At 43.1% G+C, this 72,089-nt stretch overlaps 1 protein-coding gene across 2 annotated transcripts; it reads right to left on the bottom strand.

Moving 5' to 3' along the window:
- Nucleotides 1-39,343: 39,343 nt before the first annotated feature.
- On the bottom strand, nt 39,344-50,371 carry TLR4 (toll like receptor 4). 2 transcript variants are annotated; one of them, XM_027550650.1, is made up of 3 exons: nt 49,809-50,371; nt 45,084-45,250; nt 39,344-42,335 (listed from the first exon to the last, which is right to left on the bottom strand). In XM_027550650.1, exons 1-3 carry the CDS (start codon nt 49,899-49,901, stop codon nt 40,070-40,072), a joined length of 2,526 nt encoding a protein of 841 aa, XP_027406451.1. In that variant the 5' UTR covers nt 49,902-50,371; the 3' UTR covers nt 39,344-40,069. The 2 variants fall into 2 exon arrangements, with proteins under 2 accessions (XP_027406451.1, XP_027406452.1); XM_027550651.1 differs by lacking the exon at nt 45,084-45,250 and having other exon boundaries at nt 49,809-50,195.
- Between the last annotated feature and the right edge of the window lie 21,718 nt (nt 50,372-72,089).

Genomic DNA, 72,089 nt, shown 5'->3' with positions numbered 1-72,089 from the left:
TTGCTGCTAAAGGGAATACGCCCTTGGTACACACCGCAGCTTGTGTATGAGAACGGAAAGGTCTACTCACAGGAAACTGAGTGGGCTGTCTGCCCAGGACCGCCTGTCACAGCCTGATAAGGATTCAGGGCACACAAAGTTTGAGGTAAAGAATTAAGAGATAGAATTTCTCCCAGGAAAAGAGGGGAAGAGGACTAGGAATGAGGAAGCTGACAATCCGCTCTGTGTGGAAGGAGCATCACCGAGTCAGAAATCCTCCATTCCCCGTGTTCTGGCTTCTCCACTTTCTGTGTTGCCTTGGGAATTCATGGAGATCCTGAAATCCCACTTTCTTGTAAGAAGGGATTAACAAGACTGCTCTTGAGGACTGCTACGTTCAATCTATATTCCTGTTCTGAGAAAGTTTATTTCAGTATGCTCTTCCAGGCTTATGCTGATTCGTTGATAAATTTCCTATGAAGCCCTGAGTAAAAAAAATTGTTCTTCCAAACCAAGGAGTACTTAATTACATTTCCTTTTAACCCAGTAAGATGTCCTGAATGACTTTGGATGACCTAGAGGCGGAGTCATATTCCTAAAACCAAGAATTGGGTCTCATATTGACAGGGACGGTTTGGAACAAATAGATATAGTTTATAGATAGATAGAGTTTATAAGAATATTAAGCATTTATACTAAGGAAAAATCCCATGAACAGAGGAGCCTGGCAGGCTACAGTCTATGGGGTCGCAAAGAGTCAGACACGACTGAGCATCTGAGTGTAGCATACCATGTAGTATACTAAGGAAGGATGTCACAGTAAGTGCTGGTGCAAAGGAAAGCCCTGGAGACCTCGTGCAGTTAAATTTCCAGCCTTTGTGCTGGAAAGAACCTGCACAAACAAGAGCGAGCAGAAGCTCAAGATGCAAAAGCAAAGGGCCAGTTTCTGGTGCTGAGGGAGAAGGCTGGACAGTTGCTATGTGTCACACATCTTCTCACAGTTAAGCCACTGCAGAAAAATTCAGACTCATCTGGAGAGTTGCAAAGCCTGCATTCTATCCACTGAATTCCCTACCCCTTCTCCCATAGTGTGGAAAGACTGCTCATTCAACCGGGGCCAGGAGACCAGGGTCAAAAGCAAGAAAAAAGGGGGTTGTGTGATAGCAACATCCTAACTCTACATGTATCTGCGTGTTTTCCCCCCGCCCCAATCAGATGCCTAAGTAAAAGAACATCACTGAGTTTGAGCAAAGAGAGACAGAGAGAATATGTAGGTATGTATGTATGTGTATATATATCCCAAAGAGAAACGTTCAATGCTCTCACTTCAAACAGCCCATTCATCCCCCCAGTGGCCAGTGAGAACTCCAGGAGTCCGAACGTTTCCTCTGTAAATAAAGGGATGGAAACCATGCACACGAACACCCGCCAGACAAAGTCTTCTTCCTTTTATTCTCGTGTGAACGAAGGCGAGCGCCGCAGAGGCAGGCACGTGTGAGTCGGTCCGGCCTCCCTGCAAAGCTAAGTTCCGTCCTCCAGTACAGAGCCAGGGGAGTCCAGCCTTTCAAAGCCCCGTCTTGAAAGCTACCGGCGACTTGAAAGGCGGCTCAGATGTAATCTGCTCGCCGTTGCCGGCTGCACAATCGACTCTGCGCCTGCCGGGCCGGGGGCCACCCCGACCCCGTGAGCTGGCGGCCCCCGCTGCCCCACGCATCCCTACCGGGGCTCAAAGCCAGGGAGCCACGGTGTGGCCGGCCTGCGTGGCGGCGGTGAAACAGCCGGCACTAATGAGTTCCACCCAGAGTGGTTACTGCGGCAAGGTTGCCCATGGGACTTCCGGGCATCGGGCTGAGTTTTCAGTTCTTTAAAAAGCTCACTTACTTCAAAGTTTTACATTTGAAGCTGTTGAGAAAGCCTGATACACGCAAGGAAAGAAAGAACAGCAAGGTTTAAAAAAATAATAATTACACATACTCATACTCTGAAAAAATACTTCAAAAAAGGGGGGGGGGCAGTATTTTAAGCAACTGAGAAGAAAACCATGAAAGCATTAAGAGCAGCCCCCATCCACCCCCATACCTGACTCACTGCTTTATAGCTACAGTGAGAGAGGCTTAAGTGAAAGATGGAAGCTTTGGGCTCCCCAGGAATTGGTGGTGGTTCACTAGGAAGTGGTGTCCACTCTTGCAGGAATTGAGGCAAAGCCAATTCAGGGGAGCTAAGAGGGTGAAGTCACAGACAAGGATTACAGGGGCTTTTCGGCTTAATCGACGTCATTTCCCCCTTGCTAGTTCTGTAGCTCAGCAAGTAAATGTAAACATTTTCCATCCCCAAAGAAGTCTCTTCTGTTAAGCACATTCCCTCTATGACTGTTTATTCATCAAACTTAGGTTTTATGTTTGGAGAAGGCATGGCACCCCACTCCAGTACTCTTGCCTGGAAAATCCCATGGGTGGAGGAGCCTGGTAGGCTGCAGTCCATGGGATCGAGAAGAGTTGGACTCAACTGAGCGACTTCACTTTCACTTTTCACTTTCATGCATTGGAGAAGGAAATGGCAACCCACTACAGTGTTCTTGCCTGGAGAGTCCCAGGGATGGGGGAGCCTGGTGGGCTGCCGTCTATGGGGTCACGCAGAGTTGGACACGACTGAAGTGACTTAGCAGCAGCAGCAGCAGCAGGTTTTATGTTGCTTCCATCACAGACCAGGCAACAAAGCAAAAAAAGGTTAGGTTAACATGGCCTGGTGTGCCAGAGACCTGGATTCAAACACAGCCCCTGTGTTTTTCAACATGTTATTCTGACTGCAGATGTATAATTAAATATATAAATAAATAAACAAATGAAATAAAAGAAGAAACAGGTGCAAGTTGGCTGAAGTTGATTCCAATCCAGTACTCTGAAACAGATGTCCTCAACTTCTGGGATCTGATAGCTGGTGATGTGAGGCGGAGCTAATCCAATCCAGTACTCTGAAACAGATGTCCTCAACTTCTGGGATCTGATAGCTGGTGATGTGAGGCGGAGCTGAGGTAATAATAATAGAACCAAAGTGCACAGTATATGAAACGCGCTGGAAGCATCCCCAAACCATCCTCTGCCCCTCACGTCCGATCCTTGGAAAACTGTCTTCCATGAACCCGCCTGTGTTATATGTGAACTTAGTCGCTCAGTCAAGTCTGCCTCTTTGCAACCCCATGGACTGTAGCCCGCCAGGCTCCTCTGTTCATGGGATTCTCCAGGCAAGAATACTGGAGTGGGTTGACATTTCTTTCTCCAGGGGATCTTCCCAACCTAGGGATTGAACCCGGGTCTTCCACATGGCAGACACATTTCTTTACTGTCTGCACCACTAGGGAAGCCCCATCTCCTGTGTAACCTGGTGCCAAAAAGGTTGGGGACTGCTGCTCTAAAGAGATCGGGGCCTGAATGAAGGTATCTAACATGTAAACAATATCCGTCAGGTGCAAAGGCCATGCAAGACTCCATGGAAGGAGAAATAAGAAATCAAACAAAACCTCAGTCCCTTGGGCATTCGTTGTGCAGTAGAGTAGTATGTATGCCCGCGTGTGGCAGAAGTAGCAACGAGAAGAAAAAACGGAAACAAAATTTGTACTGGAAGATGGGTGGGAATGATAGTAACACAGAGATGATGGTCAGTGCTTATGAAGCAGTAGCTAATAGGGATCAAGAACGTCAGCTCAGAATCCTTGTGCTGCTGTTTCCTCACTGTGTGACCTTGGGCACATCACTTAACCCCTCTGTTCCTTAGGATCATATTCAACAATAGAGTTATCATGACTCTTAAATGGTATGTGCAAAATGCATAGAACCGTGCTTGGTATATTTTAAGTGCTGAATAAATGTCCGCTGCTTTTTTTGTCAAGCCGTGTTGTAGGCATTTTGAGTTTATAATCTCATTAAGTCTTCGCTGCAGTGCCATGAGGTGTGTAAACGTATCCCTGTTCTATCGACAAGGAAACTGGGGCTCTGAGCGTTTATGCCGCCTGTCCAAGGTTCACTCACCTCGGACACGAGGAACCAAGGTGTAGACTCTGCTCAGTCCAATTCAGGTTTTTCTCTTCAAAACTGTGTAATGTTGCCTCCCAGAACTCACACCAAAAGTGCAAGTTTAAATTTGACGTAATAAAAAGCTTTTCAAACATGTCTCAAATATTCACTCTCTGCAGAGCATCTGCTAAGTATTGGGATGCAGAGAAAGCCAACCTAGTTCCAAGTTCCAAAGAGAGTATTAGTTCTATCCTATCCTTGTGCCAATTGAGGATTAAAAAAAAAAAGTAGTCACCATTACCTGTCTCTGCTCTCCCCCTATCTACTCCTATGTTGTCTCTAAAATTGAAAACCTTGAAGTAAGTCAAAGGTGTTAGTAAAACAAGACCCTAAAGAAGGGTGACTACCTATCCAAGAGATTTTAGTTAACCTCCCATCCAATACAAAGATTGCCTTATAACATCCTCAGAGATTCTTGGAAACCTCCAGAGACAAGAGACTTGACTCTATTTGGGGGAATCCCTTTCCATGGGCACACAGTTCCAAGTCCCAAGAATTTCTTCTTCTATGAAATGGTAAATTTCACTCATAATTCCACTGGAACATAAAAAATAAGTCTTATCCATTTTATTTTATTTTATTTTTTTAATTGCACCCATTCCTTCCCTCCACCTAAACTTTTTCTCGGAATTCAACATCTCTGTGAATTCTCTGATCCTTCCTCAGAGAATATGATTTTCAGGCATGTCAACATCCCAGTGACTCACTCAGTAAGGCTGAGTTTATCAGTATGCATCTTAAAGTAAAGATACCAGAGGGATAAGCCAGGGTCCTACCAGAGCCTTATAGCCAACCTTCTGTTTGGGCATTGAACTTTCACGAGCGCTGTCTGAGTTAGCTTTGGCTTTCCTCCACCTTCGTGAGAGAGGATTTGGTGCAGCAGCAATATTGTTAGTTCATCTGCATCTCTGCTGGGGACAGGAGAAGCAGGTAATTAATTGTTTCTCTTCGGCATTAGGCAGCAGGCTTTCTTTGGAAAAGTTGAGCATCCCTCAACCAGGAATGGCTTCTGCAATTAAAGCTATCCACTGCCAGGAGTTTGATTAATAGCTGGGAGGTTTCTCCTTTGCTGACAAATGAGAAAAAGAGAAATCAGATAGGGAGAAGCTGAATGCATTTGCTTAGCACATGGCTTGGCTAATGTTCTTTCCAAAGAAAGAACTGCAGCAATTTTCTAGGGACCAAAAGGGGGGAAAATCCCTTAAAAGTCTGCAAAGTAATGGATCCCAAAAGCAGCTGTGCCAGTTCCTTGGGCGGCAGAACAGAAAAGGCTGAAATTGGAGGTCTCTGGAGCTGGAGATGATTGCCGTTCACATGGCACAGGTGGGATAATAAGGCCCGGAGAAGGGGACCCGGGTTTCCCAAGGTCACATGACTTGCCGAGTACAGCAAGGCCAGCTGCTGCCAAACTTCACGTTTCCCAAAGTCATAGAGCTACTTCATTCCAGCAGAAGGGAAGATGAGAGAGTTGGGCCTTCCTATCGTGTAGAAAGCAACTGAAGACCTGAATCCAGAACCCGAAACCCCTGGCCCAGTCCTCTCTCCCCTGTCACAGCTGCCTGTGGTGGGAGGTGTACTGAGCGACCTGGACTGAGATCTGTAAGAGAGACAACTGCCACTTCATGAATTCTCACTCTTCCTAGTTTTCCCCTCCAGGACTGTCCTAAGCAACTAAAATCTCCTGCCTCCTTGGAGATTAGAAGACAATGACCCTCTGCTAGGAGCATGGAGCATTCTCTCCCTGCCCAGCATCCCGAATTCCCAGAACCTCTCCCTGAAGGGCTTGGAGGGGATGGGATGGTGAGTTGAGAAGAGCCAGCCAAGGAAGGAAATCTGACTTTGGTGCTAAGCGATCAGCACCAAGACAGGCCAGCAAAGGCAGGGAAGAAGCAGAGGCTGGAAAAGCAGGTGGAGGGCACCCAGAAGTCTGAGGGCTGTTCCTGGGGCACAGCCAGAGCTGGGAGCTGGAAAAGGTACATATGGCATTATGTAGTCAAGGCAAGAGTTAATCACAAATTAGGACCATTGAGGGGTGGTCAGGAGGCTGAGCAGCTGGGGTCCACAAGGCCATTCCCAGTGAACTCTTGTGTGTACTGCATTGGGATGACTTTTGAAAGCCCCAGGCCTTGTTCTCACAGGTGTGCTTAAGATCGCTGACAGTAGGGTGTGTCAGAATCTGGTAGATGCAGAAACTGACCTCTCAATGGAAAGGAAAGCCATGCCATATCTCTAAGCTACAGGTAGACCCTGTGCCTGCATGTCTGCTCTTAAAACCGCATGACCTGGAGCAAGTCAATTGCTGAGCCTTATTTTCCTCATCTATAAAGTGTATTTTAGTGATGATTAAATCAGATGACCTACTTGCAGGACTTAATATAGTGCTTGACACACAATAAAAACCAAATAGTATTCATAGAACTTCATACTACATATAACAACAACAAACTAAAGCAGGTGAGAATGAGGAAATGCACTAGAATGCACTCCTATGCGGGAGAAGGCGATGGCACCCACTCCAGTGCTCTCACCTGGAGAATCCCATGGACGGAGGAGCCTGGCGGGCTGCTGTCTATGGGGTCGCATAGAGTCGGACACGACTGAAGCGACTTAGCAGCCGCAGCAGCAGCACTTCAATGCACCGGAATGCATTGTTTGTGGCATAGATTAAATGAGGAACTGCAGACTTTCAACTACAGGCCAAATCCAGCCTACCACCTATTTTGAGGAATCCGAGAACTAAGAATGGCTTTTAGTTTTGTTTTGTTTTCTTAATATTTATTTACTGTATATTTATTTACTAAGAGCTGTATCGGCTCTCAGTTGTGACACACGGGATCTTCGGTGCATTATGCGGGATATTTCGTTGGGGTGCGTAGGCTCCCCAGTTTTGGTGTGTAGGCTCAGTATTTGCACCACAGGCTTGATTGCTCCACAGCATGTGGGATCTTATTTCCCCCCACCAGGGATCGAACCCTGCATTGCAAGGCGGATTCTTATCCACTGGACCACCAGGGAGGTCCCTGGTCTTTACATTTTTAACTGAGGGGGAAAAAATCAAAAGAATAATACTGTTTCATGACACACTGAAAAGTCTTCAAAATTCAGATTTCTGTATCCATTAATAAAACCGTACTGCAATACACCTGTCCGTTCATGTGCATTGTGTCTGTAACTGCTTTTGAGCAGCAAAGGCAGCGCTGAAGAGTTGCAACCAAGATGATACAGCTCTTGAAGCCTAAAATATTTCCTGTTCAGTCCTTTACAGGGAAAAGTTTGCTGATCTCTGGATTAGATCCTCCACCCTTGCCTCTAGCCTGCCGTGTCTCTCGGGCTCCGTGCCGCCCTGGCTTCCTGGGTCTACAGGGAACTAGGATCCTACATGCCCTGAAGCCATCGAGCCCTGTGGTGGGGAAGGGGTGGGTGGGTGGCGGGTGCGAGCTGTGGATGTTTGCATGTGCTCTGTACCTCCCAGGCACAATGTCTGCGCCCTCTGACACAGTTTGGTGATAATTCTCCACGTGAATGTGGACTGATAGACGAGGGTCTTCAACTCCCCGCAGGGAGCTGAAATAACTGTTTTCCCCGGAGTGCTTCCCCCCATAACTCCCCTGTGCAGAAGCACGTGCTCTTTGCAAAGTCCTAACAATTCAAGTCATAATGGAAGGGAATCTCACCCATTTTATTGCCATAGTTACCGAGATTGCAAGTTTAGATGCTGTATTAGCAGTAAGTGCACGGTAATAATAGAAGTCAGGGAGGAGGGGACGAAAAGGATTCTGGCTCCTGTTTCTCCCTACAGCATCCTTCAGGGCAAATATACCAGAGACAGTTTGCATTAAATTGCAAAGTTGGCGATTTTCTTTAAAAAAAAAAAAAAATCCAAATAATTGCTTTAAAATCTCCTGTCTTCCCCTGACTGGTTAACCCTCACGCAGCTCACCTCATCCTGAAACAATGAAAAGGAGGTTAAAAGAAAACTAAGTGGCCAGGGTTACCATGGAAACCAAAGGGGAAGGCAAATGAAAGTCAATTTGAGGTTTAAACGCATATGAAGCAGATGTATGTGTGCAGACGTATTTGCATATAGATATCCATCTCCCCTCCTCTCTGCTCTCTGTAACGTGTTTTTCCTTCCGGGCCCACCTCATGGCCCTCTGTCTCCAGGGAGATTGTGCTGACAATTTCAAGCCCCAGTAATCTCTCTCTTCTGGAACTACATTTGAACTGTAGTCTAGACTCAGGAATCAACCTCTTCATATACAAAACCCTGGTCAGGAATTGTAAGAACCTTTGAGGTCGCTGAAGACTTCCTGCGGCCTCATCTCTGGGCCTCTCCTCTTGCTGTCCACGCCACCTGGAATGTCCTCGTCCACTCCTTTCACCTTATGAACATCTGTTATCCTCCCAGCCCCTGTGTAGACGGCAGTTGCTCCACCCTGCTCTTCTCTATCCCTTTGCCTCTTTTCAGTACCCGCCATACAAGGCTAGGGACCTTTTTTGGCCACACCTCTTGGCATGTGGGATCCTGGTTCCCCCGACCAGGGATCGAACCGTTGCCTGCTGCATTGGAAACCTGAAGTCTTAACCCCCACTGGATGGCCAGGGAAGCCCCTGGGACCTCTTTTCAGTGCTGGCATAGCCCCCATCAAGGCTCTAATTACATTTAGTTGTGATCACTACTTACTTGGTTACTGCCTTCATCCCACCCCTGCCCTCCAGACTGGGAAACACTGGAGGACAGTAACTGTGTTTTATTTTGTGCACTTTCCTTGCTCAATAGACATATATATGGTAAATGCATGAATAGTAGAATAAATCACATTGCACAACCCAGGTCAAAACATCCGTTTCCATATGCCAAGACCAGTTTCAGCTGTTATCGTTGCTAATTGTGATTGTTATTTTTAAGTGCACACTGTACTCTCTCCCCCTGTTGATTCTAAGGGGAATCTTGACTCTTCAAGGAAGGTACAGAAAGACAAGATGGAGAGTTGAGATGGAAGAAACCATAGTGCATGAAAAGTGAGTAAAGGACCCTGGAACTTTAGCACAGATAAGAAGCTCAAAAGATGTAATTCACTGAGTTCAATTCTCAGAAGGGAGTCCTGGGACAGAATGTATTCCATGGGACTCCAGAGAGCAGATACAGGGTGGGCAACAAATAAAAGTTATGAAACAGAGTTTGTGTTTCATAGGAAAGAAAAGTTTTACAACTGCTCAATAAAAAAAAAAAAAAAAAAGCTGTCATTTGAGGTAGTGCCTGGTAGTGCCTCCCAGCATGGGAGGCATCCAAGTGAACACTAATGACCTTATATATCAGAATATTAGGAAAAGAAAAATCCAATGTATGGTCAATGAATTTAAAAAGAGAAAACTGGAGGTGGTGGTGGCAAGAAGTGATGAGAAATACACAAAACTGAGTGGAAGAAGCTGAAATTGTAGCTGACAGGCCGAGCACAGAGGACTCAGTTGGGCATTGATGTTTGGCATTAATTTTCCTACAAGAACAGGGAGCCATGCAGGGGTTCGGTATGGAAAGTGACCTGATCATTGATAGGCTTTCTGAAGACCATTCTACCAGTTGTGAACAAGGTAGATGGAAGGGACAAGCTTTAAGGAAACCACACAGCTCTTGCAATAGCCCAGGAGATGGAGGCCTGGATGAAGGCAGGGGCGGCAGGGACAAGGAAGAGCAGGAACATGAGGGACACGCGTGAGAGCAGAAGAGACAGGCTGCATCAACCCGTCTGACTATAATTACACTTTTGGACTGGCTCTGCACTGGTTCCACTCACTCTCTGCCATCCCTACACCTGCCATCCTGGAAAAGAAACCTGCCTTCCTTGTTTGCAAAAGCAGGCTTGGACTGTCGACTGGGCTGCGAAGGTTGCAGTCACCTTGAGTGGATTCCCCACGCAGCTCAGCGAGAAGCAGAGCCTTCCCTCCGCTGCTCTGTCAGCTCCACTTTACATCAAAACTGCTTTGTATGTCACCACGTTATTAAAGTTGCGGATTGCAGTGCTGTGTCAGGCGATGTTGTGCTGAAACTGGGTCAGCGAGGGCTGCCTCTCTGGCAAGACGTGGGCTCCTGGAGTCCCCACCTGCCAGTCCTGGTGGCAATGGCTTCTTGGCTGCCTCTCCCTGGCCGGCTTTGAGACGAGGACGTAATAACCGCACAGCTTGGCCCTTCTATTCACAGCTCCAGTGATAAATAATTCCCAACACGGAGATTGAAGGGGCTCCTCTGTTCTCACGGCCATCGTTTGTGCTCCCGGGATGGCGAGGTCCTGCTTTTTCAAGTTTCTTTTGAATCATTCTTTTTCAAGGCTAGAATAGCTATAAGAAGGGAAGAATCTGCTGTTTCAAAACCCAGGCATGCATGCTTCCCCTCTGCTGCTCCAGGCAGCTCAGGAACAAAAGGGGAAGAGAGGACCACAAAGAAACAGACAGTAGAAACCTGGTCAAGGAGAATGGGAGCACTTCAGGAAGAGACACAGAACTCCATGGTGGAGGAGTGGTCACACAGCATGGGGGACACAGGAATGAAGAGTAGGGGTCAGAGGCAGGAGGAAGTTCCCAATGGTACTGTCAAAAGACAGAGGGAGCTACTTCAATTCAATGTTTCCCAATTCAGCCCAGTGCAAATTTATCAAACACAAATTATGTAGCAGTTGTGGGATGAACAACACAGACAGAATAAAGCCCTGTTCTCACGGACTTTGTATTCTAGCAGGGGAAAAAGGGAAATACATGATAAATATAGTAAATAATTGTTGTTGTTTAGTTACTAAGTCTGGAGAAGGCAATGGCAACCCACTCCAGTACTCTTGCCTGGAAAATCCCATGGACAGAGGAGCCTGGTAGGCTGCTGTTCATGGGGTTGCAAGGAGTCAGACACGACTGAGTGACTTCACTTTCACTTTTCACTTTCATACACTGGAGAAGGAAATGGCAACCCACTCCAGTGTTCTTGGCTGGAGAATCCCAGAGGGCTTCTGGTGGGCTGCCGTCTATGGGGTCACACAGAGTCGGACACGACTGAAGCCACTTAGCAGCAGCAGCAGCAGTCACTAAGTCATGTCCTACTCTGCAACCCCATGGACTGAATGTGCCGGACTCCTCTGTCCTTCATGATCTCCCAGTTTAGTTCAGTTCAGTTCAGTCACTCAGTTGTGTCTGACTCTTTGCGACCCTGTGGACTGTAGCACGCCAGGCCTCCCTGTCCATCACCAACTCCCAGAGCTTACTCAAACTCATGTCCATTGAGTCAGTGATGCCATCCAGCCATCTCATCCTCTGTCGTCCCCTTCTACTCCTGCCCTCAATCTTTCCCAGCATCAGGGTCTTTTCCAATGAGTCAGCTCTTTGTATCAGGTGGCCAAAGTATTGGAGCTTCAGCTTCGGCATCAGTCCTTCTAATGAATATCCAGGCTTGATTTCCTTTAAGATTGAGTGATTTCATCTCTTTTCAGTCCAAGGGACTCTGAAGAGTCTTCTCCAGCACCAAAATTCAAAAACATCAATTCTTTAGCACTCAACCTTCTTTATGGTCAGACTCTCAAAACCATACATGACTATTGGAAAAACTGTATCTTTGACTATATAGACATTTGTTGGCAAAGTGATGTCTCTGCTTTTTAATACACTGTCTAGCTTTATCATAGCTTTCTTTCCAGGGAGCAAAGGTCCTTTAATTTCATGGCTGCAGTCACTGTCTGTAGTGATTTTGGAGTCTAAGAAAAGGAAATCTAATAAATCATAAATAACTATCAAAATAATGCTTATTTTAATAATAAATAGTATATTTAAAATAATAAATCATTAGGCAATATAAATTATATTGTATGTTAGAAGGTTTGAAGTGAAGTGAAAGTGTCACTCAGTCATGTCTGACTCTTTGTGACCCTATGGGCTGTAACCTGCCAGGCTCCTCTGTCCATGGGATTCTCTAGGCAAGAATACTGGAGTGGGTTGCCATTTCCTACTCCAGGGATCTTCGCAGCTCAGGGATCTAACCAGTGTCTCCTGCATTGCAGGCAGACTCTTCACCGTCTGAGCTAGCAGGGAAGCATATGTATAATTACAGCGAGACAGGGGCAGAGAAGGGGGAAGAGGAATATCAAGGACCAAGGTTTGTAACTTTTAAAAGGGCACTTTAAGATAAGTGTCGTTGAGAAGGTGATATTTCAATGAAGAAATGAAGAGGATAAGAGAGCTGGCCAAGGGGACCATCTGGGGAAGCTGATCCCACACAGAGGGAAGAACCACCTCAAAAGCCCTCAGGCAGATACAGGACACAGCACAGAGGGCGCTGAAGCTGAAGCCACGTCCGGGACGAGAACAGTAGGAGACGAGGTTAGAGAAATTCTGTGGCAAGGGCAGAGAGAACCTTACAGGTCCATGTCAGGACTTTTTATCTTTCACCAAAAGTGATATGGAAAGGCACTGGCCAAGAAGACCATGAGCTCTCAGCACAAGGTAGAACATCACCTAGAAAGAATATTCTAAAGCAGTATTTCTCAGCCAGGAATCATTTTGCCTCCAAGGAGACCCTGGGCAACATTGGGGACATTTTTTGTTGTCACATTCAGGACAAGTCTACTACTAGCATAATGCTCAAACTACCGCACAATTGCTGTCATCTCACACGCTAGTAAAGTAATGCTCAAAATTCTCCAAGCCAGGCTTCAGCAATATGTGAACCATGAACTTCCTGATGTTCAAGCTGGTTTTAGAAAAGGCAGAGGAACCAGAGATCAAATTGCCAACATCCGCTGGATCATAGAAAAAGCAAGAGAGTTGCAGAAAAACATCTATTTCTGCTTTATTGACTATGCCAAAGCCTTTGACTGTGTGGATCACAGTAAACTGTGGAAAATTCTGAAAGAGATGGGAATACCAGACCACCTGATGTGCCTCTTGAGAAATCTGTATGCAGGTCAGGAAGCAACAGTTAGAACTGGACATGGAACAACAGACTGGTTCCAAATAGGAAAAGGAGTTCGTCAAGGCTGTATATTGTCACCCTGTTTATTTAACTTATATGCAGAGTACAATCATGAAAAATGCTGGACTGGAAGAAACACAAACTGGAATCAAGATTGCCGGGAGAAATATCAATAACCTCAGATATGCAGATGATACCGCCCTTATGGCAGAAAGTGAAGAAGAACTCAAAAGCCTCTTGATGAAAGTGAAAGTGGAGAGTGAAAAATTTGGCTTAAAGCTCAATATTCAGAAAACGAAGATCATGGCATCTGATCCCACCACTTCATGGGAAATAGATGGGGAAACAGTGGAAACAGTGTCAGACTTTATTTTTCTGGCCTCCAAAATCACTGCAGATGGTGACTGCAGCCATGAAATTAAAAGACGCTTACTCCTTGGAAGGAAAGTTATGACCAACCTAGATAGCATATTGAAAAGCAGAAACATTACTTTGCTAACAAAGGTCCATCTAGTCAGGGCTATGGTTTTTCCTGTGGTCATGTATGGATGTGAGAGTTGGACTGTGAAGAAGGCTGAGGGCCGAAGAATTGATGCTTTGAACTATGGTGTTGGAGAAGACTCTTGAGAGTCCCTTGGACTGCAAGGAGATCCAACCAGTCCATTCTGATGGAGATCAGCCCTGGGATTTCTTTGGAGGGAATGATGCTAAAGCTGAAACTCCAGTACTTTGGCCACCTCATGCGAAGAGTGGACTCATTGGAAAAGACTCTGATGCTGGGAGGGATTGGGGGCAGGAGGAGAAGGGGACGACAGAGGATGAGATGGCTGGATGGCATCACTGACTCGATGGACGTGAGTCTGAGTGAACTTGGGACTTGGTGATGGACAGGGAGGCCTGGCGTGCTGCGATGCATGGGGTCGCAAAGAGTCGGACATGACTGAGGGACTGATCTGATCTGATCTGATCTGAGCATCTAGCGGATAGAGGTCAGGATGCTCTTAAACATCCTACGATGCACGGCCCGCACCCCCTACAGCAAAGACTGCACAGTGCAAATGCCAAGAGTGCCAAATTTGAGGAGTTCTGCTCTGGAAGGGAGGTAAGATTCAACTGGCTGGCAGGCTCAATGTTCTCTAAGTAAAATGTGCCAGCACTTTTAGGAGAACTTAGCAGGGCCGGCTTCTCCATTAGACACATTAAGACTAGCGCTTATGGTCCGGGATAATTTTTAGAGCACCTAAAAATTTTACTTAAAAGAAAAGAAGGTGATTTATCTTCAATTATATCCATGTTTGTATCAATACAGTCACAAAATAAGCTTTTTTTTTTCTTTTAATTGAAGAAGCCACCCTGATATGCCTAGGGCCTCGGTGGTCATAATAGCCTCTTCTGACATTAGAATTAGAACATCTCTACCTTCCCAAATGTTCCATCTATCTGCTGTGTGTCTAGGCTTAAAGAATGCAGTCTTGCTCTGTCTGTTTCCTGCCCAGGTGGTTAGAGCTATAAACATAACTTATCATCAAGTTCAGTTATCTCAAAGAATCACAGAACGTTGTCAGAACTAGAAGGGTGTTTAGAACTCATCTGATCTGGCCACCCCATTTTACAAGGAAATTGAGGCAGACAGGGGAGATGAACTGACTATAATTACACAGATAATTTGTACCAGAGTCAGAACCTGGAGGATCATCTCTGAGTTCATATTATCAGTTTCCATTTGAGTCTCACATTTGGTTTACATCAGTTTCCTCAGATTAAAGCTCATATTCTTCACTGGGAAACAAACAAACAAGCAAAAAAATCAAACCCTTAATGCCATTCTTTGCAATTTCTTAACATTTTTTAGTTTTCAAGGCCCTTTAAAATACTATTTCACTTGATCTTTACAATAACTCTATGAGAAGCTGAGAGTTGTGTAGAGAGAAGGCAATTCTTATCATGCCTATTTTTGAGATGCAGAAACTGACTCAAGCGTCCATGTGACATGTTCTGGATTAGACAGCCCACAAGGGAAGGAACCACAAGGGGTGGAACTTATATTCAAAGTTCTTGACCTCTTTTTCAAGACTGTCTTCTGAGTCATCAGTTTTTTTTTTTTTTTAATTTTTTGATAGGTCACACGGGTGACTACATCTTACCTGGTAGTCTGTAAATACTTATTAAATGAAAAGCTAATCTGTTCTGTTTCATAGCTGAAATCATGCTTCCAGAAATATAACCCATGTAGTGAAGGTTTGATACATCATAGAAAGATAATGGTCTTATTCATAAAAGCTTCAGCATAGAATAGGAGGGGAGCTTCCCAGGTGACTCAGAGGTAAAGAACCAGCTTCCAAGGCAGGAAACATGGGTTTGATCACTGGGTTGCGGAGATCCCCTGGAGGAGGGAATGGCAAACCCACTCTAGTATTCATGGAAAATTCCATGAACGGAGGAGCCTGGTGGGCTGCAGTCCCTGAGATTGCAGAGTCAGACACCAACTGTCAGACACGAACTGAGCAATGAACACCAGCAAAATAGAGTGGAAGATGGGTAGCATTGTGATTTTAGTTCACTTTCATTTAAATAAATCCCATTATAGTTTAGTATTTTCCCCTGTGTCATTTTCATAAGTATAAGTGTGAAAAAATAAGTACAAGTATAAGGGAATAAAATGAAAGATGATAAGGTGTCAAAACTCCAAATTGTCTGGGAATTACTACTTCAAAGAGCCAAACAAACCAGATTACTCTGCTGACTTGTTTGTCTTCCTGCTCTGAATTGCTCTTATCTTCTAGGCTGGGGCCGTTTAACCCTATTTCCAGGCTACAACCTACTGCACACTTGGGAATAAGCCTTGTGCCTGGCCTATAGAGACGAGAAAGGATACAGCCAGCAGTTCAGGGTCTTAGAAGTAAGGCAGCCAGCCTGTTGGGCAGTCTGACCTGGTCCTACACACTGGAGTTGAAGCCTTCACGTCCTTTGTATATAACCCTGCCTTATAGCCAATTCTAGACACTGGGTCTTTGTCTTCATTCATGTATTCATCACAAATGTAGAGTGAACACCTACCATCTGTCCATATCCATTCTCCCAGGTATTTACAAATACATATTGAGCACCTACTAGTTGGTAAGCATAGTGTCTGGTGGCTCAGACAGTAAAGAATCGGCCTGCAATGCAGGAGGCCCATGTTCAATCCCTGGGTCAAGAAGATATCCTGGAGAAGGAAGTGGCTACCCATTACAGTATTCTTGCCTGGAGAATCTCATGGACAGAAGAGCCTGGCAGGCTACAGTCCATGGAGTCTCAAAGAGTCAGACACAACTGAGTGACTAACACTTTCACTTTTTCACTTCTGGTGCTGAGAAACCAAGAAAAAAAGGCATAGTCTAGCTTTCTAGAATTTCAAAGTCTATAAAAATGTGTAAGAAGTATACCTATAAGTAAACTGACAGCTACAAAATAAGGTGATTAGAACTACAAACAGCATGAACAGAGTCCTCTGAGAATAGATGGTGGGGAATGACTGGGTCTATATAGTGCAATGGGGTGCTTGGAGAAAGCTTTGCAAAAGACGCAAGGAAAAAAAAAAAAAAGATGCACGGAAGACACTTTTTGGAGTGAAGTAAAAGAACATTCCAGGTGGAGGGAACAGTAAAAGCCAAATCTGACACATGTAAGAGGCCATGTCACTTCTGAGAAAGGTAGAAGTGTTCTAATAACAATGAATCCCGGGGCTGAATGTTTATGATGGTAAAGACAATGGGTTGAGTATTTTATACACATGATTTTATTGAGTCCTCCCTTCAATTTTGAGATTTACCTGCTTCATAGATGAAGAGGTGCTTGTCAAAGTGGGTGACCTAAGACTGCATAGCTTGTAAGATGAACCGGTAATTGAGCATTGATATGTCAGTCTCCAAAGCTTCATTCTTAGACCCTGCGCTGTGCTGCTCCCCATTTTATCGATGGAGAGAAAGGGCCCTGGGGAGGTGAATGCCTTTTCTCAGAAGCATGATGGCTATGACAAGCTAAATTTACAGTTAGGTCCAGGTTTACGTTCTGTTTGCGACCCTAAACTGTCATTCTGTGCAGGAATTTATTAAAGATATCTCAATATAGAAACAGAAGTATTTCTCCCTACACGTTAGAGATGAGAACCCAACTACTCAGCCCCCAAAACCAGTGTTAGCCTTATGGCACAAACAGATACATCAATGCAGATTACCCCAAGTCCATTGCACTGTGTGAAGGGAAACCACTCACCCAGAAGAGTTTCAGGAAAAATGAAAGGGAAAGGCAAATAATATGCTGATAGAACATGAATTTGAAGGTCTTTGGGGAAGAAATGGAGAAAATAAAGACAATGATTTCAAGCTGAGGTAGTGGAAGCCCTTGAGAGTAGAAGGAAAATGTAGGCAGGAGTGAGATACAAAACAGGGAGCGCAGGCGGGGCTGCTCCTGTGGAGAGAAGCGAACAGAACATGCATCAGTCCAGGCGGCTTTGTGTGAAGTCCACAGAGGAGAAATAGGGAGGGGTTTTGTGAGAAATTCATCGAGAAAAAGCAAAAAGTTGAGACCAAGCGTCCCACGGTGATGGAGCGCACACTCCAGTAGAAGAAATGCACGACTTGAGGAAGTGACAGCCTGAGGGAAAAAAGGAGGAGCACAAAGGGGAAAAGCTAAGAGGCTTAGAAAGGAGACCTTGAAAATAGACTTGTACAAATACAGAGAAATCACAGCTCAGAGTAGGGGCCATGTAATACAAACAGGAAACAAGGCGCTCGGGCGCCGAGCAAAGAGCCGTGGAGATAAACTGAGCATAATAAAGGAGGCAACGTGGATTGAGAAAATATAAATGATTCATGAAAGGAGCGAGAGGCGGTAGCTAACGTTTATGGATCATTTGTAATGTGCCCGGGATTTTGCATATGGTCTGTCACTTAATTCTCCTAACAGCCCTGTGTTGTCAGCATGGTTAGCGGTAGCGGTATAGTCCAGATCCAGCAGAGACTGCGTGTCTTGGCTGAGATCACACCTCTATTAGTACTACTGGTAGGACTAGAATTCTAGAACTGAGGTGTGTGTATGTCCAGAAACACCCTTTCTCCCATATTTCAACCTGCCTCCATCTGGATTGTTGGGTTAAAAACTGGTCAGTGGAGAAGAGCATCGCAAGCTTGGAAACTCGAGTTCACATAGTCTTTGATGTTAAAATACAACCAATGGTAATGTTAAGCTGTATCAAATGATTTACATACTCCCTGGAACACTGAGATCAGTCCATAAATATTGGTTTCTATGATTTTACTTGTGCTTCCAAGGTGATACTGGTGGTAAACAACCCACCTGCCAATGCAGGAGACATAAGAAATGTGGGTTCAATCCCTGGATTGGAAAGATCCCTTGGAGGAAGGCATGGCAACCCACTCCAGTATTCTTGCTTGAAGAATCCCATGGACAGAGGAGTCTGGTGTACAGTCCATGAGGTCTCAAAGAGTCAGACATGACTGAAGCAATTTAACACACACACATGATTTTACTCAGCCACAGCTGGTCCTGGCAAATTGATGTGATTTGTGTGTGTGCAAGAATAGTTAAGTATTTTAAAGTGTATAGAAAAAATGCTACCATTTCTGATCATTTGACTACTGAGAGCTGATTATAAGCGTCTCTACTCAATTACATGCTTAGTGACTTCATATTAGTATCTTGAAAACAGTCATGGTGGAAATATTTACACTGAAGAAATTGGCAATCACAGCATCAAGGCTTTCTCTTCCTCACCCCTGTCTCCAGAGAGCTGGTGGTTAAACTTTCATCAGCACACCAACGAATATTCTCCACCTGGGTGGGAAGAGGTGTTATCTCAGTTATACAATAGGAAAGGACAAACATATCGTTTTTATTTTTTTAAATGAATGCTGTCGTTGTTGTTTAGTAGCTCAGTAGAATGTCTGATTCTTTGTGACCCCATGAACTGCAGTACACCAGGCTCGAGTCCTTCACTATCTCCCAGAGTTGGCTCAAACTCATGTCCATTGTGTCGCTGATGCCATCCAACCATCTCATCCTCTGTCTCCTCATTATCCTCCTGCCCTCAATCTTTTTCAGCATCAGAGCCTTTTCCAGTGAATTGGCTAAGTGACATGCTAAATCACTTCAGTCATGTCTGATTCTGCAACCCCATTGATTGTCAGTCTCCAGGCTCTTCTGTCCATGGGATTCTCCAGACAAGAATATGGGAGTGGTTAGCCTTGCCCTCCTCCAGCTGATGTTCCCAACCCAGGGGTTGAACCCTTGTTTCTTATGTTTCCTGCATTGGCAGGCAGGTTCTTTACCCCTAGCGACACCTGTTGTTGTTGTTGTTCGGTTGCTCAGTTGTGTCCCACTCTTTGCGACCCCACGGACTGCCGCACACCAAGCTTCCCTATTCTTCACCATCTCCCCGAGCTTGCTCAAACTTATGTCCATTGAGTCAGCGATACCACCCAACCATCTCATCCTCTGTCTTCCTCTTTTCTTCCTGCCTTCAATCTTTCCCAGCATCAGGGTCTTAAGGGCCGGCTCTTCACATCACATGGCCAAATTATTGGAGCTTCAGCATCAGTCCTTCAGTGAATATTCCGGGTTGGTTTCCTTTAGGATTGACTTGTTTGGTCTCTTTGCAGTCCAAGGGACTCTTAAGAGTCTTCTCCAACACCACAGTTCAAAAGCATCAATTCGTTGGCACTCAGCCTTCTTCATGGTCCAACTCTCACATTCATACATGACTACTGGAAAAACCATAACTTTGACTAGATGGACCTTTGTTGGCAAAGTAATGTCTCTGCTTTTAAATATGCTGTCTAGTTTGGTCATAGTTTTCTTCCAAGAAGCAAGTGTCTTTTAATTTCATGGCTGCAGTCACCAACTGGAGTGATTTTGGAGCCCAAGAATAAATAACGTCTGTCACTGTTTCTATTGTTTCCCATCTATGTGCTGTGAAGTAATGGGAATGGATGCCATGATTCATTGAATGTTGAGTTTTAAGCCAGCTTTTTCACTCTCCCCTTTCACTTTTATCAAGAGACTCTTTAGTTCCTCTTCGATTTCTTCCATAAGAGTGGTGTCGTCTGTTTATCTGAGGTTATTGATATTTCTCCCAGCAATGTTGATTTCAACTTATGATTCATCCAGCTTGGCATTTCTCATGATGTACTCTGCATATAAATTAAATAAGCAGGGTGACAATATACAGCCTGCTGTACTCCTTTCCCAATTTGGAACCAGCCCGTTTTTCTACTTCCGATTCTAACTGTTGCTTCTTGACCCACATACAGGTTTCTTAGGAGGCAAGTAAGGTGGTCTGGTATTCCCATATCTTTAATAATTTTCTACAGTTTATTGTGATCCACACAGTCAAAGGCTTTGGTGTAGTCAATAAAGCAAAAGTAGATATGTGGTCTCTGCTGAGTTTTCCAACTTTGCTGGCAAATTGAGTGCAGCACTTTAACAGCATCATCTTTTAGGATCTGAAATAGCTCAACTGGAATTCCATCACCTCCACTAGCTTTGTTTGTAGTGATGCTCTGTAGCACCACTGGGAAGCCCTTTAATGAATGTGCCTTTCCGCAAATCACACACACACAAATACACTTGTAGAAACAAGGTGATTTTCTTGAAATAATAAAACAAAATTTGGAAGAAGATTTTTACTGTCTTAGGAAAAGTAAGGCATTGGAAGGTGGCTAGGTATGACATATGAAGTTGCATTTTAAAACTGGAATTGGACAACTGATATTCAGTGATATTTATGCTACTACCTTCTAGAATCGGAGAAGGCAATGGCACCCCACTCTAGTACTCTTGCCTGGAGAATCCCATGGATGGAGGAGCCTGGTAGGCGGCAGTCCATGGGGTCACACAGAGTCGGACATGACTGAGCGACTTCACTTTCACTTTTCAATTTCATGCATTGGAGAAGGAAATGGCAACCCACTCCAGTGTTCTTGCCTGGAGAATCCCAGGGATGGGGAAGCCTGGTGGGCTGCTGTCTATGGGGTCGCAGAGAGTCAGACACGACTGAAGTGACTTAGCAGCAACCTTCTGGAATAAACGCCTCAGGCTTTAAACTCTGGCTTGACCATTCACTAGCCATGGGATCCTAGGCCAGTTAATTAACTTCTGTGTTGCAATTTCATCTGTAAAGTGAGGATAGTGCTAATGCTTCTTGGAGGAAGTCAGCAGGACTCTGAGAAGCAACACAGGCCAAGTAATTCACACAGTGCCTGGGCTGTGGAGATCCCTCACTAAATGCCGGCTTCCAGGATGACACCAAAACAGAAACTAGGCCGGGAAAATTGGTACAATGTATGTGCAAGCGAAAAATAGACACTGTAAGAGTTAGAGAAAATGGTACTTTTTGTTCCTGATTATTCTAGGGTAATAACTAAATTTGAGGGCTTCTCTGGTGGCTCAGATGGTAAAGAATCCACTTTCTATGTGGGTGACCTTGGTTCAATCCCTGGGTTGGGAAGATCCCCTGGAGGAGAGCAGGGCAATCCACTCCAGTATCCTTGCCTGGAGAATCCCCATGGACAGAGGAGCCTGGTAGGCTACGGTCCACGGGGTCACAGAGTCAGACACAACTGAGCAACTAAGCACAGAACAGCATGATAACTAAATTTTATCCTTCAGATGTGGGAATGTTTGACCCCAACATATAGGAGATGCTTCAGCTCCTCTTAGAGGAGGAGGAGACTGAAAATGTACTGTGAAGTTCTCAGTTTCCTTTCTGTGTTGTGAGGTGGGTGGATGGGTTCTGCCAGTGCTTCTCTGATAAGGATTATCAGAATCACCCTACGTGCTGTGTGCTCAGTTGCTAAGTCCGACTCTTTGTGACCCCATGGACTGTAGCCCAACAGGCTCCTCTGTCCATGGGATTCTCCAGGCAAGAGTACTGGAGTGAATTGCCATTGCCTTCTCCAGGGGTGTTCCCACCCAGGGATTGAACCCTTGTCTCTCATATCTCCTGCATTGGCAGGCAGGTTCTTTACCCTAGTGCCACCTGCTGTGGTGGTGCTAGGGGTAAAGAGCCCAGGCCTGCTGCATCTCCTTCACTTGTAGGCAGATGGTTTACCACTGTGCCACCTCGGAAGCCGTATCCTCACCTTACTCGGAAACACTGAGCTTGAGGAAGACAAGGTGACTGTTTCAAGGTCATGTAGGCACATAGTGGTAAAATTCAGGATTCACACCCGGGCTGGCCTGTCTCTAAATCTCAGGAGCCTTGAACCATATGATGGAAATCCAGACAAGCAGATAAAAAGGTGACAAAGCAGTCATTTGCTGAGGAAGACCATGTAGATTAAAAAAGGAGAGAGGAAGGAAAAAAAACCAGAAACACACATACACAGAGGAGCCTGTTCCAGTGCTTATTACAGTCTAAGCTGGCTTCTCCCACTGTCCGCTGGCTAATATATTCTGCAGTGAGTTTCAGGGATCTGGGAGAGAATGACATGTCAGCTCATAGGAAGTAAATGATAGCGAGGGGATTATCCACAATCCTACCTTCCTCTTTGCAACCCTCCAAGGGACTAAGAGGCCTATATATACCTTTTCTTTTTTTCTGAAGTTTCTTTCCTTTTGTAACCACTGACCTAGATTGTGTCTTTTCCCTCTAGTGTTTGGCCAAATGCAACGGGAGCCATGACAAGACTGAGCCTTTGCAGTGGGATACAAAAATAATAATAAAAATAAAGTTGGGCATGTTACATTTACATTCAGAAGGCCTCCCGTCTCTTACACTTGGGGCCGTTGCTCAAATTAAATTACCGCCTGCCTGTTGTCACTGGTGGTCTCTATGTATCTAGCGCTTGGCTGCTGAGCCGAGTGAGTAGGGCCTACGTTGGCAGGTCAGACCACAGGAGACATCACTGCTGCTGCCTTCTCCCCAAAAGAGCAGACTCTGTTTCTGGCCCTGACGGTTCCCTTCTGTGCTTTGTGAGATGGAGCTCGAAGGGGCCAAGGATTCTGTGGCTCCTAAACTTTTTGTTTCTTCTGTAACACGACCAGGATTGTCTTTGACATGCGTCAGAGCGGTTGAGGTTAGGACCTTCACGTTCTCTGGATTGGTCTTTGGCTTCCATCTTTTGCCTTTTACCCCATCTGCCACACCACCCCCTGAGTTGGCAGAACTAAAGCTCATGTCTGAGCTTATCCCTTCTTAGAGTACAGAGTCTCAACATTTCCCAGTATCTTAAGCAATTTCAGGTCCTTCAGATCTGGTCCCCTGCAACCTTTCCAGCTTTCTCTCTCTCTCTTTTTTTTTCAATCTATATTTTTATCACTAGAAATAATTATAATAATAGGTATCACATATTGATGGGCTTCCCTGGTGGCTCAGATGGTAAAATATCTGCCTGTAATGCAGGATACATGGGTTTGATTCCTGGGTTGAGACGATCCCCTGGAGAAGGGAATGGCTACCCACTCCAGTATTCTTGCCTGGAGAATCTCATGGACAGAGGAGCCTGTTGGGTTACAGTCCACGGGGTCACAAAGAGTCAGACGTGATGGAGGGACTAACAGTTTCACTTTCGTCACATATTGAAGACTTACTATGTGAGGGTGTGCTACTCACTTTCTCTTCATTATATCCGTCTATTTTATCCCATTGTAATTCTCTGCGGCAAGTAGCTTCATTGTCCTCATTTCCCAAGCCAGATGCTGAGACTTAGGAACAGAGGAGTTCTGTAACCTGCCCCGGGTCACAGAGCTTCTGCGTGGTGGATTTAGGTCTGTCTGTCACAAAACCACCCACTTTTTTTTTTTTTTCTTTTCCTCTGCTGTGACTTTATTTGCAAATATATTGGATTTATAGACTATTATGGGGAGAATTGACATCTTGAAAACACTGGATTTTTTTTCTAATTGGGGCATAATTCCTTTACAATGCCCTGTTATTTTCTGCTGTAGAGCAAAATGAATCAGTTATGCATATACATATACATCCGCTCTTTTTTGGATTTCCTTCCCATTTAGGTCACAACATTGGAAAAGACTCTGATGCTGGGAGGGATTGGGGGTAGGAGGAGAAGGGGACGACAGAGGATGAGATGGCTGGATGGCATCACTGTCTCGATGGACGTGAGTCTAAGTGAACTCCGGGAGTTGGTGATGGACAGGGAGGCCTGGCGTGCTGCGATTCATGGGGTCGCAAAGAGTTGGACACGCCTGAGCGACTGATTTGATCTGATCTGAGAAGCATTAAGTAGGATTTCCTGTGCTATACAGGAGGCCAAACCACCCACTCTTAATCACTAATCTGCCTTATGTATATCATGCTGCAATGTAACCCACAAGTTCACAACTCTCTCTCTCTCAACTAACTCAGCAACTCGGACAGTTGGAGAGTAGTGCTTTTGTTCACTGTTCTCACCCCTAGCTGTAACAGACCTGGCAGATACCAGAAAACGTTTTCTAAACTATATTCCATTCTATCCTGTCTCCTAGTGGTGGATAGAGGCATGAAGAGAACTACTCTCTAGATCCAGACTAATTCAAATTGCTTTCCTGTGGTCTCTGGACTTGCCATGATCTGGGGCAGAGTTGTTAGATGCTCTGTGACTATGTGTGTAATGCGACTCGAGTGCAAAGTAAATGAGTAACTTCACTGCAGGCTGTTAAAGAATGCCAGGCATAGAGGAAGTTCTCCACAAAGGTAAGCCTTAGTTCTCCGTTGGCTGCCCACCGACCCACAGCACTCTGTGGGCACCTTTAGGAATACGCCCATCAGGCTCTGCTTCCCCTCTACTCTGCTAGACCTTGGCCCTTCTGGCTGTGGGTGTCATACTTTTATTTGGGTTTTTATATCACTCACCTTCAGGGCCTGGCAGGTAGTGTGAGTTCAGTAAAGGTTTTCGAATGAGTAAGCACAGAATTGTGGAATTACGTCTAGTCTGCCATCCCGGCTACAGGGGACTAGAAGGCTACCTGACAAAGATTCTCAGTAGCCTTCTCCAGTATTCACACCTGTCAGAACTACATTCAATGGTGTGCCGAAGCCACGTTCAACAGCGAGTTACTGAAACTGACCACGTGGGTGACTGCAGGAACCAGATGCTGGACACTGCTGAGTGCCCAAAAGGCATCAGCCCAGTTCATGTGAACACGTTCTAGTAAGTAGCCCAGTGTACTGGAGACAGACTGGTGAACAACACAGATGAATAACATTCTTCATGGAGGTGGCAGAGGAGAGAACCTCTGCATCCATTGTTCGGCCTCTCCTACCACCTGGAGACCTCAGTCAGTGTCTTGGAGAAGGCCAAACAGGCAAGCTAGAAAAAGGTTCTGCAGGACGCTTCTCCCACAATGGTGTCTGTGCCCCTGGACAAAGTCTTTCTGTTCCAGGCCAGCCAAGAGACCCTTGAGCAAAGGGCAGGGTCTGGCTCCACGTGCCCTTCTGGACAAGACTTTATTTCTCACCCCAGTGCCTGTAAAGCACCAACTCTCAGCAATTTTTTCCGTATCACAGGTGAAAATGATGGACATAGTCTTATGCATAGGGAAGTAGATTTGGGCTCAATTTAAATATTTCTATTTATATATCTGTCAACAGAGTTGTCAAACAATGAAATGAGACACTTGGGGGAATAATCAACCCCATCATTGCAGTTTTGAGCATAATCTGAGCAACCATGAATAATAGATATTTGAGAAATGGATTTGAGAGCCCAGTCTTGGTGATCAGGCACACGTGATTCCAGCCTTACCACTTACTAGCTGTAATTAACGAGCCACATGACTTGGAAGAATCAGTTTCGCCTCCTTAACCCTCAGTTTCCTCTCTGCACAACGAGGATTATGAAACCACCTACGTCAGAGGGTCGTTGGGAACATCGAATGAACGTCATGGTACATTAAAACACCCAGCATAGTCCCTGGCACGTGGTAACTAGTCAGTCCCTGCTTTGTTAGTCTAAGTGGAATTAAGTTGCTTTTTTTTTTTTTTTTAATCAGTGTGGTTCTAACAGAGACCTAGTGTATAGCACAGGGAACTCTCCTTAATGTTATGCGGCAGCCTGGATGGGAGGGGATTTTGAGTGAGAATGCATGCATGGATATGTATGGCTGAGTCTCTCTGCTGTCCACTATCACAGCATTGTTAACTGGCTATGCATGCTAAGTCGCTTCAGTCATATTTACTCTGGGACCCTGCAGACTATAGCCCTCCAGGCTCCTCTGTCCATGGGATCCTCCAGGCAAGAATATTGGAGTGGGTTGTCACACCCCGCTCCAGGGGAATCTTCCCATCCTAGGGATCAAACCCACATCTCTTACATCTCTTGCATTGGCAGGTGGGTTCTTTACCACTAACACCAGCTGGGAAGGTCCTACTCCAATACAATATTAAAAAAAAAATTTTTTTTAATAAAATGAGAAAAAATTAGTGTGTTTTTTATTCTTATTTTAGGGTAGAGGAAGAATTTCTGCACTAGATAGATTGTTGCACAAGTTTTAGAGCAGAGAAGAAAGAAAGTGAAAGAGAGAGGAAGGAGGAGAGAAGGAAGGAAGAAAAAAAAATAAAGCTAAAACTTTTAACAAGACCCCCAAACATAAAACTGATTGAAGTAGAATCGCTTCAGTTAATCCGCCCTCACGTGTCCCCCCCCTCTCCCTCCACCTCTGTCCTTTGAATGATCGTCAGTAGGGGCAGCATTCCTATCGTTTTATTTACAGCCCCCACAACAGCAGTGATGTCTCCTTCATGAACAGTCAACATGGTGCCGTGGGGTCAGGCAGCTCTGACTTAAATCTCGGCCACGCCTCTCACCGTTCCTGCGACATCTGAAGAGGAGGCCACAGATAGAGGCCAGAGAGCCCACACCCAAGTCTGCCATACTCATCATGCGCCTGTCACACAGAAGGGCTCTTCAGAAGAAAATTTCTTTGTTCTGGTGTTTCACAGTCTGTCTCTACCGCCCACTGGCATCTCCTTGAGGGCATGAGTCAGCTGTCTCTTCTCTGTGTACCTTTCCACCCTCTGCTATAACACTTTGCAGTCAATGAATGTTTCTCTGGTTGCTGGCCTGATAGCTGCTCATTTCTAGGTGATGGGCTTCTTTTCAACTGGATTGTCTCCCAGAGAAGCAAAACTGCCTCGTCATGAATCTTCGACTCTTCATCATAAAAATAGGGGAAGGAAAGATTACATAACCGTGTTCTACAATTGAAAACAATTTCACAGCCAGTGACACACTCCCTTTCCAACGGTGACCTGCCCAATGTTGCAACATTCCAGAATGTCGTCTTGTTTCTTGAAAGGGAGGGTGGGGTCGTGGCAATTCCCGGAAAGTACTTAAAGCAAACCAAAGACCAGATAACATTACCTCGAGTCTAAATTTTAACTTCACAGTGTCACGCAGTAAGTTTATAGCAACATCAGGAGGAGAACCCGGGCCTTCTAAACTCCAGGAACCGCAATCCAGTGAACTTATCACTAAATTACTGGGGCTTTCAATCTGTTTGTATTCTCCCTGTCTCTTAACAAAAGCAGACACCAAAACTTAGTATTTTGAGTGATTAAGTTCCTTGCTCTTTGCTTGTATTAGCTCATTTAATACATTGTCCTTAACTGAGAGGTGGTTAATGAAGCTAATGGTTAATGCGTTTGCCATGGTCTGCTGCTGCTGATTAACTCTGGGCGTCTACACAATGAACTAGTCCTAATATTTCCTTTCCCCCACTTTGCACTATAGCTGTGTTCTTCTACCTGCTGTTTCCCAGATTTAAGCTTTGCCTTCATGCTTTTCTCTTGTCTAAGAATTCCCCCTCTGTCATCTTCACCAGGCTCCACCTGCAGCGCTATTCTTTTAAAATTTCCAGCTCAAACAGCACCTCTTCTGTAAAGCCTTCCTTGACTGCTTCTGAGCAGAACAACCCGGTTCCAATGTTGGCATAACTCTGTGTGTACGTGTGAATCATCTATTGCTATTAATACACATCTCTTCACCAAAATGAATCTGAACGCCGCAGTGTTGGGAGCACGTCTTGGTGGTTTATTCCTGTTCCCTCATGCGTCCTGCAGTGTGCTAACAATCGTGTAGCTTCTCCATGAGTGTTAGATGGAAGGATGAGTAAAAGAGAAAACCTTCAAGGAGAAAAAGGAGAGCAAGAGCTTTACTTCAATTAATTAAACTGCCAACACATCTGAGAGGCAGGTATTGGTATCCTCATTTTCCTCCTGGGCAGGCAAGACAGATACTATAACAGCATCAGAGCAGAGATCTGTCTGATTCCCAACCTGGCATTCCCTTCTTTCTTTTAGAAGAGGAAAAGGCACATTCTTGGGAAATGCAGTTGGCATTATCACATGCAGAAGTGGTTAATGGAGATCAGAGAAAGAAGGGAAGGAAAAGAACAAAGGAAGAAAGCACATCAAAAATGAAGGGAAGTAGAATATTGTCAGTTCAAGGAAGAGAGGAGACACGATTTCCCAGGTAGAAACCAGCTTAGCACCAGTAAGAAGGTGCAAAGCAAGAAAGATTGTGGTGACATTTAGACAGGCTAGAATGACAGCACAATTGAACCCCAGATAATTGGACAAGTTTTCTTCAAAACTGTTTCGAGAGCCAGAAAAGAGTGAAGGGCAAAGACAGGGGCCTGCATCATGCAAATGAAAAAGAATGATTTAAAGGTGGATGTCATGGCTCAGGAAGGGGACGGCTTGACCTCACTGTTTGAGAAGGGAAGTGCCCAGGAGGTCTGGCAGCCTGACCATTACATCTTCGGTGGCTGTTTGTGGTGGCATATGGCTGAGGGATGATGGCAGCCCCACAGTGATAGAAGGATGATCACGGATGGCATTTTAAGAGAGAGGGAAGCAGAAAGGAGCCAAAGGCCTCCACAATTACCAGTTGCCAATTGTGAAATTTATGCAGAGTGTTTACTCTTAACTGGCAAGAATTCACAGATGGTGAGAGGCACCAGGGGTCAGACAGTGCCCCCACAGCTAACTGCTTAGGAACCTGTGAGATATCACTTTAAATGTCAAGTATGGGAAAGGAAAGGATAATTGCAAGCATTATAGTGTGAGAAAGGGCTTGGGTTTAGACACACTGTAGTTTGCTCCTTAAGATAATTCAATAGCCAAGTACCCACATTGCTAAAATTTAGAAGAATCTTACAAAGATGACATGGATTAATTTAAAAGACTTTTAAATGTGTAGGCAAGTCAGTGGCTCAACGGTAAAGAATCCACCTACCAATGCAGAAGACATAGGTTCGATCCCCAGGTGGGGAAGATCGCCTGGAGAAGGAAATGGCAACTCACTCCAGTATTCTTGCATGGAGAATCCCATGGACAGAGGAGCCTTGCAGGCTGCCTCCCAGGGTGGGTCACAAAAGAGTCGGACACAACTTAGCAACTAAACAACAACAACAGGTAAGCTGCATTTGGGGGGTTACACAATTGGGCAGAAAAGGATCCTTTCTTTCAAAAAGTTTTGCATCCAGAATGATACCGCTCCCATGTACTAGTATTTCCCCAAAATGACTGAGTGACTGAACTGAACTGAAAATGTCTTAAATCTTCTGTTCGTCTTGATTCTCATATCTGTCATAGAAGTGAGTCCATAAACCGTCCACTCCCCAAAGAAACAGAGACCAAGACACAAAGAGATCAGTGACTGTTAGGCAAGAGTGGAGGAGGCACTCTGCCGTCCCATTGTCTTAACCCGTTTCCTTAATCGTCCTCTGACCCTCAGCCCGATTGATAGCTGAATCTTTTCCAGAAAAGAGGGAGAGCGGGCAAAAACATACATGCATAAATAAAGCTGCTTAATGACTGTGTCCCATTTTTATACAGCGTCAGGAGTTTTGAAATGCCAGAATCACATGTTAAGGACGCTGGAACATCTGCATGATGGAGTTACACCCCTAATCACAGAATAGAGTTGCTGGAGAGGACATTTACTCCAACCCCTGCATTTTCTAGATAAGGAAATAGTCCTGGAGAAGTGAGCACTCTGGGATGTTAGAGAGCTGGCCTGACTCTCAGCGGCCGTTTGGTTCATTGCTTTCCAATAGGCAATCTTTTTCCTGGCACTTGAAATGTTTTTCCCCACATCTGCATATCTCTTGTATTACTCATTCTGTTCTGTTTTCTTTTTCCCCTAAAAAGGCCCACATTATAAACTTACATATATATGTTAAGAGATCACATTCCTTACTGTTTACCAATCTTATTACAAATAGAAAATAGCCATGAAAATATATGCATAATCACTGAAGTGAATACATTCATTGGTTATCTACATAAAACCATATATATATATTTTTTTTTTCATCAACATATCATGCTTTGGTAAATGCTGATTCAGCCTATGTGTCCCATTTCACAGGCAAGAAATTCGAGTCCAGAGAGGAGTTTTGACCTAAGCATCTACTGTCTCTGTTCACTTATCTGATCTCAGAATGTAGTATTCTTGTAACCAGCAAAAACATCCCCTGTTTCTTGTGGTGTTCGGATCTCAGACCTGGACAAGACACTGAGACTACAGTCAGTCCAACCAAAGATGATGTGTAGAAGGTATTCAGCGGGATGAGGCCGTGAGCTGAACAGTCAGAGATTTATCTTAGGCATTTAATCTCAAAACTGCTCCTCTCAAGGAAGTTTTTATAGCAAGTATTTCCCTCTGGAGAGCAGTAGACCCCTCCAGAAATTCAGGATCGCAAGGGTAAAGGTCAAATCTATTGAATATCAACCTTCAATGCCCACTGCTCCCCTGCCCCCACCAATACCAGAAAGAGGATTCTGGGAAGGTTGATAATGGCCCAGCAAGTTTTTTTCCCAGGAGATCCTGGTGTTTCAAAGAGAAAATCTTTTTTTGGAATCTGAGAGTTAATGGCAAGCTGAACAGTCAGTTTGCAAAAGTGGAGCTGACAAGTTTTATTTTGATTTATTTGCAATGGAAAGTCAGAAAAATAAAATTAGCAGGAGATGCCTCAGAGTTCAGGGCAGACCATTACATTTTTCTGGTATAAGTTTATGCTAGGATTTGGCTACCTTGGAGCATGAAGAAAGGAAATTGGCAACACACAAGGAGGAACTAGGAGAATGAAAAACTTGCTGAAGTCACAATGTCTAAATGGATATTATGAGTTCAAAATCAAACAGGCCAGGCTAGTGTCCCAGTGAGTCTGGTCTGGGGGAATTGAGAAGAAGCAAATATACAGTGTGAAAGAAAGAGAAATTTTCTGACCAACAGGGATGTTTTCTTTTCTTTAACAAGAAGGATCACATGTTTCATTCTGTTGACCTTGCCTTGGCTGTTATGAATCTTAGCAATAAATCTCAAGGACAAAACTAGTAATCATACTAAATGTAGGGTATTATCCTCCATTTTCTATTGTAACTATGATTCTCAAATCTGTCAGTGCATTAAAAATCACTGGGGGAATATTTCAAAATGCAGATTCCTTAGGCTCAACCTCTGATACTAAATCAGAATTTCCATCAATAAGGATGATAAACAAAGCTAGAAAAATAGTTAGAAATATATAATTAAAGGCCTCAAGTGATTCTTAAGCCAAGCACTGTTTTAAAAGTCAGAGTCAGTAAGCTTTATCATCTTGATATTTGCATTTTTAATAGTTCTGTTGCAAGCGTCTCAATTGTAAGCTACCAAAGTCCTTGGTGAAAACATACTGAGTGCAAGTGAAGGGCAGGGGAAGAGGCTAGAAGAGAGAACAGATGAGAAAGAGAGAAGCCCGGAGACACGAGAAGACATGTTGGATTGAGTAGCTTAATCTAACTTTAGTATCTTGGAACAGACAAGGCTTGTCTAACCTTTGGAGAGAGACTTCTGTTACTCATCTAAGAAATAAAGCTTGCCTGGGGACTTTGTAGAGAAGTTCAGAGTCTCTGAAACTTTTTCATATAGTCCTCCGTTATTGGAAACTTCTTGTTTCCATATAATGGCTCCTAAGAGGCATTATATGGAAATAGGAAGTTTCCTATTTCATTCCTTTTTGAGGAAGTGGAAATACCAAGAAAGAGTCTAAGGAGGAAGATGCGACTAAGTCCCACAGAGAAGGTGGGCCATGGACTGCAGGCCCCAGCTGGCTCTGGGAAGTGGTAGTTGGCCTTAGTCACTCAGTCGTGTCTGACTCTTTGGGACCCCATGGACTGTAACCTGCCATGCTCCTCTGTCCGTGGGATTCTCCAGGCAAGAATACTGGAGTGGGTTGCCATGCCCTCCTCCAGGGGATCTTCCTGACCCAGGGATCAAACCCGGGTCTCCTGCACTGCAGGCAGATTCTTTACTGCCTGAACTACAGGGAAGTCCCAGTGGAGGCACAGTGTTCCAGGGAGGAGTGGATAAAAACTAGGCTGGGTTATTTCAGGTCAGTCCTGTCTTAACGTGGCTCATGGGAGATGGGATGCTGTTAGTGTGAGACAAGAGCTCAAATTGGCAACTGACTGGTTTTGATTTAATTACATAGCAAGATAGTTTCTTAAGAGCATACATCACCAGCCTTTCTCCTAAACATGGGTTTAATTTTCAACAAAACACTTCTCGCGTAAACAACATGTCGTTTCTAAACCCTTATTGCCATTCCCAGAACTGCTTGCAGCCTTTCAGAAACCCATTATTTTATAATTATAATCAAGACTATTAGGACAGGACAATTTGTGCCAAAAGCACATTTACACTCAGAATTGTCACTTAGCACTGTCACCAGGAGATATCATATCTATTTCTGTGGAAATCAAGGAGAGTAGCTGGCACTGCCTTATAAACTTACAGTTTCTAGATGGCATGGGAGGTACTGACCTTGTCTAAATTATTCTCCAATCAGCCCTCTGAATACCCCTGGTGTAATAGCTGTTACTTGATTGAAAGAACGCAGCCCTGGGAATCAGGCCAACTTGGATTCGCATCCTAATTTTCCTCCTTCCCACTGGATGATTCACTTTGGATCTCAGTTTCTTCATCTGAAAAATGGCAAAACTATCAGGACTTGCCCATTTAGTTTTAACAGTTAAGTGAATTAGTACACAGACTGGAACAGTCCCAGGAATATACCAAAAGTTTAAGTTTCCAAATATTAGTTATTATTGGGATTAATGCATAGAAGCTGTGTGACCTTGGACATGTTACTCATCCTCTCTGGGCATGCCTTTCCTCTTTGTCACAGTGAGGAAACTGGTACCTAAGTCACAGAGTGGCGGAAGCAGTCAGATATGAGTACATGATGCTCATCATAAATATTTGGTTCCTTTTGGTCAGCTGTTTATTCCACATGCTTCACTATGAGCTGAAAGCCTCCGTGAGTTCCATAAAGGAACCCAGGGCGTGTGATCTTATTCCAGCCATCTGGAAGGCCTTTAGCTTTGGAATTTCCCCATAACTTCTGTGCTCAGTCACAGGTCCATGATTTCCATCAGGAAGTCAGACTGACTAGAAAAATGACACAGCAACCTAAATGGGTTGTTTACAGGAAAGGCATGGTCCGGTGGACCTGATTAGTCCATTTTTTTAAGTCTGTCATTATGTGTATCCTTTTTATTTTTAAAATTAGTCCAATAGCTTTATTGAAAGAGGAGGGCAGAGCCTCTCTCCCCTCTGTGGTCCTAGCACGGTTGGCCTCAGGCTCTGAGCATCCAGGCATCCTGTAGCCCAAGAGGCATCACGTGTGTCTTTAATTTACTTTTTGACAGGGTCCTATGGCTGCAGTAGTAACACGGATGAGTGACAATAGTAATAATCCTTTTTGGTCAACACTAATCAAAATTGTGATGATGAGATAGGAGGTTTTATGCACTTCTGTGGGAGGAGGGTGTACTTTGCATAGGACAGTGTTGAATACAATACTGGCGATGGAGTGAAGTCGTCTTAGATCCTAACCTCAGAACTGCCCTTCATTAACAGGTGACCTTGGGCACTTTATAGAATGAAGTGTCAGTCTCCTCATCTATCAGCTGGAAATAATTAGTATTTTTCTAATTAATTGATATGACAAAGTAAATGCGATAGTATCTAAAAGGCCCTTGCACAGAATAATTGCTCAGTTGGAGGTAACTATTGTTATTTTTATTAGCATCGTCATAATAGCTTTTGAACTGTGGTGTTGGAGAAGACTCTTGAGAGTCCCTTGGACTGGAAAGAGATCCAACCTGTCCATCCTTAAAGGAGATCAGTCCTGGGTGTTCATTGGAAGGACTGATGTTGAAGCTAAAGCTCCAATACTTTGGCCACCTGATGCACAGAGCTGACTCATTTGAAAAGACCCTGATGCTGGGAAAGATTGAGGGCAGGAGGAGAAGGGGACGACAGAGGAAGAGATGGTTGGATGGCATCACCGACTCGATAGACATGGGTTTGGGTGGACTCCGGGAGTTGGTGATGGACAGGGAGGCCTGGCGTGCTGCAGTCCATGGGGTCGCAAAGAGTCAGACATGACTGAGTGATTGAACTGAACTGAATAGCCCAGTAAAGTCTGCCAAGAAGATAGCGTCACTCCCATTTTATGTATGGAAATCTGAGCTTTCAGACACTTGAATGAATTGCCCAGAATCACACAACAAGTAAATGACGAGCCCGGCCCAGATCTTGGTTTCTACTTCCCCAGGAAGTTCACCATCCACTGAATCAGGATTCTGTTCTGATGAACAGGGTCTGGCTTTTGCCTCCTTTTAAATCCTAGCAGTGATATCTGATAATTCAGTGTGTTTTTCAGAATGAGGACCCTGCCATCTCTTTCCATTCTCCCTCCCTGAAGGTTGAATCCCTGAGTATGAGCCTCCTAGAGACTTTGAAAGTTCCAGGTTTCTAAGTCAGCTTCAGGCCAGGCTTGGAATCTTTATCACTTAAAAACAAATTTTGTTTATGTATTTATTTTTGGTGGTGCCGGGTCTAAGTTGCTGCCTGCAGGCTCTCTCTTGTTGCAGTGAATGGGGGCTACGCTCCAGTTCTGGTGCACGGGCTTCTCATCCTGGCGGCTCTCTTGCTGTGGCTCATGGCTGTGGGGCCTGTGGGCCCAGGAGTTGTGGCACACGGGCTGAGTTGCCCCACAGCATATGGAATCTTCCTAGACCAGGGATCGAACCCATGTCCCCTGAATTAGCTGATGGATTCTTAACACCTGGACCACCAGGAAAGCCCTCTTTCTCATTCTTAAGATAGCCCCTTCAAGCGGGTAAATTTAGAGCTGTGCCCCATCTCCCTTGCCCTCTCTATTTTATCTCTGTAGTCATCCTAGAGTATCAGAGAGGTTTACCCTTCCTATTCAAGGAAACAAAGTGAAATTAGAGAGTTTAAGAAACTCTTCCAAAATAATATCTTAAAGGTGCAGCAGGACCAGGATTCAAACCCATCTGTATGCATCTGTTAGACTAGTAACCACATAAAGAAGTCCAAACAGTTTTTTTTTTTTTTCTTTAAACCTGCTCCCCCCCCATATTTAGCAATAATGGCTAGAATATTCCCTTGGAAGAAAATGAAAGCCAAATTTTCTGGACACTCATGATTTTCATAGCATCTGTATTCTTCATTTAGCAAAATAGACTATTGACATACTAGTTACTAGGCTGAAATTTCTAAGCCCAAATCATCAGTTATTTGCGCCTCTCATTAAACAACCTAAAAGAAGTGAGACTCATGGTGCCGCTAGGAAAATTAGTCCAAGGGGCATGCTTTGTTGCTCCTCCTCCTCCTGACAGTCCAACTGAAATCCTGTGCTAGGGTGCATTGCTAAAGTTGATGTACTCAGACTATACCAGCTCAATCTCCTTATTGCATTGATTTCCAGTGACACATCCCTGCCATTTAATGAAGGGACAGAAGGGAATAGCCTTATTTGAAACCTTGTGGCAGAGAGGCTCTCTGAACACAGCTTGGTGGGGAAGTGCTATAAATACAGAAGCAGTTGCACCTATCTGGAAGGCCATTTGAAAAGACCTATATACATTAAAGTTCTGAAAGCCTCATGGAGAAGAATTCATTCCATCAGGAAAGATAGACAAAGTGGGAAAGGCTTAGTCCATCATGGTTGGAGGAAGTGTTTGATTTCAAGCACTGCCTCACGTCTCTCGCACAGCTCATTTTTCAGCCCATTGCACACCCTTTGGTTTAACCATCATATCTGGATTCTGGTGTTGAGCCCTGGCCAACCAGTGGAACCGCAAGTGAGCTAATTCTAATCAGGGAGTTTCTTTTTTACTTGGTCTCCATCCGTGGGATTGTCAGAACCCAAGCCTCCTTCTGGACTCTGTTACTTTTTCGGAAATCACCACCAGGTTCCTGGAAGGTCCCACCTGAACACAGAGGTGTCCTAAGAATAGACTGAAAGGTCTGTTGTGTTTAAACCCAAGCTCTGCCGTTTTCTACCTGTGGGACTTGAGTTAGTTACAGAGCCTTCATCTCCTAATGGGTGACAATGCTGATATTATTAGTACCCATCTAATAGACATGGTAGGGACAGACAGAGTAGGGACCCAAAATTTGATGTCATAGATAAAACAACAGAATAGGGCTTAAAAATATCCACAAAGAATAATTATTATTAGAGAAGTTCTCTATTCCCCTTCTGCAAAGTCTTTGGAATATTTGGAGTTAAGGAGCCAAGTGGAGGAGGTGATTGAGAACATCCGTGCGGGGTAGGGAGTGGAATTCTGGAGCCCCAGAGACTGCATGGGCAACAGAGAACTGTGCTCTGGGATCTGGCAACCTTGAGTGGGAAGAACAGAGGCCATCATCTGCTGCAGAGATGATCCTTTGCTCATTCATCAGTTCTTCAAATAAGAAGGTGTAATACGTCTGTTATGTGACTGCCATTGAGCTCAGGGCTAGGGAAGCAAAAGATCAAGAGATACACTGTTCATCCCAGTCATTCTTGCAAGGGTTCCTGGGAGTTCCTGGAAGACTTCCCCCAACAACCACCACCCCAGAACCTGCTGGTGATGTCTAGAGAGGGTATAGAGTCCAGAAGGAAGCAGGGGTTCTGAGAACCCTGTGGGTGGAGGCTGAGACAGAGGAAAGCTGCCTAGTTACACTTCCAGTCCTCCTGTGGTCTCACAGGTTGGGAAAACACCAATCGGTAAGATGGTATAACTGAGGAGACCACTCACTCAGTGTTTCTCCCTGTGGCCTTTTCATCGAGTCCCAGGGGATTGCTCTTGTTTGATTGCTAAGCCATGCCTGACTCTTTTGCGACCCCATGGACTGGAGACCAAGAAGCTCCTCTGTCCATGGGATTTTCCAGGCAAGAATACTGGAGTGGGTTGCCGTTCCCTTCTCCAGGGGATCTTCCCAAGCCAGGGACTGAACCCCCGTCTCCCACATTGTCGGCAGTTTCTTTACCACTGAGCCACCATGGAAGCCCCCTGGAGGTGTACACCCCTAGAAAGTGCTGTTTGTATTGAACAAGTACTATTTTTAATATAAGAGTTTTGCAAAGTAATAGTCTACCCTCTTTTTATATTTGAATTAACTGGACTCTCAGGGAAGTAAATCTAAGGTCTAGAAGGTGAGTGGGGACTGGGAGTTTTGGCTTTCTCCAAAGCTACGCTATCCCAAACAACAGAGGCAGTCTCTTTGGAGTCAGGACAGGGAACCACCATGCTAAAGTTTACTCTAAGTGTTTTTTTTTTTTCCTCTTCTGTTCTTCATCAAGATTTTCTAGTTCCAGCTAACTACACTTGTCCACATATAGTATTTTTTTTTAATCTCCCTCATTCCCTTTATGGAAAGAAAGTTATTATAAATAAATCACTCAGTATATATATATATATAATGTATGTATGCATATGTATTTACCTAATGATTCATGGTTTCAGTGAAAAACCCTTGACTACTGTCAACCACAAAGAGAAGTTCAGGAGTTTCACTTCCTGTTTTGTGAGCTTAAAGCATGAAGCAGTGGAAAGTAAGCTGCCCAGTGTCGGCTGAAAGCCCAGTTCAGGCCCTGCCACTTTACTCTGTGGCCTAATAAATATACTTCCTTGAACTTCTGGTTTTACACCAGTAAAATGGTGAAACTACTTCTTTATCTGCTACCCCACTTGCATCATAAGAAATTCAAATGTGGTTATAATTGTGCAAATATATCCTAAGATATAGGATATTATACAAATTTGAGACATTAGTATTAATTTTTCTTTTCTTTCTATTCCACCCTTCATCTCTCTTTAATCCAGAGAATTTAAATGGCTGGAAAGAACCTGTCCTAAGACTAAATTTCCTCTTTCTTTCCCTTATGTTTCTGTCATATCATTTCTTTCCTTTCTTGCCTACTTCACCTGAAGTTTTCACAATTCAAAGTAGGGAGAGAGGAATGGTAGGAATAAGGCCAGTGACAGACTTGTATGCAGGAAATATTCCACTTGGGTTTTGATTTTCCTCCTTGGAGTCATATATGTGCTTGAAGTAGTACACAGATACAAAATGCACACTTAAATATGAACATACACACTTACATATAGCCTAGACACACATAAAAACCCACGCCTTCAAGCATACTGAGAATCTAACACAGACATCTGTATATGAGAAATCACATGCCAGCACCAGAGTGAGGACCTAAGTCAAACAGCTGAGACATCAACATCAGTACAAATACTCCCCTTACAATGTAATCACACTTTCTTCCACGCAGATATGATCACACAAACATGAACAGGAACACGTAGAGGCATGTGGTCAAACACATGTGCCCACTTTCACTGGCACATGAGACTTATACACACACTCAGGCATGCTCAGCAACTTCAACCGTGCTCCGACCAAAATACCCTCTGGAACACTCAGTCACAAACACATTCCTCATGTGGCCATATATTTCAGTTTTGACAACTGTATTTTCCACACGTCCTCTTTGCCCTTTCTTTGCACCACGCTGACGAAGCTGGATGAGTGTGCTTTTCTAAGAATTCACCTTAACATGACCCACAGTAACCTCGGGGACATTATTTTCTCAAAAATGACATCAGCTCTTTCCTAAATATGGTCATGGAGAGACACCCAACAGGAAAGAACAAGGCAGGCTCCCCACCTCAAACCATTTCAAAATACCTTGAAAAATTCAATCGTCTATCAAATAAAACCCACTTGCTGCACAAGAAAAATTTTGCTGCAATTCTCATTATGTGGTCACCCCAGCTCTATCAGCCCACATGTTTCTGGGGTCATTGAGAAAAACTGACCTCCAAAGGTCACCCCACCTCTTACCCTGCCTCTAACCTGAATTTCTCATTATGAGGCCAGGAAGTTGGACCTATTTCCCTCTATTACCATAAGTGCCACTTTCAACCAAATCATTTTGATACTGCCTTCAGGACAGTCATAACGTACTAGGTAGTAACTTCAGAATGACATCAAGTGACAAAATGATAGACTGTATTTTACATATTTCCTCAAAAGATAGTAGTTAAATATGGATATGTCCAGCATGTCTCTAAGAGTTTTATTTATGGTATGGGTTGATAGAGAAGACGTGGAAAATGAGAACTGGATTTATAAAGACAAAAATATATCAGGACCTAATAGTTAATAAATAGAACATGCTAAAGGATAACCAGGACATTTGTGAATTGACATAAAGTGGAGGGGAATCTGAATCAGGAGTCTTCTGGGTCAGAAAGTAGAATTTAAACTGTATCCAATAGAAAAAGGAAAAGTGAGCCAAGACCTAGATCAATCAAAACGACCAAAAACACCTTGTTTTAACATGGCTAAAACATATAACCTGAGGCGGTTTCTACTCGAAGGACTCAGGAGAAGAAGTCTGTCCTTTTTTACTCTCACAGAGGCCCAGTCTCTTAGCTCTAATTCAGTTTGATGGGGTAAGAGTTTAGTTGACTTTCCCTGCCCTGGACTCCTTAGCTGAGTTGGTTGAAACATCCCCCGGGAAGTTCTGTATTTTAGCACAGTATTTATTCCCTCTACACTGTAAGCTCCACGAGGCTGGCAGTCCTATAGGGCTCGCGTACCACTGAATCACCAGTCTTTAGCACAATGCTTGGTACATGGCGGCATTTACTTGTTAACTGAACACGCCCTGCATCCATCTGGGAAAGAAGCACATCAGGGGATTCTCCTCCTCAGGTGGAGGTTGTCGCTTCTTGCGGGTTGGTTTCTGCATCTGCTGTTCCTTCTGGACTCTGGGGTTTACCAGCCAGCAAGGCTTTTCTGAGTCTTCTCCAGAAGACATGCCGCCCCAGGACACTGTCCTCCCACTCCAGGTAGGTGTTCCTGCTCAGAAGGCGATAGAGCTCCACCTGCTGCCGCAGGAGAGACTTCTCCAGCTTCTGCAGGACGATGAAGATGATGCCAGCACGGCTGCTCAGAAACTGCCAGGTCTGGGCAATCTCATACTCGAAGATACACCATCGGCTCTGGATGAAGTGCTGGGACACCACGACAATAACCTTACGGCTTTTGTGGAAACCCTCCTGGATGATATTGGCGGCGATGGCCACCCCAGGAATAAAGTCCCTGTAGTGAAGGCAGAGCTGAAAGGGGGGCACGCCCTCCTCCAAGTTCTTTACCAGTTCATTCCGCACCCAGTCTTCATCCTGGCTCGAGTAGATGACAAAGGCGTCATAGGTGCTCTCGCCCCTGCCATACTTTTTGCAGCCAGCAAGAAGCATCAGGTGGAAATAGAACTTGTAGACTAGGACCCCTACCACAGACACCAGGAGCACAGTGACCACCGACACACTGATGATCGTCTTGCTCAGCTGACAAGTGGCGTTCCTGAAACTAAGCACTGGCATGTCCTCCATATCTAAAGGCTCTGCACACATCATTTGCTCAGCTCCCACCAAGAGCTGCCTCTGGTCCTTGACCCACTGCAGGAAGCTCTGATGTTCACAAACACAAGCAAATGCATTCTGAGTAAGATTTAGCCAAGTGAGGCTCCTTGGCAAATTCTGTAGTTCTTGCTCCTTAGAGGCCATGATACGGTTGAAACTGCAGTCTAGGATCCGGAGCGAGTGGAGTGGTTCATAAAGAAATGTATCCAGTGACAAGAGTTTGTTGTGACTCATATTCAGCACCTGAAGGCTAGAGAGGGAGTGAAATGCTGTCTGGGCTACCTGTTCCAGCTGACACTTAGAGAGGTCCAAGACGGTTAAGTTAGTCAGTTCTGTGAAGATGTCAGGGAGCAAGTTGTTCTGAAAAGAGTTGCCTGCCATTTTCAAGGTTTGCAGACTGACTAAGCCAGTAAAGATGCCATGGAAGACAATGCGGATGTTGGTATAAGAAATATCAAGGTAGCGGAGGTTTCTGAGTGATAGGAATGCTGAAAAAGCATTGATCTGTTTCAGAGTGGAATGCTGAAAATCCAGGTGTTCTAGTTGCTCTAAGCCCATGAAGTTTGAACCTAAGGTAATGACATCATTGAAGCTCAGATCTAAATGCTTCAGGTTGGTTGTCCCAAAATCAGTGTGAGAACAGCACCCCTTGAAACTCAAGTGATTTCTTTTGAGATCTAGATACTGAAGGCTCGGTAGCTGAAACTCAGTAAAAGTGCTTATATCTTTGTTGTCTGTGAAAACAAACTTTTTGAGAGAACTGAGCTTCAATGCAGGAAACTTGTCAAAGTCACAGTTAATAATTTCTAAGTGTTGCCATCTAAAATCTTTAAGAAGGGCTTGTAGACTTCCTAAAGATATACTCAACAGAGAAATCACAGAAACATTTGCCAAACAATTAAATAAGTCTGTATCGTCCCCTGAGAATTTGTCCAAGTACGCTATCCGGAATTGTTCAATGGTCAGGTTGCACAGTCCCTCCAGGAAAGATCTGTCAAATCTTTGCAACTTCCTTTCATTTTTAAATTCTCCCAAAACCAGCCGGTTGGTTTTTAAACCAGCCAGACCTTGAATACAGGTTTTCATGACATGTGAACTGTTAAAATTACTTCGCAGAGTCAATCCATTGAGCTTAATTTCTTTAAAGGTACCTGGTTCAATAAAGTCTAAAGGGTTCAAGGACAAATCTAAAGAGAGGTTGAGTAGGGGCATTTGATGTAGAACTTTCACATCTTCATAATAAATATTTTGGATTTTGTTGTTAGAAAGATCCAAGTGCTCCAGGTTGGGCAGGTTAGAAAAATATTCAGGTAACTTGAAGGAATGGATAAAATTGTGAGCCACATTAAGCTCTTTCAAGTTTTTGAGATGTCCAATGGGGAAGTCATTTAGAGAGACTAGGTTTGTCTCCACGGCCACCAGCTTCTGTAAACTTGATAGCCCAGAAAAGGCTCCCCAGGCTAAACTCTGGATAGGGTTTCCCGTCAGTATCAAGGTGGAGAGGTGGTTTAGGCCCTGAAATGTGTCGTCTTCAATAATCTTAATTTCACATCTACAAGAAAAAGAGATACAGATTATATAATATTTCTGCTGAATAGGAAACCAAAATGAAATATCAACCCAGTCATCTAGGTCTCCACACAGATATAACAATGCTATATAATGGTGCATAAGCAAAAATATCCAGCAAGGCAGATGAAACAAAGAAGTCCGGCAAATTTGGTACTGTCACACTAGCCCATGACAATCTTTTGTATCACACGAGGCACACATGCTAAGCAGAGGCAGTCCATCCAACAGAGGAAAATCAGTTAAAGATGAATGACTGGGGCCCCTGAAGACTGAACCTCAGATCAACTTTAGCCATTTCCTGAAACACATAATTGTGATTATATATCCAACTGGTAAGTTGAGATAGATAGTTGTTAATTGCTAGGCATGATAAATGACCACTGAATGCCAATTTCAAAGATATAGAAATTATACCTAAATGTCACAGATATCCTTACTATTCAAGAAAAATTCCCCATGTAATAAGGGGACTCAAAGAGAAAGAATGTGCCTGCCAATGCAGGAGAGCTGGGTTTAATCCCTGGGTCAGAAAGAGCCCCTGCAGAAGGAAGTACCAAACCACTCCAGTTTTCTTGCCTGGGAAATCCCATGGATGGAGGAGCCTGCCAGTCCGTGGGGTCATAAAAACTTGCACATGACTTAGTGACCAAACAACAACAATATCACTTTAGAGAAGCAGAGGATGAAGGTGAAGGGAACATACAACTTGGAAGCAGGATGTGGATATGAATCTCTGGCCTGTTGTCAACAAGCCATGTGAATATATACTTAAACTCTCCAAGCCTCTGTTTGCTCATCTACAAAAAGAAAAAAAAAAAATGTATCAGTAGATTTCCATAGGGACAAAAGGCTGGCTGGTCTATCATGAAAACATCCATTGAAAATAAGTAGAGTTATTGACGGTACCTGAAGACACTGTGAAGTGAGGTGAAAAGGCAGAGCGTCTATTGCACCATAATCTGTCCTTATCTTGATCTAGCATCTCCTCCTACTAACCAGGAGAGGGAACTAGCCTCTCTCTAGGAACATATTTAAAGCTTCTGAGGGCAGTTCCTTGGGTACATGGTGGGTCGAAGATCAATTTTAAGGGACGCTGATGAGAAACCATTTTTCTTTAAAATTAAAGAATATTGGTCTGGCTACCTCAATTTGGTACAGTTCTTGACAAAATTCTTACTCAGAAAACTGAAATTTAGAAATGAATGGAATGCTATAATAGTATTTTATACTTATAAGGTCTACTTTGCAAGGTTTTTAATATATATAACATGTTACTCTCAGTATCACAGTTAACCCTGTGGTGTAAGGTTCATCATTTATGTGTCACAGACATGAAACTGAGACTCAGGTCAAATGTAGAGACAAGCCTCCAGCCACATGGCAGTAAATGTTGGAGGAGGACTCAGCTCAAGTATTCTGACTTCCATGGGGCTCCATGTCACTGCCTTCAAAATGCTTGGTTCCTACCTTTGTTGTAGTTTATCAATATCCAAGTTAGAGTATAAAACATCAGATGATCACTCTTCTACAGAAATATCTACTATCTTCGTATCCTTTATTAAGAGTTTCTATAATAAAATGTCACATATGTTTCTCCACTTTTCACAAACTCTTATAGAGATTATAGTCTATTATGCATTACTTTTCTAAATAAGGTCCCTAATGATGTAAATATTTTAGGAACAAGACTCAGTTCTCCCCAAAATGATGATAATAACTTCGCCTGTTCTAATGAATGATACACTTCATTGTATCAGAAAAGAAAATACTAGTCACTGTTCATTCTTACAGCAGATGTTTTCCTTTGATCATGCATCTTTCTCTTTCTTGTATCTTCTTAATTCCCTATCCTGTACCTCACTTTCAATATTCTAGACATTATCTGAATCCAACTCCATTCAAGAACTCTGTCTTAATTACTCACTGCATATGTATGTTAGTCACTCATTCCTGTCCAACTCTTTGCGACCCCATGGATTATGGCCCACCAGGCTCCTCTGATCAGGGGGATTCTCCAGGCAAGAATACTGGAGTGGGTTGCCCCGCCCCCCCATAGGGAATATTCCCAAGCAAGGGATTGAACCCAGGTCTCCTGCATTGCAGGTGGATTCTGTGCCCACTGAGCCATCAGGGAAGCCCAGTGGCTCTCTGCATAGAAGTCTCCTTTTCTGTACAACACAATGTATTTTCTCTAGTTTTCAAATAACTTGTCACCTACTCTTATATATTATTATCTTTATCTCAGGTTCAAAATCCAAAATCAGAATCAAGTAACATGTATTGAATGCCTACTATATGCCCAGCACCATGCTCAGGTTTAACATATTAATTCTTTTAAGTGGATATGCCCTCCTGAATAGCTAGGGTTGTGTGTTACATACCAACATATTCTTGTTTCCTAGCAGAGTGAACAACATATAGCAGCAAGTAGTTAATAAATATTTGCTGATGAAAGAATTTGAGTCAGTTTACTCCCCTGACTTAAGAGAAAATCAGAGATAGAATTTTCCTTAGAAACTGCCTCATCCAACTGCTTTCACAAATAAAAAAGCTGAGACCTGAAGAAGGGAGATAGCTTGCCCAAAGTTATGTAATAAGTAAGATGTCTGTTGAGTGAATAATTAAGTAAATGAAAAGGAGACCTCATGAATCAGGCTTTCTGACTTGAGAATGAAATGACAATACCATGAACATTTCTCCTTGTACAGTGGTAGAACTCATGCATTACCTGGATAAATCCAGCACTTGCAGTTCTGGGAAGCTGGAGAAGTTATGGCTGCCTAAATGTCTCAGGTAGTTAAAGCTCAGGTCCAGCATCTTGGTTGATATGGGGATGTTGTCGGGGATTTTGTAGAGATTCAGCTCCATGCATTGGTAACTAATGTTAGGAACAACCTGAAATGATTAGATATTAGATGCGGTGTCTTCCTGCATGCACCTTAGCAGACTTCCCAGCAACTCTCCTCTCCTAGACTACAGCCTTGGAGGCTACTGGGACGAGCAAAGAGACCAGTCAACCTTCTTTCAAACATCCATCCATCCAATCATAAGTCACCTGATCATCTGTTCATCCATCCACTTATCCCTTCATTTATCCACTCACTTCATTCTTATAAAAGGTCTTACTCTAGATTAGAAAAGGAAAAGCACCTACCCGATGTTTAACCTCTACTCTCTCAATGGCAGCATTCAGCAAGAAGCAATGGAGTCTCGTGGTGAAGATCTGAAGCACTAGAGTCCAAAAGCCCTAGATATCACCCTAGCTCTTCCCTGTGATTTGCAGGAAGGCATTGTGTTGTTGCTATTGTTTTTCTAAATATACCTCTCATGTATACACGTTTAAAGAGACTTCCAGTCAAGTCTTCTGCACTTCCTTGGTCATAGCCCAATTTTTGCCAATTTTACTCTTTCCCTTGGATCACTCATAGCTCAGTTGGTTAAGAATCAGCCTGCAATGCAGGAGACCCCAGTTCAATTCCTGGGTCAGGAAGGTCCGCTGGAGAAGGGATAGGCTACCCACTTCAGTATTCTTGGGCTTCCCTTGTGGCTCAGCTGGTAAAGAACCTGCCTGCAATGCGGGAGACCTGGGTTCGATCCCTGGATTGGGAAGATCCCCTGGAGAAGGGAAAGGCTACCAACTCCAGTATTCTGGCCTGGAGAATTCTGGGTCACAAAGAATTGGACACAACTGAACAAATTTCACTTTCACTTGGATCACTGACCTTTGAGCAGATGAGGTAGAAATGAGGACAAATATTTGACGTGTACAGACTCCGGTGGTGGAACCTAACACTTGATACTGCCTTGGTTCCTAAGCTGATATCTATCACATATTCCCAAATTCTTTGTAAGCCTTGTTCTCCAACTTCCCATTTAGTTTCCTTATTCTCTGATTCTTCAACAAAATTCTCTGCTTAAGCCAGCTAATTTTGGTTTTCAGTTTAAAACGCATAGAATCTGTTAAAAGGATTAATGAGATAAGGTTTTTAAAGAGATTATCTCAAAGCCTATTACAGTGTAAGTGATCAATACATTGTTAACATGTATTATTATTGGCTATTATTAATTCTCCACTGTATGAGGCTTAGGTCTTATATGCTACATACTTGAATTTAATCTGCAAATAAACCTTTTAAAGCATAAGAATTCAGCAAGATGAAGTAATATGTGTAAAGTCTCACAGGCCACAGTGCAGCTCTTTACTTTATTCGCTTGATCCTGAAATGTTATTCCTCAGAGCATCTGCACAGCCCATACTGTCTAATAGGGAGTGGGGCCAGGGTCATCCCTTAGCTCCTTTTATTCTCCTTCAGGGGAGACATCACTATCTAACATGATGCCTTCTGTGTGATTGTCACATACATACTGCTTGTTTCCCTCTCTAGATTGTAAACTTTGAGAATCTAGCTCTCTGTTATGTCTCCAGCACTCAGAAAGATGCCCAGAAAATGGTTAGTGCTCAATAAATATTTGTTGAACAAATGAATGGATAACTGATTCCATGGAGGTTTATTCAAATCCCAACTGAAGACATTTGCTATCAAGTGCTGTGGTTACCACAAAGACCAATGTGATATGGCTCCAGACTCCCATCAGCTCCCCATCTAGAGTAAGGGTTATGGTAGGACCACAACTCATTCCTGAAAAGGGTCTTAAACCAGGCTTGGAAAATGTTCCCTTTGGTTCAGAAAAGGTAGATATCAATCCTGGATTCTGAGACTATAGATTGTATAGAAGGCTTCCAAGAAAAGGAAAATTTCAAGGCAAATCTGGAAGGATAAGTGAGATTTGGATATGTGGAAAGAGGAAGAAGGAGGGAAGAGTGTGAGTACCGAGAGGTGGAAAACTAGCTCCACTTAGATGGAGTGTGGCAGGGGTATGAAACCTAATCAGATGGGGAGCCAGAGCCAGGTCGGGGGGGCCCTATACTCTGCCCTACGGCGATACTTGTGAGTCGTTTAACATCTACAAATTGAGCAACCACATGCGCTAGGCACTGGGACACGGTGACAAGTAAAACCAGCAATGATCTTGCCCTTTTACAAATACCATGTCAACATAAAGACAAATAATGAACAATAAATATATGTATTCACACACTAAATGTATTTTATATATGCATATGTATGGGCTTCCCTGGTGGCTCAGTTCATAAAGAAACCACCTGCACTGCATGAGATCCAGGTTCGATCTCTGGCTGGGAGAGATCCGTTGGAGAAGGAAATGGCAAGTCCCTCCAATATTCTTGCCTGGAAAATCCCATAGATAGAGACAGGGGACTGCAGTTTATGGGGTTGCAAAGAGTCGGACACAACTGAGTGCACACACACACACTCACACGTGTGTGTATACACACACACACACACACACACACACAGTGGTGTACTATGAGAAAAAAGTAAAGCAGCAGGACTTCCCTGGGGGTCCCGTGACTGGACTTTGTGTTCCCAATGCAAGGGGCCTGGATTCAACCCCTGGTCAGAGAACTAGATCCCAGGTATTGCAATTAAGAGTTTGCAAGCCACAACTAAAAAATCCTGAATGCCACAAATAAGACCCAGTGCAGCCAAATAAACAAATAAATATTTTTTAAACGAATAAAAATAAGTAGCATAGGACATTAAAGGCAAATACAGGGAGTGAGGAGCTTTATATGAGGCAAGCAAGCAAGCCTTCCCAGAGGAGGTAATGTTTAAGCAGAAATTTGAATGAAGTGAGGGACTAAGCTATGAACATATCTAGGGCTGTATTGTCCAATTGGGTAACCACAAGCCACACACAGCTATTGAACATGAGAAATGTGGATAGTTTAATATAATAAATGTAAAAGAAATGGTATAATATGTGCTAAAACTCAAGGACATAGTACCAAAAAGAAAAAAAACGTAAAATATCTTAATTGTCTAGTATATATTGCATTTTGAAATAGTATTTTTAATAAACAAAGTCAAATAAAAATACTACTAAAATTAAATTCACCTACTTTTAATTTATTTAATATGGCTACTAGAACATAGTTTAAAACATCGTTTTAAATTTAGCTAGTTAAAATTATGTTAATGTGGTTAAATAAAAATTTAGTTGAATTTAGTTAAATGTATTATTTAAATTTAAATAACTTCATGTGACCCATTGAACAGCACTCATCTAGGGGGAAAGGCATTCATTCTAGCTAGAGGAAATCGCAAGTGCAAAGGGCACCATGGTAGGAAAAGGTCCTTGACAGTGATGGAGAATTATTAAAAGCTCTAAAAGACAGTAATATCTTAGAGTTGAATCTCAAAAAACAACAACAAACAAACAGCAGATGAATATGAGCAGATTAGATTAAAGGAAGCAGGCTGTGGGGTCAGGAGACTGGTCACTGTCCAAGCATCAAGGCCAGGGGAACTGGGGATCTGCCCTAGGGTACGCTGAGGTGATGGACAGAGGGAACAAGTTTTGGAAAATGAGAGCATCTGGGGCATGGGAAAGGGGAGGAGGCAGGAGAAGCTGTGATTTTATCTCGCGATGACCATAATTGGAGGATCTATATGCACTGATTGAACAGCAGGAGAGACACAGAGAGGAGGACAGTGAGCCGTGTGTGGGCAGGGAGTGGCGGGGACAGGGGACTTTAGATGACATGATTTCCCCCATGTCCTCACTGTCCAGGCTCTGACTATGCTTTTCTTGAGTTTCTGCCACACCCTAAACCCCAGGACATTTCTGTGGCTGTTTGCTGCTGCCGTGGGTTTCCAAAGCAATAGTCAAGTCCATGCAGGAGGAAAAAACAGGAGACCCTTTCTGAATGAGATTACAAACCAGCTGGCTGGTGTTTCGCAAAGAAAGCATTGCATTAGCTGACGTTTTGCATCTTTCCCTGTCTCCTGTTCTTCTCTATTACTCTGTCTCTGTCTTTATCTCTCTGTCTACCCTTTTCTTTGCCAACTCTTTTTCTTTTCATTTTTTGGACAGAACTAGACTAGATTTAGAAATCCAAAATCTACATAGAAAGTTCTTTCTATTAAGAGACAAAAAACAAACAAACAAACGAATCTTCCTGATACTGAAAGGGGCAAAGCAACAGCTCGAAACAGTGTACAAACCACAGCGGAAAGGAATGACAGGAAGCAGGCTTCTTAAAACTTTCTATTAAAGTCTATGGTTCTTTTATTGATGTAAAAACTAGTCTCAGAGAGGTTTAAGGACTTCTTCAAAGTCACATAGCCCAGATGTGGAACAATAGGGATTCTAAGCAGGTGGCCTAAAGTTCCCACGTAATTCCTAAGTGGGGCACATGCCTCGGGCTGCCTGTTAATGCCCTGTAACCATGAATCATTTGATTCCTGCGGTTTCTTACTTTAAAGTAATTTGATCTGTTTGCAAATGAACCTAACCAGGGCCCAGCACAGGGAAACTGAGCAGAGAGCAGTTTTTCAGAAGCAAGGCCAAGCTCAGGGAAGCCACGTACCTGTACGCAAGGGTCCCAGCTCTCGGTTCGCAGGCAGGAGAGGATGGCCGTGGCTGGGATCAGAGCCGCAGCCAGGCGGGCACGCGCCATCATCCTGGCATTTTCTGTGACCAGAAGTGGCTCTGTGAAAGCATGACCCTCTGTCTGTGCCGGCCAGGGCAGCCTCCGAGGCACTGTAGTGTCGTCTCTCCCCGGCTTGGTGCCCCAGGGCACTGCCCCTATTCAAAGCAGTGCTGGGTTACGGGAGGAGAGGAAGTGAGAGGGGCAGCCTTAGCTTTCTGGACTTTCGTTTCTCTGATATTTATCTCCTCTGCCACCGGAAGGGAAGTTAGAGGAAGAAGAAGAAAACGTCTGCAGACCAGGGGCTGAAGTAACAACAAGAGGAAGCTGGCTTTTATCCCAGGAAGTCATCTGACCTCAGGGTTAGTGAATTTAGGAAAGCAATCAGACTAGTCAAACAGCCTGTGTGACTACCCAGGAACTGTGGCTTTCTGCTTTCGTTTTGTAGTGGAAACTTACTGTTAAATGTTCATTTCCTATGTTCCAGCCATAACAAAATACCCTGGACTAGGTGACTTAAACATTCATTTTCTCACGAAGTTCTGGAGGCTAGACGTCTGTGCTCAAGGGATCAGCAGGCTTAATTTTTCATGCTCTCCCCTTGGCTTATAGATGGCTGTCTTCTCCCTGTGCCTTCACGTCATCTTCTCTCTGCATGTGCTGGGTCTTAATTTCCTTTTCTTATAAGCACACAAGTCATAATGGGTTAGAGCCACCCTAAACTATAACCTCATGATCTCAGTTCAGTTCAGTCGCTTAATCGTGTCTGACCCTTTGCGACCCCATGGACTGCGGCACACCAGGCCTCCCTGTCCATCATCAACTCCCGGAGTCTACCCAAACTCATGTCCATTGAGTGGGTGATGCCATCCAACCATCTCATCCTCTGTCATCCCCTTCTCCTCCCGCCTTCAATCTTTCCCAGCATCAGGGTCTGTTCCAGTGAGTCAGTTCTTCACATCAGGTAGCCAAAGTTTTAGAGTTTCAGCTTCAACATCAGTCCTTCCAATGAACACCCAGGACTGATTTCCTTTAGGATGGACTGTTTGGATCTCCTTGCAGTCCAAGGGACTCTCAAGAGTCTTCTCCAACACCACAGTTCAAAAGCATCAATTCTTCAGCGCTCAGCTTTCTTTATAGTCCAACTCTCAACATCCATACATGACTACTGGAAAAACCATAGCTTTGACTAGACAGACCTTTGTTGGCAAAGTAATATCTCTGCTTTTTAATATGCTGTCTAGGTTGGTCATAGCTTTTCTTCCAAGGAGCAAGCATCTTTTAATTTCGTGCCTGCAGTCACCATCTGCAGTGATTTTGGAGACCCCGCAAAATAAAGTCTCTCACTATTTCCATTGTTCCCCCATGTATTTGCCTTGAAGTGATGAGACCATGACCTCATTTTACCTTAATTATCATTTAAAAAACCCAAATTTGACTGTTCCTGGTGGTCCGGTTGTTAAGAATTTGCCTGATAGAGCAAGGGACATGGGTTCAATCCCTGCTCCAGGAAGATTCCACATGCCATGGGGTAACTGAGCCTGCAAGCTACAACTGCTGCACCCCACATGCCCTGAAGCCTGTGCTCCTCAGCAAGAGAAGCCACCACGGCTACAGAGTAGCCCTGGCTCACCACAACTAGAGAAACCCCACTCGCGCAGCCCAGACCCATTGCAGCGAAAGTAAATGCATAAACAAAGGCCCAACCTCAGAATTCTGAGGTGCTGAGGTCAAGGTTCCAATCTTTGAATTTTGACAGGGCATAAAATGCAGCCCAGGCACTGTCCAATTTTGTGAAATCTTGTGAAGAAACCCAAATTTATGAAACATTGAAAATAAAGCTGTATTAAGGTGATTTTTAAGTATTAAGGTGATTAAAAATATGAATAAGTGAAGTGAAAGTCACTCTGTCGTGTCCGACTCTTTGCAACCCCATGGACTATATAGTCCATGAAATTCTGCAGGCCAGAATACTGGCGTGGGTAGTCTTTCCCTTCTCCAGGGGATCTTCCCAACCTAGGGATCAAACCAGGTCTCCCGCCTTGCAGGCGGATTCTTTACCAGCTGAGCCACAAAGGAAGCCCAAGAAATATGAATGAAGTGAGGATAATAATATGTACCTCAAAGTATTCTTAGAGGATTAAATAAGGTGGGTTGGGTTGAAGAATCAAATAAATATACCAAAATTCAAATCTACACTAGGGTGATCTGTGCCATGTAACATCGTTGGTCAAGTCACTTAAACTAATGAGACTCAATTTCCAGTCTGTAAAATGGGATAATAATTCTAATCACAACAGAAACTCACATTTATGAAATTCATAAAAAGAAGGCCTTGTGATAGTCCAAAAAATGGAAGCTGCTATGCATTAGATTTTTTAAAAACTAGAAATAATCACATTTGTCTTACATGATGGAATTAAATTAGTTTACAGGAAATGCCTAGTCTAGTGCATGGTTCATCAGGATATTCCATAAATTGATAATTATTAAGGTGATTAAAAATATGAATAAAATAATAATAATATGTACCTTGAAGTATTGTTATGGGATTAAATAAAGCAGAATTTGTAAAGCTTTGAGGACAGTGTCTAGAGTATAGGAAGTACAGTGTAAGTTTCTGTTAAACAAAAACGTAGTTTATATGCATATGATACCACTCTAATGGCAGAAAGTGAAGAGGAACTAAACAGCCTCTTGATGGGGGTGAAAGAGGAGAGTTGAAAAAGCTGGCTTGAAGCTCAACATTTAAAAAACTAAAATTATGGCATCTGGTCCCATCTCTTTATGGCAAATAGAAGGGGAAAAATTGGAAGCAGTGACAGATTTTATTTTTTTGGGCTCCAAAATCACTGCAGCCATGAAATTTAAAAATGTTTGCTCCTTGGAAGGAAAGCTGTGACAAACCTAGACTGTGTTTTAAGAAGCAGAGACATCACGTTGGTGACAAAAGTTCATATAATCAAAGCCATGGTTTTTCCAGTAGTCATGTATGGATATGAGAGTTGGGCCATAAAGAAGGCTGAGTGTCAGAAAGTTGGTGCTTTGAATTGCGGTGCTGGAGAAGACTCTTGTGAGTCCCTTGGACAGCAAAGAGATCAAGCCAGTCAATCTTAAAGGAAATCAACCCTGAATATTCACTGGAAGGACTGATGCTGAAGCTGAAGCTCCAATACTTTGGCCACCTGATGCACAGAACTAACTCATTGGAAAAGTCCATGATGCTGGGACTTTTGAAAGACTGAAGGCAAAAGGAGAAGGGGGAGGCAGAGGATGAGATAATTAGATAGCATCACTGACCCAATGGACATGAATCTTGGCAACCTCCAGGAGATAGTGAAGGACAGGGGAGCCTGGTATGCTGCAGTCCATGGGGTTGCAAAGAGTCAGACATGACTTAGATGTTAAACAACAACAACAAATTACTATTATTGTATCCTACATATTAATAGTTCTACCCAAGATATCACCAAAGCACTTCAAATCCATCTAAAATCAAGCTGTGAGGGAGCATGTCATAAGGGACAGAGAACAAACTCGCAGACTTCTTCAACATTGCTGCTGTAAAACTCAGCTAAAAATAGTGCCCCTGTCAGAATGTCATTTTATGGATTAATAAAGCTTCTCTAACAGCTCAGCTAGTAATGAATCTGCCTGCAACGCAGGAGATGCAGGAGATGTGGGTTCTGTCACTGGGTTGGGAAGATCCCCTAAAGTAGAAAATGGAAACTCATTCCAGTATTCTTGCCTAAAGTTTCCCATGAACAGAGGAGCCTATTGGGCTATAGTCTAAAGGATTGCAGAGAGTCAGACACAACTAACCACACACACACACACACACACACACACGCACACGCACACGCACACAATGATCTTAAAGCAGTATTGGGCACAGAATATGTGCTTAATAAATTTTAGTTCCCTCGAGAGTTAACATTTTCATTCCATAGTCATCCAAGATGAAACTATTTTTGACTCCCTCATTTCTCTATATTGACTATATTACATTTTCGTATTTTCTGGATTCTTGATGCTCTGGCATCGGAGACCTTGCTGACGGGTATTGGCTGATCTAGTCAGTTCTTAGAGATACCAAATGATTTTCCGTGGAGCATAACTTTCATATGCAAACTAACCAAACCAGAGCCCATACTCTGAAACTCTTCCTCTATCTGGCTTTTATACTCTAGAAGGCAATGTTCTTCTGCCTTAATCGTCACAGGGCTAGGTACCAGAGACACCCAGAAAACTAGAGAAAGCCCTGATACGCAAAAGTGTGCTGAACTTACTCAAACTAGCCAATCTTAAGCCTGCTTACCCTGCCCTTTCTTACCTCTCCCCCAGAAGCCACAATTAAGGCCATTGCCCATGCCTTCCCCTTGCCCCATCTGCCTCCTGGTAGACTTGGTGCTTCCCCCTGTGGCTCTGCAGGGTGTCTCCTGCCTCCTCCTCTTGGAAAATGTGAGTAACAAGCTATCTTTTCAATGGCAGTTGTCTCCTGATCGGTCTGTCTCACAACACCTGCATAATAGTCAAAGTAACATTTTGAAACAAAATGTTCTACCAAGTCCTAGAGGATTTATCTGTAAAATAATTCTAAAACATCAGTCTTCATTTCTATTAGCATGGCCAGTGAACACATCTCTTGGCCTAGAGTATTGCAATGTGCTCTTCAAGGGTCTCCCAGAGTCCAGATGTACTTCTTCCAAAGTTTCAACTTTTCCAACCCATCCTTTATCCCCAAATCAAAACATGATTGAAAGTAAATGAAAATGAAAGTAAAACTATCTCATGCCATGTCAGTAAAATTCTGAGGTTGTGTATTGCCTCAACCTCAAGCATTTTGGTGTACCCCCAACTACATGTGCGTGCGCACGCTCACACACACACAGTCACCTGTGGCCCTGCTCCACAGCACCAATTATGTTCTATGCTGCGGAAAGGGAACACATATCTGTTGATCAGGGGGTTATCTGTGCCGCAACTTTAGTATCCTGTAAAATCCGTTTCATGTTGATTACAACAAAGTAACAAGAGTAGACATTACTTTGCCAACAAAGATCCGTCTAGTCAAGGCTATGGTTTTTCCAGTGGTCGTGTATGGATGTGAAAGTTGGACTGTGAAGAAGGCTGAGTACCGAAGAATTGATGCTTTTGAACTGTGGTGTTGGAGAAGACTCTTGAGAGTCCCTTGGACTGCAAGGAGATCCAACCAGTCCATCCTAAAGGAGATCAGTCCTGGGTGTTCATTGGTAGGACTGATGTTGAAGCTGAAACTCCAATACTTTGGCCACCTGATGCGAAGAGCTGACTCATTTGAAAAGACCCTAATGCTAGGAGGGATTGGGGCAGGAGGAGAAGGGGATGACAGAGGATGAGATGGTTGGATGGCATCACCAACTCAATGGACATGGGTTTGTGTAGACTTTGGAAGTTGGTGATGGACACAGAGGCCTGGCATGCTGCGGTTCATGGGGTCACAAAGAGTCAGACATGACTGAGCGACTGAACTAACTAACAAGAGTAGACAATTACAACTTAACCCATCTCAGAGAAGAAAGCCCCTCGTAGTTTGGCAAGTCTAAGTTCCAAATTTGATTCCACCCAACAAGTCTAGGTTTCACATGTTAACACCCCTCTAATCATAATATATCTCACAATTCACAATATACTGCAATGATTATTGGCAGAACCTTTTTTCTTTCCTGGTGGCAAATAAGGTAATGATACATCTAATAATCAGTGATACTTTATATTTAATAAGGAACAGTTTTTCAATAAGAAGATGAAAAAGAAAAAGCAGCAACACACACAAACACAGGCTGTGTTCGAGTAAATAAAGAAAACAAATGGTTAGACAGAGATTAAAGAGATTGTTTCTTAAGTGCTCCTTAGAGCACGTGCTAGACTAATGGGCATTTGGCATCTGCGAGCAGAACTAGAGCACTCAGTGTCTCCCACTTCTTTTTGCCCCATGGTGACTCCCTTTTAGCCTTGGACACCCATTACCAGTCCTGTGCCGATTAGCGCGCCATGGAGGCATGTTTCTGGGGTCCGTAGGATGGAAAACGCTGACCTTAAGCAGAAGCATGAAGCGGACTCTCCTGGCACCCAGCAACCCACATCCTGTCTCTACTGCTGGATCGTCACATTAAGTACATCTGAGTAGTGTACTTCCCAGTATTTCCGTCCCCAAGACCCCTCCTATCAGGGGTGAGTGAGTGTGCCTCATGAGGGCTGTCAAGGAAAACAGCCTGAAGAGTCCCTTCTCCTCCTCAGCTTGAGATATCCATAGCATTTCCTATGTTATTTTAAAAGTTACATTGAATTTTCTGTCTCTGTATTGTCTGCCTCTATCAGTAGTCTGTAAGCTCCATGAGGGTAGAGGCTTTGTCCAGTGTTCATATATATTCAGTGCATGAGTATATACTCAATAAGCAGTTAATAAATGAATTAAATGAACAGTATATTTGAATTTGTTTTTAATTTGCAGCTGGCATTTTAGAGAACTTGTCATCTTTCCATACTGAGTAATGGGATTCTCTTACAATATGTTCAGTGATTATTCTGGGGCTTTATCTTACTATTCTCATACTTTAAGTACTTATTCTTTATACTTTCATTATTGTTATACTTTCCTACCTCCTGATATTCCCTGAGGGTGCATGTGCCCCAGCTCAAGCAACACAGAGTAAGAGTCACGGCAAGTGGATTGAGAAAAAGTCCTCATTGCAGGAAACACCAGCTTTGTGTGGAGTGAAAAAATCTTTTTCTCTTTTAGTCATGAACCTGAGGCAGAGGCTGGTTGACTGTGGCCGAGAGAGTCTTTCGACTTTGCTCTGTCTCTGTACTTGCCCAAATCACTCAGCAAATCTCTGCCTGTCCATTCAGATTCTGGAAAAGTGTGGTATAATATGTAATATAGAAGAGACTATATTTTTAAATATTTAATCATTCTAGTTGCCTTCTAGCATCATCATTTCTTAATATGTGACTTACCTTTAATGTCACAGAAACTTCTTAACTATGGAACAGAAATAACACTGTGTAACATAAATAATACTATGGTCTAACCATTAACATTATTTGAGAGTTAAATGAGATAATATATGTGGATATACTGATAAATATTACAGTTTTACATAAATGTTGACCACTCAATCATTTACCAAATACGTAGTATGTGCTTAACATCTGCCAGGCACTGGTGTAGGCACTGAAGGTACATCAGTGAACAAAACAGACAGCCCTGCATGGAGCTCATGTTCTAATGAGGAGAGAGCCAAGAACAAGGATAAATAAGAATGTTGCATAGTATGTTGGAAGACCCATGAGTGGAAAATTAAAAGACTAAGCAGTGTAATTCAGTGAAGAGTTACAAGTGGCACTGAAGTTGCAAAAAGAGCAGCCAGTGTGGCCCTCACTGAGAAAGTGACATTCTGATCCATTTCCTGAAGGAGTTGCTAGCCATGCAGGTATCTGGGAGAACATTCCAGTTAGAATAGTGGTTCTCAAACAAGCTTGTAGATAATATAGAGAATAGATTGGTCGTAACAAGAGACTGATGATTCCAAGAGGTGCAGGGGGTAAGAAGGGCACAAATTTCCAGTTATAAAATAAATAAGGATGTGATGTACAGCATGACGACTGCAGTTAAACATACCATATTGCATTTTTGAAAGTTGCTAACAGAATCAGTCTTAAAAGTCCTCATAAGAAAAAAAAATTGTAAGTCTGTATGGTTATGAATGTTAACTAGACTTAGTGTGATGATAATTTCACAATATATACAAATATTGAATCATTATGTTGTATACCTGAAAATGATATAATGTTATATGTCACTTATACCTCATTTAAAAAAAAAAAGAAAAAAATAGTGATTCTCAGCTGGGGGCAATTTTGCCTCTGGGGGCACCTGGCAATGTCTGAAGACATTTTTGGCTGTCACAACCTGGGAACAGTAAGAGCTGCTACTGGGACCCTAAGCTGATGCAATCATGATATATTTGTAGGTCACATTATAATGTGTCATTGCAGACAGCACATGCTTAACCCAGGAAACATATCTTTGAAAGGAAAAGGGTAAGGACATGAGTAAAATATATATCATTTGCCATCTAGCTGGTTGACTCCACAAGTAGCTCTCTTTTCTCTTATTTCACACACTAGAAGAATCCAGAAGTCTGGAGATGATCAAGGAAAGGATGAACAAATATGCAACCTGGGTGAATAAATGCATACAGAGCTCTGTAAACCATCCAGTGGGTGTTCTCCTAGCAGTTCAAGATAAGACCCAAGCCATACCGAGTAGACAGGTGGAGCGAGGTTCAGAGCAACATTCTTAGTGCCCTTGCTTTATCCTTAGCCTTTGAGAGAACCCTACTTATAAGCTGTCCCTTCCGCTGCAAAAAGCAGGACACGATGCCTAAAACCTTGCTCTCATAGACCCTTGCAGACCCTGGGTCCTTAACTCTTCTCTTCCTTCCAAAACCCAGGCATTGTGTCCGTTACAGACTTTATTATGGGTTGTTAGTGCTCTTCCTGTTTGGCCTGGTGTTGTTGATGGGTATGGGAAAGGGAAAAACATTCAGATCCTAAGGAGAAGAGCATGGGACAATAAGGCCTTTGTGGATTTACCACCAAGTAGGAAGTAGGGGGAGGGGGGGAAACACCTAAAATAAAAGAAACTCCAAGAATGAATACTTAAATGATTGAGATGAAATTCTTTTCAATGAATTATTTTATATTTTATGCTTATATAAGTATTTGTCTTCCTTCCTGCTTTGAGTCAAAATAGGGAAAAACATTTCCTAGTGCCTTGGTCTTAGAAGGTTGAGGCTCCAGGGAACAGGAAAATGAAGAGAGAAAGTGAGAAAGAGAGAAAATAAAAAGGTTTGATGTGACATTGTGGAAAAGAATTGTGCTTGGGGTGACTTAAACCATGTTTAGAATATTAAACATAAATATGCTTCTATTTTGACTCTGCCCTTTTGATCCACACCAAAGAAACCATGCCATTTTCATCTTTGACCCCTCTAGAGCTCAGCAAAAGGAAATGCTCAGAGGAAATACCCATCAAATGTGCCCTGAAAGACTCAATAGAGGGGAAAAAAAAATCCCAATGAATTGACTTGGAACAGTAACTAAAATTCATGGACTATGCATTTGATCGGGAGTCTTTGCTTCTAATGCTTAATCACCTCTTTGCTGTGTGATGTCAACCAAGTCATTCAATTTCGATAAGCCTTAGTTTCTTTTTCTGTAAAATGCATACTGTAGAGAAAATGAGATAATGTCGGCTAAGACCATGCAAATTTCAGATTTACTATTTTGATGATAGTACTTGAAGATTTCTCACTGTGGAAAAGTAACAGCCAGTGCTCCTTTCTGATCACATTTTTTTCTGGGTTAATTTCTTAATATCTTACATCTTTGCATTAGTCTGAGTTTCTACAACTTCAGGAGATACAGCGTACACGGCCGATGGAACTCCTGTAACTTTGCATGCTGTTGTGGTTCAGTCACTAAGTCATGTCCGACTCTTTGTGACCCCGTGGACTGCAGCATGCCAGGCTGTTGGGGTTTCATTCCCAAAATATGTTTCCTCCACTGAAAGAGCACGTGTCACCTTTACCAGGGCTACTGGAACTGAGTGTGAAAAGGAAGTGCTGACTCAGCATGTTTGGGGGAATAAATCTTGTTTTCCAAGGCTTCCAACTCAGCTCAGAGTGGATGCTGGCAGAAAGCTGAAGGCAGCATACCCCACCACCTCTTCATGGCCATAAACTGCTTCGTAAGCTTAAAAGGAAACTCCATTAATCCCTTCCACTGTGTAACATTTTGGATAATTAACGCGATGGGAAAATATTCCTAAACCCAGGAACTGTGTTAACAGGTGAGGCTTGGCAGGGTTTTGGCCACAGCTCCTTTTGATAGCAGCCCCTCCATGATGGGGACAGTGACTTGGTGGCCCTTCTCTGCACTTTCTTACCACCTTAAATAGATGTGTTCTCCCTCTGTGTTTTGCTTCTGTAGCTCCTTGGCCAGGCCAGGTGATCCCAGCCTGTTCAGCGAGGCAGGAGAAGTCTGCTCTCTGCACTGCTACAAAAGCCTGACGCCCTGTCCTGGCCTTGTAACACCCTGGTCAGGAGAGGTCCTAAGCACTCTCTCCCGGGGGTCTGCCCCACAGCTAAGTTAGGAGGGTAACCTAATGGAGTGATTGCTCTTCCTTTCACATGCAGAAATGTTATTTAAATATTGGGTTTTCTTTCACAGATATTGATTATTTCCAATTCTTATATAAAACTGTACTTGATTTCACTAAGAAAAAAAAAAAGTGGATCTCCACATGGTTCTCTGTTCCCGTCTATAGCTTTCTCTATTCCCAGCCCCATACATTCATGCATAGCAGTTAAAGTGACCTCGTTTTCCTCTGATATTTTTTTAGAAATATTATTCCTGACCTCATGCATACTTACTTGTTTTGAAAGATATTTTATCATAGCTCGTAACTTCTCAAAGCCAGAAACCCTCCAGGACAAGAACCTTACTTTGCGCATATATGTATTCTATACAGAACTTTACCCTGTAGTAAAAATCAGCTAACAAGAGGAAGGAAGGAAGAGAGACAGGAAGAAATAGAGGGAAATAATAAACTGACTTGATAGCAGAATAAATTTTAAAGAGATTGGAAAAATGTCTATAAACATAATTCCCCAAACAAAACGAAATGATTTGATGCTACCAAAAACACAACATGAAGCTCAAAAGCAATGCAATTAAAAGAAAAATCCTTCTCTAAGAACTGAGATGAATCCTCTCTCCATTTCCTGCTAGTCAGGTGCTCTGGGTCTGCACGCGCCGGGCTTCACAATGAAGCCCATGGTCCAGCTGCCTTGGGACCTCTCCAAAGGCATTTGCTTAATTTCCACCAACCACAAGCCTTTACTTCTGCCTCTCTCCTGGTCCAGCTGGACAATACACGCTAGAGGACTGGCTCTTCTAAAACCTCGCTCCTACTCTTGGTAGGTGGTTTCCACGGAGGTCCTTCAATCCCATCTATCTCCTTCACCTTTAAATGTGCTGGAAAGTGGGTTTGAAATTAGACCCAGAGCCATATGGCAAAGCTAAGGGGCAGCATATGGCTGCAGATTGCTCATTGCTGATCTATAGCATCTTTAAGCTCACCTTCCATCTCTCTTGACTCAGGAGACAGTGATAGGGTCAGAGTTCTGTATTTTGAATTGCTCTGTCCTTCATGTGGGAAAATGAGAGTCATAAACACAGCGTCTATGTTAAAACCTGTTTTAGTTTCTTGGTTATGGTGTAGGTAGAGTTGTTGTTCAGTTGCTCAGTCATGGCCAACTCTTTGTGGCCCCATGGACTGCAGCATGCCAGGCTTCCCTGTCCTTCACCATCTCCTGGATATTTCTCAAACTGCAAAGAGGTATCTGTACTTTTAATTGCAACCAATGGGAAGTAAACTGTTAGGGATAGTTTGTAAGCTGAACAATAGAAATGTGACTTTAAGTCAAACCCAGGGCTTCCCAAGTGGTGCTAGTGGTAAAGAACCCACCTGCCAATGCAGGAGACGTGAGAGACACGAGTTCAATCGCTGGGTCGGGAAGATACCCTAGAGGAGGTCATGGCAACCCACTCCAGTATTCTTGCCTGGAGAATCCCGTGGACAGAGGAGCCTGGTGGGCTACAGTCCATGGGGTCGCAAAGAGTTGGATGCGACTAAAGCAACTTAGTGCAAAGTATGCACACAAGTCAAACCTAACCAGATCTTACCTGAAAATTTAGGTCATGTCATGAATCAGGCCCCCATAAACAAGACATATATTGCTACAGAGTTATTACAATGAGCTGATAAGAGGAAAGTTCTGTGGTCTAAGCAGGGAAGCATGTTTTCTAACAATGTGAAAAACCTGAAAAGAGGGGATGCAAAAGAAAAGTGGGGAGTCAACTGCAAGGAATCCGAGAGAAAGAATAAGCGTGCAGAAGGAAGTAAATAATTCAGGAGCTAAGTGTGCAAATGCTGGGCTACGGCAGGTCTCCCTTACCTCATTTCACAACCAGTACTATCATTACTGCAAGGACAAAGAACACTACTAATTGAGCAAATTCCAGAAAGCTTGACTTGACTAGGTCATTTGGTAGTAGTTTGTCTCTTTTCTGAAGTCAAATTTTCAAAAAGGAAAGCTCTGGTTTCCATGAATAAGTCCATTTTTTTCCCTTTGTTAAAACTTAGCTGTACAAATGCACGTCTTAAATACTTAAATCTGGCAGAGTTGGAACTCAAAACTAGATTTCTTTCCAAATTCCAGCTGCACAATCATACTATATTATCAAACAAATGGGCTTCCTAGGTGGCTCAGAGGTAAAGAATTCAATCCGCCTGCCAGTGCAAGAGAAGTGGATTCAATCCCTGGGTCAGGAAGATCCCCTGGAGAAGGGAATGGCAACCCACTCCACTATTCTTGTCTGGGAAATCCCATGGACAGAAGAGCCATGGGGTCACAGAGTAGGACATGGCTGAGCGATTGAGCATACACATTTATTGAAGACTAATCTTTTCCTACTAGTGTCCTTATTGAAAATCAGTTGATCACAGACCCATGGACTTATCTCTGAACTTCGAATTCTATTATCACATTGATAAAAGAGTAAAATACCAATACCACACTGTCTTGATTACTACTGCCTTGCAGTAAGTTTTGAAATTAAAAGTATCATTCTTATAACTGTGCTCCTCTTTTCCAAATTGTTTTGGCTCTCCTTTGATCTCTTTAAATTCCATGCAAATTCTTGAATCAGCTCATCTGTTTCTACAAAGAAGCCAGCTGGAATATTGACAGAGACTGTATGAATCTGTAAATTTGGGGAGCATTATCATCTTATCTATTTTAAATCTTCTAATTCATCTAACAATCTAGTGATTGTTTCATTTCAGTTATTGTACTTTCCAACTCTAGAATTTCCATTTTGGCTCATTTTTATAATTCTCTGGCCTACAGCTTAGCCTATGTCTCTAATGAATCTAACAATATCTTCCCAATTGTCATTCATCATAGACTTCCCCAGTGGCTCAGGGTGTGAAAGAATCGTCTGCAATGCAGAAGTCACAGGAGACACTGGTCCAAACCCTGGGTCAGGAAGATCCCCTGGAGGAGGAAATGGCAACCTACTCCAGTATTCTCGCCTGAGAAATCCCATGGACTTAGGAGCCTGATGGGCTACAGTTGACAGGTTTTGTAAAGAGTCGGATATGACTGAGCGACTGACCCCCCACACACACACCTATAGTCTCCACTGCTTTTGAGAGAGCTCTTGAGCTTGAAATTCCTCACTCTCTTGTAAATAAAGTCAGATCCTTTGGAAAGAGATTACAACCTACCTGTTTTAAGGCCTGCCTCTTCCTCTAGGCTAAATCTCTCAGCCACAACTCTGAAGTGGGTGTGGGGAGTGAGGGGGTGGGGGAGGTGGGGGGTCGCGGGGGTGGGAGGGTGGACAATGCCATTCTTCTCTCTGAGTGACCCCTCCTGCTTTAGGAGCTGAGTGCTCATTGGATAGGGAGTAGCATCGGTCTTCTTGAGTTGGAGAAGGAAACAGCAACCCACTCCAGTACACTTGCCTGGAAAATTCCATGGATGGAGGAACCTGGTAGGCTACAGTCCATGAGATCGCAAAGAGTCGGACACGACTGAGCAGCTTCACTGGTTCTTGACTTGCCTCACTCAGCATGGAACCACTATTTTACAACCTGGGACATGAGAGATTGAGTTTTCAGTATTCTCAGGGGTGCCTGCCCAAGGCAGAGCCTCCATCCCATTACTGGGGGCTGAGCAGAAGAAGGGAGCATTCACCCCTTAGCTACACTCCCACGGAACTTAGCCTCAGCAACAAGTAGCTGGGATAGGATGAAAAATGCTGACATACAGCTCTCTCTGAGAAGATGGCACCTCAAATGGGAGGCAGGGGGAGAAGGAGTCCTGTGTTCTTGACAGCATAAGTCTAGAGTCCAGTTTCTGCCTCACTGAGCTGGGAGTGAACTGAGCGAGTCTTGGAATTTTTTTTTTTTATTATTAATTAATTTATTTTTGGCTGTGCTGGGTCTTCGTTGCGGCACGTGGGCATTCTCTGGTCGTGGAGAGTGCGGGTTGCTCTTCACTGCGGTGCTTGGGCTCCTCATTGCGGTGGCTCCTCTTGTTGCAGATCCTGGGCTCTAGGCGCACTGGCTTCAGCAGTTCCATCACAAGGGCTTGGTTGCCCAGTGGCATGTGGGATCTTCCTGGCCCAGGGATTGAACCCATGTCCCCTGCATTAACAGGCAGTTTCTTAACCACTGGACCACCAGGGGAGTCCCGCATCTTGCTTTTGTTATTCTCAATTCTCATTGTTCCTACCAGATTTTAGTAAGTCTTCTTGCATATGTGTTTCTTCATTCGCTACATGCCATTTCCAGAGACTTTGAATGTTTTTATTTTTTTCAGTGATTTTCACCAGTTTATGGGGCATATGTCTACAGAGCTCCTCATGTTGTCATTGCAAAAGTGGAACTCAAAAGAGTTCATAACCTTTCTACCAATATTAATATACTAAAAATAAGGCCTGTAGTCATAGGACAGGCATTGGGTAAGAACAGTGAAGAAGGAGGGTAAAGAAGGGAAAAGGGAAGAACAATAAGAAAAGCATACAGTGGAGGAAGAAATGACATCAAGAAAAGAGAGAAAAACAGAAGGGGGAAAAAAAAACCCTGCAAAATAACTATATTTGACCCAACTGGGTCATAATGAACTTGAATGCAGAACAACTGATGCAAAGTAGATATCCTTCACTCTGGCCCTTCATCATACTGACTTACCTTCCCACATCATCTGACTATTTCAGGTGTTCATATATCAAGTTTCCTAAAAGTGGTCTTGGATTCATACAAAAATTATGCTCTTCCCCCTTCTGTCTCAAAATATATAAATCCTCTCTGTCTTGAAGGTTCAGCTCAAATGCCACCTCCTCCAAAAAGTACCCTCTCATTTACCCACAGCCTGTTCTCTCCATTCTCCATTTTTTAAAATAATTTATTTGTAGCTCTTTTGTGAAATTATGATTTTTACCTCTCCTCCAGAGTTCATTAGTTCTGCCTAGCCCCAGAACTAATTCCCTGAGATACCCTCAGAGGTTTTCCCAGTGTGTTTCTTTTTTCTTACTTTCAGTTCAGTCCAGTTCAGTTGCTCAGTCATGTCCGACTCTTTACGACCCCATGAATTGCAGCACACCAGGCCTCCCTGTCCATCACCAACTCCCAGAATTCACCCAAACTCATGTCCATCGAGTCCGTGATGCCATCCAGCCATCTCATCCTCTGTCGCCCCATTCTCCTCCTGCCCCCAATCCCTCCCAGCATCAGGGTCTTTTCCAATGAGTCAACTCTTCGCATGAGGTGGCCAAAGTATTGGAGTTTCAGCTTTAGCATCAGTCCTACCAATGAACACCCAGGACTGGTCTCCTTTAGGATGGACTGGTTGGATCTCCTTGCAGTCCAAGGGACTCTCAAGAGTCTTCTCCAACACCATAGTTCAAAAGCATCAATTCATCGGTGCTCCGCTTTCTTCACAGTCCAACTCTCACATCCATACATGACCACTGGAAAAACCATAGCCTTGACTAGACAGACCTTTGTTGGCAAAGTAATGTCTCTACTTTTCAATAAGCTATCTAGGTTGGTCATAACTTTCCTTCCAAGGAGTAAGCGTCTTTTAATTTCATGGCTACAATCAGCATCTGCAGTGATTTTGGAGCCCCAAAAAATAAAGTCTGACACTCTTTCCACTGGTTCCCCATCTTTTTCCCATGAAGTGATGGGACCAGATGCCATGATCTTAGTTTTCTGAATGTTGAGCTTTAAGCCGACTTTTTCACTCTCCTCTTTCACTTTCATCAAGAGGCTTTTTAGGTCCTCTTCACTTTCTGCCATAAGGGTGGTGTCATCTGCATATCTGAGGTTATTGATATTTCTCCCAGCAATCTTGATTCCAGCTTGTGCTTCTTCCAGCCCAGCGTTTCTCATGATGTATTCTGCATATAAGTTAAGTAAGCAGGGTGACAATATACAGCCTTGACGTACTCCTTTTCCTATTTGGAACCAGTCTGTTGTTCCATGTCCAGTTCTAACTGTTGCTTCCTGACCTGCATGTAGGTTTCTCAAGAGGCAGGTCAGGTGGTCTGGTATTCCCATCTGTTTCAGAATTGTCCACAGTTTACTGTGATCCACACAGTCAAAGGCTTTGGCATAGTCAATAAAGCAGAAATAGATGTTTTTCTAGAACTCTTGCTTTTTCGATGATCCAGTGGATGTTGGCAATTTGATCATTGGTTCCTTTGCCTTTTCTAAAACCAACTTGAACATCTGGAAGTTCACGGTTCACGTATTGCTGAAGCCTGGCTTGGAGAATTTTGAGCATTACTTTACTAGCGTGTGAGATGAGTGCAATTGTGCAGTAGTTTGAGCATTCTTTGGCATTGCCTTTCTTTGGGATTGGACTGAAAACTGACCTTTTCCAGTCCTGTGACCACTGCTGAGTTTTCCCAGGGTAAACTTACAATCAATAAGGCTAATCAATACAGATATAGATATATATTTTTTTAAATTATGGAGAGTGGTACAATGATATAGTCTTCAATCAAATGAAAGAATAACACTGAATAAATGAAAGTCATAAATAATGAAATATACATATTATCAGATTGGGATACTAAGCAAAGCAACTCAGTAACCTTGTGGAGAATGAAGTAAAAACAGAACAGGGAAACTAGAATTCTGTTCCTTGTAGCTCTGTTATTCATACTAAATCTTGCTATGTGATCTTGAGCAAAGCATCTAAATCTCAAATTACTTTATCTGTAAAGGTAGACGGTATCCTACTTTTATTTTCTGCTCAGAGTTTCTGGTATGCTATGAGAAAAGGTCCATGATAAAAGAAAAAAAACAGATTCTAATGTAATCATAAATGTAAGCCCAAGACCATTTTTTTAATTAAGTGAAAAAATATTTTTAAAAAGGTGTAGCTATACAATACTACATACTCCACTTAAGCTTCCAGAAAGACATTTCTCCTCCCTCAATTACACAACCAACTCAGACAAAGAGCCTATAATTTAGAAATGTTTGTTTTTAACACAGAGAGAACACCAGACATAACATCACAGTTTAGAAAAATCGTATCTCTCCAGAGTTTTCAGCCTAGATAATTGGATCAGCTTCATCTTACTCATGCTTCTAGCTCCCAAGTCTATGGAGAAATCTGGTTTAAAATTGCCAGTCAGAGCTGTGAGGGACCTTAACATCTCAATTAAATAATTGGCATAAGAACAAGATAAGAGGAAAATAAGAAGGAAATTGGATAATTCTGGGAGGAAGGGTATTCATTTCCCTTCTTGCACAAAATATAATCTTTGTTTAATCAGAGGTTGTTGGATATTATCAGCTCCAAATAAAAACATATAAAAATACAATAACAAGTAATTCAGCAAAAAGTATGCTATTTCTCTATGAAAGACTAGAATTTGAGTGTATAACAGTACAAGAGAAATTAAGGCATGCTGGACTTCTCTCAAGTCAGAGAATAAAAAACTCCTGGGTTTATGATGAAGAATCCTCCAAATTAGGCCAGAAAACAACTTATTAACAGCTATCTCTGCTAAATGCCAATAAAATATCAGAATCCCACTGACATCAAGAAGGGAAAAACCTCCTAAGGCTGTACCATGGATATGGGTTCATCACATAAAATCTGACCTTCAATAAATATTTCTGTCTAGATTTCTTCTCTGCTCAAAAGTCATGTGGAATTACCTACTGCACTCTATCTCCACCTATAAAATGGGGATAAAAGTACTTTGCTTACAATATCATGAAACACACTGTAACATACTGACATCAAACATTGTCAAACCTGTTGACATGAAAAATTAATATGCAAAATATCCAAAAAATAATATGCAAAATGTCTAGTACAATGCTGGGCTCATGGTAGATGAGCTAGACTTGTAAAATACTATTGTTTTCATTGTTCTTTTTTTCAAACTACAAATTAGAGTTTTCCATGCCCCTAGTTTTCTTCTCTGGGTATTACTGGTGGGGATAGAGAAAACAATGATATTGGACCATACCCACAACTCTCTAATCTACCCCCCTGCTCTCTGTTTAGCCTTTCTCTTTGCCTGGTTGTATCAGTAAGTCCCCCACATGTGAACCCTCCAGTTACAGACTTTCAATGATGCAGACATGCACTTGTGTGTCCAGTCACCTTAGTTTACATGTCTGGAATTATGCATAAAAGCTGTGTACCTAGGCTAATTTTATTGGACTACAAACAGACTGAACTTACGAACAGACTGGACTTACGCACGTGCTCTTAGAATGGATCTTCTTCATGAGTAGGGGTCTCACTGGTCTTGGCCAGTGAGACTCGAGTGTCAGGAGACTTGAGTGATTCCCTAACTCATTTGCAATATTACCTTGAACACATCACTCAGCCTTTCAGAGCTTTATATACCCCATCTGTCAATAGAGACTTACAACCCAAGCTCTGCACTCTGCTATATGTGTTTTTATTTTCAGTCTTCAATACTCTGAGTCTACTCAAATTATCCACCTATCCTACATGAAATTCCCAACACTCTCCTTAAGTCCATACTGCATTTTATAATTTATAAAATGATTTCACATTCATCAACTCATAACAAGCCCTATCAACTAATTCATCTGCCCAGTACTGTGATATGAGAAAAAAAAAATCAAATTTCTGTTCTACTTGAACCTTTACAATTGAACCAATTAAATGAGATAATAGATCTAAAAATGGGCTTAGGATTTTTCCAGACATATAGTAAGGTCAATAAATGCAAGCTTCAGCTGTTATATCTCAAAGCAAATTCTAAGGCTTTTTGATAGATGGAGCCATTCTTGCGTCTCCTGAAGTGTACCTCTGCAAACCTCACACAACATAGCAGAGTGCGGGATACAGACGGGATGCACCCAGTAAGTCAACACGGGCTACATGGATAACCTGGTTGTGAAAAGCATCTTGGAAGCCAAACACCTATCAAATATTTAATAGTAGAGGTCTTCAGTAGTGAGGAAAAGAGGGGTATCTTCCTAGGACATGAGCACATTAAATAACTGTGTGTATGTGCGTGCCCATGTCTGGATTCTAACAGCACTTCCTCCAGTCACTGTCAAACTAACAGAAAGATAGCATATTTTCAGAGAAGTCTATGCCGCTGTATTCCAGAGCACTCGATACTAAAATGAACCACAGACTTCATGAAGTTCAGTGGAAAACAAAGAGCTTTCTAGGCTCCTACAACTCCAGAAAGGAGCAAACATGCAAAGTCACACACCAGAGCTGCTTAGACCTTTCCATTCCACACATTCAATTCAGGTGTCATCTCCACTAAGCTTTCTCTGAACAACCCATCCAGAAGTATTGAACCCCTCTCCTGAGTTTGAGAGAAACATCATCTGCGCTTCACCTAATTTTCACATTTGAACCTTCTCTGATCTTACTTATACACATCTTATCTTGAAGCAGCATGATATAGGGGCAAGAGCATGGATTTTAGAATTAGGCACAACATGGTTTACATTCCTGTTCTGTTACTTACCATCGGACAAATTCCATGAGTTAGGTGAGTTCACATGTAAGAGCTGTCACTAGGAGAGTGCAGTGAAACAATACATGTAAGCAGTCAGCAAATGTTAGTTTCCTTATTCTTATCCCCTTCTTTTCTGGTAACCATATAACTGCCAGGTTCTTGATGACCCTCTTCTACTATAGTAAAATGCTCTCTTCAAAGAAAACTGGGCATTTTAAAAATGTGTTCTATTATTCTATGTACACTTTGGCATCCTCTGCAGAGTTAAATATTCTTAAGACACAGAAACTCTCTTTCTACACCCAGCCATCCAAAAGGAAAGGTGTGAAGCCTTCTGTGTGTAGTTACCCTTAGAGAAGTGATCGGGAGCTGATAACATATTTTGATCTCATTATTTTCCAATTCCCTCAAACATCAAATTAATGTAAATAAGAAAGTACATACATACATAAATAGATACCCCACATCCTTATTCCTGGAGAAATAAGCACCAACTGGTTTATAGAAGACATCAACAAATTGTTGTCGAAGATATAAGATTAAATGAAAAAGAATCATAGAGTATACCTGACTTTCAATCTTTACATTCAGCAAGAAGTATGTGGTTTCATAGGTGACCAAAAATTATGAATACTTAACTGAAATATAGTTTTACTTTATGCAATGGTAATCGGAGTCTAAAAGCAACACACACACACACACACATGCACCAGAGTCAGGGACCTGAATCAGTCTGTATTCCAGGGGGAAAATAGATAATTAAATTGATGGTTAACGAACATTCAAAGATAATTACCGGTAACACTGAGACACACATTGGATGATTAATAGCAATAGATTCCATGGAGGTGATTAATAAAAAGGGAGGTGGAATAGAGATAATATATAAATGATTAATAATGAAACTCTTCAGTTGTTGAAGGAAGGAGGAGAGAGGACTAAAGAGTCTATGTTTCTCCACAGCTGCCACTCAGGGTTTGCAGGGTGCTGAGTAAACCAGGGAGAAGCTGAAGGTAGAAACTTCAAACCGAGATTATTCACAGTAGTCTTCAGTAAGTCATTCAACTGCTCTTTTTCAAAGTCCTCGTCAAGACAAGGGGGACAAGATGATTTCTAAGGTCTTGAATGCCTTTCTTCAAAGGTTGATTGTCACTGATTTCTTTAAGTGTCTGTTTTTAGATATGGGACATGATGAATGAGAGACTTAAGGAAGATTGGGTTAAAAATGTTTAATATTAAAGGTTAAGAGGGACTTCCCTGGTGGTCCGGTGGTTGAGAATCTGCCTGCCAATGCAGGGGACATGAGTTAGATCCCTGATCCAGGGAGATCTCACATGACTGGAGCAACTAAGCCCATGCCCCACAGGTACTGAAGCCTGCACGTCCTAGAGCTTACGCTCTGCAGTGGGAGAGCAGCCTCCACTTTGCAACTAGAGAAAGCCCCGCTCATAGCAACGAAGATCCAGCACAGCCAAAAACAAATAAATCTTAAAAGAAATTTGATTTAAAAAAAAAGATTAAGGGACAAAAGTAAATATTGAATATTTGCCAACAGTTGAAATTAAGAATCTCTGAGATTCAGGGACTTCCCTGGCAGTCCAAGTTCAACCCCTAGTTGGGGAACTGAAATCCCATAAGCCATGCAGCACCCCCCACCAAAAAAGAAGAAGAATCTAACCTCAGAGTGATTCATATACCAGAAAGCATGTGTTGAGCAATAGTCTATTAACCATGTTTATTTAAATTCAACAGTTGAGCATGGCTCCATCATAAAAGGATACCTTTTAAAATCTTAACTTCTCTGAGAAATTTCAGCCAAAAATTTTATTCCAGGAAAATAATCATTCTTGAATGGAATGGAGGCCAGTAAGAAATCTGTTTGTTGTTCAGCATGTTACATGTGCTATTGTTCCCCCCACTTTTCCTTCATTCCTTCGGTAAGTCTTTGAATCCGATGCAAAAAATAACAAAATGCAGAGAAGATACATTTCTCTGTGAGGAATGGCTCCAAAGAAGTGGATGTAAATACTGGAGTGGAAGGGACATACTTGGCACAGCCACTGATCTAGTCCCCTTATTTTGCTGACACAGAAAATTAAAACATAAAAGTGATTTTCCCAAAGATAAGCAGTTGGAGAGGAAATTAAATCAAATCCAGTTCTACCCTGGACACTGGACTTGGAATAAAAGCCTCTGGGTCATTTCTCCCTGCTCTGTTACTGACTGCGTACTTCAGAAACCGACATGAAGTCTCTGACTATCTCAAGGTGGCCTTCGATGGCTGTCAGAACAGACGTTCCAAGATGCTGGACTCTCTTCTGATCCTGGTCTCTTGGCTGACGCATTTGTAAAGAATAGATCACATGAGCTTTAATCTCAAACCTATGATGATAGGGAGTTGGAATGATTTATTTTCTTCCCAAACAAATTTTCCTGTAGTATTCCAAATGGAAAGAGAGCATTATGGTGAACAGAATCCTATTGTTCCAGGACGTTTTTCCCCTGATGCTTTTAGGCCCTTGACTTTAATTCTTTTCTTTCTCTCTCTCTCTTTTTTTT

The sequence above is a fragment of the Bos indicus x Bos taurus genome, chromosome 8, assembly GCF_003369695.1.
Source record: "Bos indicus x Bos taurus breed Angus x Brahman F1 hybrid chromosome 8, Bos_hybrid_MaternalHap_v2.0, whole genome shotgun sequence".
NCBI lineage: Eukaryota > Metazoa > Chordata > Mammalia > Artiodactyla > Bovidae > Bos > Bos indicus x Bos taurus.
The sequence above is the reverse complement of the archived record's forward strand: the minus strand, read 5'-3'. Positions and strand labels throughout refer to the sequence as shown.

Excerpts from the sequence above, each read along its gene's own strand:
- TLR4 (XM_027550650.1), bottom strand. The coding sequence starts at position 49,901 with ATGATGGCGCGTGCCCGCCTGGCTGCGGCTCTGATCCCAGCCACGGCC. Across the intron at positions 45,251-49,808 it reads GCTGGGACCCTTGCGTACAG|GTTGTTCCTAACATTAGTTA; the intron begins GTACGTGGCTTC and ends TAATCATTTCAG. Across the intron at positions 42,336-45,083 it reads CAAGTGCTGGATTTATCCAG|ATGTGAAATTAAGATTATTG; the intron begins GTAATGCATGAG and ends TTTTTCTTGTAG.